Source organism: Apodemus sylvaticus, chromosome 22, assembly GCF_947179515.1.
Source record: "Apodemus sylvaticus chromosome 22, mApoSyl1.1, whole genome shotgun sequence".
NCBI lineage: Eukaryota > Metazoa > Chordata > Mammalia > Rodentia > Muridae > Apodemus > Apodemus sylvaticus.
This window is the reverse complement of record NC_067493.1, coordinates 629,007-700,421: the sequence shown is the minus strand read 5'-3', so window position 1 is coordinate 700,421 and position 71,415 is coordinate 629,007. Positions and strand designations below refer to the sequence as shown.

The 71,415-nt window shown below is 41.5% G+C and overlaps 2 protein-coding genes and 1 long non-coding RNA gene across 3 annotated transcripts in view; 2 read left to right on the top strand and 1 right to left on the bottom strand.

Moving 5' to 3' along the window:
- Positions 1-12,519: 12,519 nt before the first annotated feature.
- On the bottom strand, positions 12,520-22,869 carry LOC127673185 (anionic trypsin-2-like). The gene is made up of 2 exons (XM_052168795.1): positions 22,802-22,869; positions 12,520-13,033 (listed from the first exon to the last, which is right to left on the bottom strand). Exons 1-2 carry the CDS (start codon positions 22,867-22,869, stop codon positions 12,520-12,522), a joined length of 582 nt encoding a protein of 193 aa, XP_052024755.1.
- Positions 22,870-54,467: 31,598 nt separating this feature from the next.
- Positions 54,468-56,966, top strand: LOC127673369 (uncharacterized). The gene is made up of 3 exons (XR_007975144.1): positions 54,468-54,631; positions 55,883-55,987; positions 56,813-56,966. It is a non-coding gene; the product is annotated as an uncharacterized LOC127673369 (long non-coding RNA).
- Positions 56,967-65,836: 8,870 nt separating this feature from the next.
- The window catches only part of LOC127673358 (zinc finger protein 120-like), a 33,184-nt gene continuing 27,605 nt past the window's right edge, over positions 65,837-71,415 (top strand). Inside the window, exon 1 of the mRNA XM_052169066.1 lies at positions 65,837-66,030. Within this exon, the coding sequence (XP_052025026.1) occupies positions 66,028-66,030 (3 nt within the window). The 5' untranslated portion in view covers positions 65,837-66,027. The remainder of the gene's footprint in view (positions 66,031-71,415) is intronic.

The window sequence follows — 71,415 nt, the reverse complement described above, 5'->3', positions numbered from 1 at the left end:
ATGTATCAAAATGTAAACAAACCTAGGGGCCCATCACCAGAGGTTGAACAGATGAGACCACCTAAGTTCAGCCTTGCAGCCTTCAAAACTATTATCTACATGAACTGTTTGTATTATTATCATTATTATTGGTACATAGTGCATGTTGTAAGGGACAATGTTTTGGAACTTTTTCACCTCCTTCTAAAGTGATATAAGCCCCAGAAATCAAACTCAGGCTACATGTTTGCAGAACAAGGGCCTTGACTCACTGAGCCAACTCATCTGCTCTAGACTTCTTCTTTTTTGTTTTTAACACACTGTGGAACCTCTGATATTTTGTTGTAGCAACAGAAAGCAGAAAGACATAGAAAAACAGTACTAGTGGCAACTCAGAACAGCCCAAGTTCAGGAGGTCACTTAAGATATCTTGGGAAGAATGATAATTGGGCCACTTCCTCCACAGAGATGACAGTGAACTCCATGGATGTTGATAGAAGCTGGCTGGTAACCCCATAAATTATACCTGGCTCATCCAAACACAGCCCTGCTCCTGACCATCAAGTATACTCTGAGCTCATCTGGAAAATAGTATTTCTGTCCTTCTCAGCTCTGTAATTTTCTTTAGAAAAACTAACTTCATGAAAATAAGATAGGAGTCTTTGTAGTCTTTATTTTAGAAGCAACCAGAATAATAATAGCTGGAGCATTCAGGAACCATTCAAAGGAGTGTCTGTGAGTAGCAATTAAAGTGGCTAACTCCCTTGCCAAGGACAGCTTCTCACAGAGGAACCTCCTGGTACAATGTTGGCTATGCACTCTATGACTTCTGTAACATTTTCAAGGTGTAAAAGAACTTGAAACAGCACATGCCAAGAACTTGAAAACTGAATTTTGTCAAGTATCAATTTATGCCACATCCCACTCTCCTGGGCTTCCTTCCCCTAGAAAGAAGAGCCCCTGGGGTAGTCAGATGAGTGGTTAATGTGAGAGTAAATCACAAGCACCATAAACCAAGGCTCCTGGTGTCATCTCAGACTACTTTCTAGAGGGGTTATCTTTGCTTAGCTCCACAGACAGACAACCTTGTTCTAGTCACAAGATCCCTAAGACGTTTGGAGGAAGCTAGTATGCTCCTGAGCCCTGGAGGATATCACATATGAGCTCTAAGCACGGCTGATCTTAGCATCTCGGCTCTAATCATATGGTCCCATATTTCTCTCTGTGTGTGTCCTTCCTGTACTATCCCATTAGCTCAAGACCTCCTCTTCCTTCAATACCAAGTTCAGATTCACTGTCTCACTGAAACCTTTATTGCTACAGGCAGTAACAAGACAATCACATCTCATAAATGTGTAATAGTTCAAAGCTGCTGAATCCTAGAGTGTGGGGCTAGAAAGTCTTCAAAGCCACTACACCTTAATGTTATAGGCCAAGAAACAGAGCAAGTGTGTGAGATGCCACTGTGGTGCTTGAGCAAGAATGACGTCTGAAGTCTCAATTCTAAACGAACATCTGTGTCACCACCATTACCTGCTTCCACCCAAGGGAACATCTTAGAAGACTTTAAAACCCAGAGACTGGGAAAGATAGCTGTGATTCTGTGTCTTCCACACATGACTGCTGCCACCACGATCTCGAAGCAGCCATGGTTGTCTACACAAGACCTACACAAGACCCACCCAGTCAACATTCTAAGCTTAGAGACAAAAGGTGCTCTTGAGGCCTAACTCCCCTGAGGATCTATTGGCAGGTGATGTCTTGTTGGGAGAGGGAAAGTTATTTTTCTTTAGGGCTGTAGCTCCTTGTAAGTTGCTGGTGCTTGGGTGGATGGTCACATATCCATAGGCATACAGGCAACACTAACTAGATGCAGTGGGTTTATTTTGAAAGGATATTATACTCATCAGTTTAAACAATTAAACTCCCATTTGATTTTATTTACTTTTGCCTCACAATTTTCAATTTAAACTTACACTGTTTAATAATATCAAGTCCCAAACAAATTAACCTGTGTTAAAAAAGAAAAACATAGTTACTCACCCTGTTTGTAAAAAAATATTTAGATACTTAATTGCACCTTGAATTTACTTTTAAATATAAAAAAGAAAAAAAGACATGAAGTTAGAAAGGGGACACCATCAATGTATATATTATATATTATACACTATACACTATTCACTATTCACTATATACTATATACTACATATATGAAATTCTTAAAAAAAATAAAAATATAATACAGTAAAAATACTAAAATAAAGGCTTTTTCCCCTTAAAAAAGATTTATATTCTAGTTTGCTTTTGTTGCTGTGATAAAAACACTGACAAATTGAGCTTGGGGATTAGGGTTATTCCCTGATTTAGCAGGAACCTGGAGGCAAGAATTGGAACAGAGGCTGAGAAAGAATACTGCTCACTGTCTTTCTCCCATGGCTTGCTCAGCTTTTATTTCTATACAACCCAGGCCCACCTGCTTAGGGGTGGCAGTACCATCCAAGCTGAAGGGGCATTCTTAATCAATTAGCAATTAAGGAAATGCTGCACAGACATGCCCAAAGGGCAATCTGATCAAGGCAATTATTGAGCTGAGGTTCCCTCTTTGGGTAATTCTAGATTTATGTTCAGATGACAGCTGAAACTTGCTTTGACAATGCCCAACAGTGAGATTCCTGCCATCTGACTCTAGGCAGGATCCACTCTACATGATTGGGAGGTGAGGAATACTTCCATGGTCACATGACCTCTCTGATCTCATTAGTGGCAGACCTTCTACCCCTGGGTACAGGCTTTCAGAGAGCATTGATAGAGTCTTCATGCAAAGCAGTTTTGGGGCCAGCAGGTAAGGCCACTCCACTATCCTTGAGATGCTCAGTCCTGACCCTTTACATAGTTACATAAACCATGGTAAGCTTTATCTTACAAGCTTCTAAAGCAGTATTTCTTAATCTGTGGGACATGATCCCTTTGCGAATGAAATGACCCTTTCACAGGAGCCACATATCAGATATCAGCCACATTAGATATTTACATTATAATTCATAATAGTAGTAAAATTAGTTATTAAGTAACAACAAAATAATTTCATGTTTGGGGTCACCACAACATGAGGAACTAACTATATTAAAGGTTGCAGTATTAGGAATGTTGAGAACCAATGTTTTAAAGTGTAGGACTCACATCTTATACCCATTCTATGGTTTCATAAGAAATACAGATTGAATGTCCTCTTAAACTCATATTGATGTTTTATTACTGTAATGACAGTACTGGGAGGTAGGCCTCTGAAAGAGTGATGGTCTGTCCCTTATGTGTGGTTTGATGCTGTTATCTTCCAAGTGGGATGGATCTTGTCCTTCCTGTCCTCTTGGTCTTCTTGCTTGCTTTTGCTCTCTGTCTCTTATATATGCACTTGCCTTCTGTCATCCTGTGACACAGCACAAATGGCCTTGCCAGTTGTTGTGGCCATGGCCAAGGACTTTGTAGCTTCCATTCTCTGTGCCAAATAATCTATTCTTTATAACTCTCTCTGTGGCAGACAACAACCTATGGCAAGTAATTAGCATAGGATTTTCTATGCATTTATGCAGTAGGGAGAGGTTGTTGTGTAGCTCTTGTCTTCTGTCTTTTGGTTAGAAGAAAAAAGGAGGGGAGAGAGGGAAGTGAACGGAAGTGAAGGGAAGAGTCAGATAATGAAAGAGATAATGATTCTTCTCTGTCTGAGAGAGACAGACAAGGACATACCACATCCAGAGGAAGGGTAAAGAGACAGCAGCTTGAAGGGAAACTTACAGAGAAGAAGACTGGCTTCCTTCTATGCCAGGCTGGCAACCTTCCCATCCAAAGTCTGTCTAGCAGAAGCACCATTATTGAAGACAAGTCATCTTCACACTGGAGGTCAAATCGTCAGCTTTAAGAGCCACCTCTCCCTCCTTCTTGTCATCTGGTCTGAACAGAGACACTTGAATCCTCACACAGATGGACCCAGAGGTTCTAATCGCCTGCATCCTCCCCAGCTTTATGAGGCAGCCCAATGCCTGACCCAGCTTGAGAGTCTGTCAAGGTAGGAAGGGACTCCATGGAGACACCCCACACTTCCTTACTTTGTTCTGACAAAGGCAGCACAGCCCTTTGGCAATGATGCCCACATTTCTGCTTGGGAGCTGCTATGTCAGTTGCCGTACTAAGCCAGAATGGCACATGGTGCTGGAGACATTTCTTCTGAGACTTCATCATCTGCCAGAATTTTCGGCTGGCTCCTCACCATGGTGATTTCTCCTTTATTTGTCTCTGTTTAAAATTGAGTCATTTTTGTACCTACTTTAGGCTCTTGCTCTGTGTGGGGTAGGGTTGAACAGGTCAATAGGGAGGCTACCCTACTTGTGGGCCTTGACTCCCCAGTCCCTGCACCAGCTAGCTCCTCAAAAGCAGTAAGTTCTCTGCTGACTTTCTTGAGGGATGGATGTACGCAAGCCACCAGTTGGGCTCAGACATTTCTCTAGACGGTTCCTTATAGACGGGAGATTTAAAATCATCAACCCCCCCATTTTTTTTCACCTAGGGCCTTGCCTATGCTAGCCAAGTGTTCTATGACTGAGCCACATCCCCAACTTAAAACTCACTGCCTTTTGAAGGAATCAATAGCCAACTGAGAAGAATGGCAGCCAAGAGAAATAGCAGTCATGTTGCAGTGGGGGTGGGGGTGGGTGAGGTCAGGGAGCTGGTGTCTATGGTAGATAAAGTGATTCTCTACCGAAAACACTAGGGAGTTGTATTTATTTCTCAAGATTTTTTTTAAAAACAACAAATATGTACTTTTGCAGTCTAGAGAGGCACGTAGCTGAGAGATCTTTTTAAGCCTACTTATTTGACTTGCCCACTTTTGGATTCACCCTTGGGACAAGCAAGCAGGCTTATATATTCTTATCACCATTTGATAAGGCAGAATCCCCATGAAGGGTCCCAAGAAATTAAATTGAAGGATAACTCTTAAGAATATCCCTTGGTTTATGGGACATATGGGGAGGGGGAATCTGGGAAAGGGGAAATCATTTGGAATGTAAAGAAAGTATATAGAAAATAAAAATATTAAAATGAAAAAAAAGAATATCCCTGATTGTTAGAAAGGAATGTGAATGAGCATTTCTAGTGAGTCAAATAGTCTCAGTTACTGACCCTCACAGCTTTGAGAACGTAGGTGTTGGTCACAATTCAGCAAGCCTAGTGGTATTTCCTGCATTTGTATAATGGAGGATATTGACTTGGCCGTGACATTTCCATCTGAGGTCAGCCCAGACTACTTTGCCCCACTTTTTCTTATATCTACCCAGAATTTTAGTTAATTATTTAAATTAGGAAATGAAACTGGAGAAATGGTTCAGCCATCATACTACCCTTGCCGAGGATTCAAGTTCAGTTCCCATCACCCCGTGTGGCAGCTCAAAACTGCCGATAACTCCAACTCCAAGGAATCGAATTCCCTCTAATGAGTATGAGTATCCATACTCAGTTACACACACACACACACACATACACACACACACACACACACACACTCACACACACACATGCTTGCATAAACGTTATATAAAATAGAATGATGTCTTTAAAAACAGAAAGTATATTTGTATAGTTCAAAAACCAAACTCACAAAAGGATATTGCAGAATATGTTCTACAACCCCTATCTTGAGGCAAATAATATTTTCTATTTCAGGAATATTCTGAAAGACCAGTGAATATAGCTAAAGCTCTACACAAACTCCTTTTACCTTAGGTCTCAGAGAGAATTTTATTTTAATGCATCAAACTTCTGTCTTTTAAATTTTTACCTCTATTAATTTGCCCTGAAGCTCTGAATACTGAAGATACATTTAGCATATCAAATGATTCCCATGAAGAAGGAAGAAGAGGGCCCTAATCCTGGAAAGGCTTGATCCAGCATTGTAGGGGAGTACCAGGACAGAGAAAAGGAAGGGGGAAAGATAGGAGAATGGATGGAGAGAAGAGGACTTATGGGACATATGGGGGGGGGGACTGGGAAAGGGGAAGGCTTTTAGAATGTAAACAAAAAATATAGAAAATAAATTAAAAAATTAAAAAAAATTTTGCCTCTATCATATATAATCCATATATATATATACATATACACATATACACATATACATATATACACATATACATGTATACACATATACATATATACACATATACATGTATACACATATACATATATACACATATACATATATACATATATGAACATTTCTTTGTTTATAGTGTATTATATGGGCAGGTATGTGCGTCCCAGTGTACATGGTGATATCTTAGGACAATTCTCAGGAAGTTTTTCATGCCACCTTGTGAACACAGAGATGGAACTCAAGTTGTAAGTGCCTCCTCCCGCTGAACTGTCTCTCCAGCTCCAGCCATTTTACAGTTGCATGCTTATCCTTTATGTAGTTATATCATTAGGTGAGTCCATCCATGTGTGCAGGTAGATTCCTAGGACCCAATCACTCTGAGAGGGAGCTTGGACATACATAAGCTGAGAGCTTGAATCAATGTGACTTGTGCTTATATTTAATGTCTGCACCTCTGACTCCTCAGGGTCTTCACATCCTTAGTGTCTGAATTTCTTTTTATTTTTCCATCATCTACCAGGATGCAATGGCATCAGCATCCAAATAGGAGACAGTCTCAAAAGGGTGTCCATGGGGGCCTGAGTCCATGTCCCAGATTTGTCACAAGCATTTTTCATGTGTATTTGAAGTGCACAACACAGTCGAGCACACTGGCATATGTCTGTTATTCTAACATTTAGAAAGGCGAGGTCGGAGGGGGGTTCGGAGATGTTCTGAGGACCCATGAAATTTCATGGTTGTGCACAGTAAACACCAACATGTGATATGCCAGATGTGAAATACTGACTGGTTTCATTCTTTATCCAAACAAGTTAAAACAATGTTCATCCTTTCATCAAAGAAGGATAGTTCTTTACCTAAAGATACATTTTGTCATAAAATTACACATGGGCATACAAAATGAGACCGTACCATAAGATTTAACCTGAAAATAACTTTATTGCTTAAGCAGTGCTTTGCCATGAGAAGACGGCAGAATTGCTGACATTAACTTTGTTGTCATGTCAAATGTCATTATTATAAGACGGAAGTGAATTTAGTACACCATGAAAACTCTACCAAGAGCAAGGCAAGAGCAGTGTCAAAGACAAGGTGTGTGTTTATTGTTAATGTTAGAGACAGCTTCCATCTGCAAGTCTCATACATATTCACATGTTATCTGTATTTCCCTCCAAGACAGCTGTCAGTATCACTACGCTCCTCTTACAGACCTGGCTGTCCGAAGTCACCCTAGCTCCTGCCCCTACAGATTTTCTGCTGAGATAAATCAGGCCCCATGAAAATGCTCTTCAGCATACAGCAAGTCTTTCTCACCTGAGAATTTGTGTGGGAGGCTGACATCTTTTCCTCTCCCCTCTTTTTCCTTGTGTTTCTGACTTTGTTGCCAATAATTCAACAGCCTATCTTGCATTCCTCCTTCCTTATTGGTTATCTTTGTTACTTTTGGCTCCTATAGCAAAATACCATAGACTGGCTGACTTAAACAACAAACATAGTTCACACTTACAAAAGCCCAAACTGAAGGTCTTGACAGATGCAAGGTTTCGTGAGAGTAACTTGTTATATATTTGCATGGTAGATACCTCAGAGGCAGAATACAGTCCTGTGTCCCATAAGGTCACTAATCGTGATATAGACTCCATCCCCATGATTAAATGATCTTCCCAGTACCCCACCCTTTATGTCATAATTTGTGACAGAGTTTACAACACAAGTAAATAGTGTCTTGCATTATAGAAGCTATGAACACTAGCTGGACACTTCCCCAGCCTATTTTGTAGCTAAGCCATGGGAATTAGAGAGGAGTGGGGAGAAACAAGGAAAGAAACAAGAAAGAAAAAAAGAGAGAAAGAAAGAAAAGAAAAAATACAACAAAACCCAAGAATAACAGAAAGCAAATAAAAACACCCATCTTTATTGTTTTCTGGTGGACTACTGTGAAAATATTGCCTGGAGCAATATCTTGTTGTCTTGGGTCAGGGGAAGAAAGGGTTAAAAGGGACAAAGAAAAGGTTTATGGGTGACATAATGATTTAGAGTTTTTGTTATATGAATTGATCAGGGTCCTCATCATTTAGGACCCTGTAAATCACTAAAATTGTTACTATCTTTAATGGGTATGGTTGGGTTGCATGCATGTGTATCTGTGTACACATGCATGGCTGATGCCAATGGTGACCAGAAGAGGACAGCGGATCCTCTAGAACTGGAGCTGCAGATAGTTCGGAGTGGCCATGTAAGTGCTAGAAATTGAACATTGGTCCTCTGAAAGTGCAGCTCTTAACCATTTATCTGCCTCTTCCGTACCCAATACTCAGGAAATTTAACATGCTGCTTTATGTGGTTATGATAGAACACTATGACCAGAAACAATTTATAGAAGAAAGCATTTATTTTGGCTTATAGCTTCAATGGAAAAGTCCATAATGGGAAGGAGGTATAGTGGCCGCAACAGGAGGCTGTCTGGATCACATTGCCATGCATATCTGGGAAGCAGAGAGGGGAAGCTGGAGTGGGACCGTGCTATAAAGTCTGAATCCCACCCTCAGTGACATAGTTCCTCCAGCAAGGCTTTTCGTCCTAAAAGTTCCCTGACCTCCCCATGTAACACTACCAACTGGGAAGCACACCCTTCTTTTAATTAACACACTGTTAATGACAAAAATCACATATAATGTTAGACTTGGTGTCCAAACCTATCATGGTTTCCTCCAGTGCCTACTGATGAGACAGCTTCTGAAGAGGCTGGCTTAGCGCCCACTATCTTGGCTTCCTGTAGGGTAGGACATAGTCTCTAAATAATGGTTGGATTGCAAATAATAAGGAGTAATAATTGTTCTTATTCCATGTTGTAAAAACTGATCATTTATGTTCCTTGATCTTATGTGTTAAAGATCAAAACAACAAACAAGCAAACAAACAAAAACCCTTCAGCTTTCCCCTAAACCAAAGCATTACATAGAAATCCACTAATTGACCCACGATTTTTTTTTATCCAGTTTACTGAAAATGCCATTGATACTCTTGGCTGTGTTGCAAACATTGGGAGCAGGATGATTAAGTCAGCAATGTTGTTGCCCTCAGAGTAGAGCTAAGGTGACAGTAGAGGACATAGCTAGAAAACAGACTCTGGGGCCTGGGACACCGGCTCATTGAGTGAAGTTTGCTGCACATCATTAAGCCTTGAAAAGCCTGGCTTGGTGGAACTTACCTGTGGACCCAGTGGTGGCGGTGGACTGGGCACAGATAAGGTGATCCTTGGCAGTCACTGCACGGCTGCTCTAGGATAAGCTGCATGTTCAGAGAAAGATCCTGTAGCAAATCATAAGGTGGGAGGTGTCAGAGGGAGATTCCTGATCTAGACTACACACACACACACACACACACACTCTCTCTCTCTCTCTCTCTCTGTTAGGGTCTTGGCATAATATACATGACACACAATATTTAACTGAAGGAAGTTTCCTTAAGCAATTCCAGTGGATGTTGAATGTGCTTAATGGAAAAAAACAAGTATGGTGACTATCCGTTATTCTCTCTTGCCATCTGATTTGGATGTGGTTTCTATGTCCCCTCTGTTGGAAGTCTGGTGTGCTTTCAGATGGAATTAAGGTAGTTCCCATGAGGCTTGAATTAGTTCTCATGACTCTAGTTGTTATAATAGCATGAGCCTATCCTTGAATCGGTCTGACTCTCTGTCACCTTTGTGATATGATCCTGCCTTCTTTCATGACATCATCAGGATATGAGGCCCCGTCCCAGAGCCAGTACTGTGCTGTTTGGCCTTTAGCCTACAGAAGATGAGTTTCCTTTCTGCCTTTCCTCTTGTTCTATTTGGAAAATGACTAAAGCATCACCCTTGGGTTGTAAAGGTGTAGAGGGAAGGAACCTTGTTACTACAGCCCAGAGCAAGCTTGGGAGGAGAAAACAAAACAAACCAAAAACCCAAAAACAACAAACAAAACAACGACAGCAACAAAAGGAAAACAGAGCAAGACCAGAGAACTCAGCTACAGCTATATGCCTTCCTTCCCCCTCCAAATTTAAGCCTAGACCAGAAAGAAGTAGCCAATGAGGTTTCAAGTCCGGAGGCCCCAAGGCAGGAAAGCAGAAAATGGGGGCGTGGTTTAGGAACTGAAGGAGAAAACAGGCAGAAACAATTGACTTCTTATTGTAGCTCTTCTTCCAGTCAATACTACCTATAATAACTGTTTCAGTTTTAAACTGAGCAGTCTTTAGCGTTTTCCCTTTTTACCCAGCCTTCTTTCAAGCTTTTTTTAGACACACAGGAGCAGAAAGAGCCATCCGAATCTTCACAAATACGGAGCTGCACCTACATCAGTTCTGAGTTAATTAAAAGCACACAGCATTCCATGTGTGCAGGAAGCCCAAGGAGAAGGTGAGTGAGGCTTGAAGCGAGTCCCCCAGGCACGTGCCTGGAACTGTGCACAGCTTCTTAGTCAGGCTGGGGAAGGACAGAAAACGTGATCCAGAGCGCTTCCCAGAGCAGGAGCAGGGCGCCCTCGAAAACAGTGGGCCTCATTTAATAACCTGAGCCCAAACCAGGGGGAGAAAATAGCTCCTCTTTGAATGAACTCTCTCCCCTCATTTTTAAAATTTTTTTATTAGATATTTGCTTTATTTACTTTTCAAATGTTATCCCCTTTCCACGTTAGCCCACAGAAAACCCCCATCCCATTCCCTCTCCCCCTGCTCACCATCACCTCAATTTCCCGACTTGCATTTCCCTGTTCTGGGGAATGAAGCATTCATAGGACAAATGGCCTCTTCTCTCACTGATGTCTGAAATGGTCATCTTCTGCTACATATGTTTCTGGAGCCGTGGGTCCCTGCATGTGTACTCTTTGGTTGGTGGTTTAGCCCCGGGGAGCTCTGGAGGTACTGGTTGGTATTATTGTTCCTCCTGTGGAGCTGCAAACCTCTTCAGCTCCTTGGGTCCTCTCTCTAGCTGCTCCACTGGGGACCCTATGCTCATTCTATTGGTTGGCTGTGAGCCATGGGTGTTTTGATACAATTTCCAATAAGGATCAAAGTATCCACACTTTGGTCTTCCTTCATCTTGACCTTCAAGTGGTCTGTGAACTTTTGGGCTAATATCCACTTATCAGTGATTGCAAACCATGTTCTTTTGTGATTGGATTACCTCACTCAGGATGATAGTTTTTAGCTCCATCCATTTGCCTAAGAATTTCATGAATTCATTGTTTTTACTAGCTGAGTAGTACTCCATTGTGTAAATGTACCACATTTTCTGTATCCATTTCTCTATTGAGGGACATCTGGGTTCTTTCCAGCTTCTGGATATTATAAATAAGGCTGCTATGAACATCGTACAGCATGTGTCCTTATTACATTTTGGAGCATCTTCTGGGTATATGGCCAGGAAAGGTATAGCTGGGTCCTCAGGTAGTGCTATGTCCAGTTTTCTGAGGAACCACCAGACTGATTTTCAGAGGGGTTTTACCATCTTGTAATCCCACCAGCAATGGAGGAGTATTCCTCTTTCTCCACATCCTATCCAGCATTAGCTGTCTCCTGAGTTTTTGATCTTTGTCATTCTGACTGGTGCAAGGTGGAATCTCAGTGTTGTTTCTGCTTTGCATTTCCCTGATGACTAAGGATATTGAACATTTCTTTAGGTGTTTCTCAGCCATCTGGTATTCCTCAGTTGAGAATTCTTTGTTCAGCTCTGCACCCCATTTTTAATAGGGTTATTTGGTTCTCTAGAGTCTAACTTCTTGAGTTCTTTGTATATATTGGATATTAGCCCTCTATCAGATGTAGGATTGGTAAGGATCTCTTCCCAATCTGTTGGTTACTGTTTTGTCCTATTGACAGTGTCCTTTGCCTTACAGAAGTTTTGTAATTTTATGAGGTCCCATTTGTCAATTCTTGATCTTAGAGCCTAAGCTATTGGTGTTCTATTCAGGAAAACTTCTCCTGTGCCCATGTGCTCCAGGTTCTTCCCTAAATTTTCTTCTATTAGACTCAGTGTTTCTGGTTTTATGAGGAGATCCTTGATCCAGTTGGACTTGAGCTTTGTACAGGGAGATAAGAATGGATCAATTTGCATCCTTCTACATGATGCATTTCTTCCAGTTGACCAAGCACCATTTGTTGAAAATGCTATCTTTTTTCCACTGGATGATTTTAACTCCTTTGCCAAAGATCAAGTGACCATTGGTGTGAGGGTTCATTTCTGGGTTTTCAATTCTATTCCATTGGTTTGCCTGCGTGCCCCTGTATCAATACCATGCAGTTTTTTTTGTTTTTTGCTTTGCTTTGTTTGGTTTTTTGATAAAGACAATTTCACTTTATTGGTATAGTTACTGCAGAGGAATTGAGGATCTCTAGTTGGCAGCAATTGTGTGCTGAAACTAGTCCACATAGTTGCAGATCTTGGTGTACACACTAGTATTATCTGGCAGGGCACAACCATAGCCCCAGGAGACAATGCCCTGGAGGTCCCCATTGCAGACCACAGGGCCACCAGAATCACCCTGGCAGGAGTCCTTGCCTCCCTCTAGGAAGCCAGCACAGACCATGTTATCAGTGATCTTTCTAGGATAGGAGGCTTCACAGTCAGCCTGAGGCAGCAGTGGGTCATCCAGGAACTGGAGCAAGTCTGGGTTATTGACACCACAGCTGAGAGTGTTGCCCCAGCCAGAGATGTGACACTGTGTGCCAGCAGGTGCACAGGAGGTGGACAGAGCCACAGTGGACACTCTGACATTGAGGGTCACAAGGGAAGAGAGCTTGATCAGCATGATGTCATTGTTTAGGGTCCTCAAATTAACATTGGGGTGCCTGATGATCTTGGCAGCATTGACAAACTGCTCATAGCCCTCAACTACAATGATGTTGTGTTCTCCCAGTCTGACTTGAATGCGGCTGTTGGGAAGATGAGGAATGCCACAGTCTTTTTCTCTAAGACTCAAGACATCACAGTTTTCTCAAGCCCTCACTCTTCTTTTTTCCTTTCTCTTTTTTCATATTTTTTATTCGATATATTCTTTATTTATATTTCAAATGATTTCCCCTTTCCTGGATCCCCCTTCCCCAAAAGTCCCATAAACCCTCTTCCCTGCCCCTATTTCCCAATCTACCCCTTCCCGATTCCCCGTCCTGGTATTCCCTTACACTGCTGCACTGAGCCTTTACAGAACCAGGGGCCTCTCCTTCCTTCTACTTGGGCATCATTTGATATGTGAATTGTGTCTTGGCTATTCCAAGCTTCTAGGCTAATATCCACTTATCAGTGAGTGTATACTATGTGTGTTCTTTTGTGATTGGGTTACCTCACTCAGTATGATATTCTCCAGTTCCATCCATTTGTCTAAGAATTTCATGAATTTATTGTTTTTAATGGCTGAACAGTACTCCACTATGTATATATACCACATTTTCTGTATCCATTCCTCCACTGAGGGACTTGTGGGTTCTTTTTAGCTTCTGGCTATTTTAAATAGGGCCACTATAAACACAGTGGAGCAGGTATCCTTATTACATGGTGGGGAATCTTCTGGGTATGTGCCCAGGAGTGGTATAGCTGGGTCCTATGGTAGTATCATGCCAAGTTTTCTGAGGAACTACCAGTCTGATTTCCAGAGTGGTTGTACCAGCTTGCAAACCCACCAGCAGTGGAGGAGCGTTCCTCTTTCTCTACATCCTCGCTATCATCTGCTGTCTCCTGAGTTTTTGATCTTGGTCATTCTGACTGGTGTGAGGTGAAATCTCTGAGTTGTTTTGATTTTCATTTCCCTGATGACTAAGGATGTTGAACATTTCTTTAGGTGCTTCTCAGCCATTCGATATTCCTCAGGAGAAAATTTTTTGTTTATCTCTGTACCCCATTTTTTAATAGGGTTACTTGGCTCTCTAGAGTATACCTTCTTGAGTTCTTTATATATCTTGTATATAAGCCCTCTGTAGGATGTAGGGTTGGTAAAGATCTTTTTCCAATTTGTTGGTTGCCATTTTGTCCTTTTGACAGTGTCCTTTGCCTTGCAGGACACTTAGTAATTTTATGAGGTCCCATTTGTCAATTCTCAATCTTTGAGCATAAGCTATTGGTGTTCTCTTCAGGAAATTTTCCTCTGTGCCCATGTGCCCAAGGGTCTTCCCCAGTTTCTTTTCTATTAGTTTTAGTGTGTCTGGTTTTATGTGGATGTCCTTGATCCACTTACAGTTGAGCATAGTACAGGAGATAAGAATGGATAGATTTGCATACTTCTGTATGCTGACCTCCAGTTGAATCAGTACCATTTGTTGAAAAGACTGTCTTTTTCCCACTGGAGGGATGTAGCTCTTTTGTCAAATATCAAGTGACCATGGGTGTGAAGGTTCATTTCTGGGTCTTCAATTCTATTTCATTCATCTACTTGCCTGTCACTGTAATAACACCATACAGTTTTTAAAACTATTACTCTGTAGCTTTGCTTGAGGTTGGAGATACTGATTCTGTCAAAAGTTCTTTTACTGTTGAGGATAGTTTTAGCTATCCTGGGTTTTTTGTTATTCCAGATGAATTTGATAATTGCTCTTTCTAACTCTATGAAGAACTGAGTTGGGATTTTGGTGGGGATTGCATTGAATCTGTATATTGCTTTTGGTAAAATGGCCACTTTTACTATATTAATCCTGCCAATCCAAGAGCATGGAAAATTTTTCCATCTTCTGAGGTCTTCAATTTCTTTCTTCAAAGACTTGAAGTTCCTGTCATACAGATCTTTCACATGTTTGGTTAGAGTCACACTAAGATACTTTATATTGTTTGTGGCTATTGTCAAGGGTGTCATTTCCCTAATTTCTTTCTCAGCCTCTTTATCCTTTGAGTATAGGAAGGCTACTGATTTACTTAAGTTAATTTTATATCCAGCCACGTTGCTGAAGTTATCAGCTGTAGGAGTTCTCTGGTGGGGTTTTTGGGTCGCTTAAGTATACTATCATATCATCTGAAAATAGTGATAATTTGACTTCTTCCTTTCCAATTTGTATCCGTTTGACCTTCTTTTGTTATCTAATTGTTCTAGCTAGAACTTCAAGTACTACAAAGGAATAAATATGGAGAGAGAGGGCAGCCTTGTCTAGTCCCTAATTTAAGTGGGTTTTCTTCAAGTTTCTCTCCATTTAGTTTGATGTTGGCTATTGGTTTGCTGTATATTGCTTTTATTATGTTTAGGTATGGGTCTTGAATTCCTGTTCTTTCCAAGATCTTTAACATGAAATGATGCTGAATTTTTCAAATGCTTTTTCAACATCTAATGAAATGACCATGTGATTTTTTTTCTTTGACTTTGTTTATGTAGTGGATAGCATTGATGAATTTCCGTATATTGAACCTTCCCTGCATCCTTGGAATGAAGCCTACTTGATCATGGTGAATGATTGCTTTGATGTATTCTTGGATTCAGTTGGCAAGAATTTTTGTGACCGAGTATATGGTCAATTTTGGAGAAGGTATCATGAGGTGCTGAAAAGAAGGCATATTCTTTTGTTTTAGGATAAAAATGTTCTATAAATACCTTTTAAATCCTTTTGGGTCATAAATTTTCCTAGTTTCCCTGTTCCTCTCTTTAGTTTGTGTTTCTCTGACCTGCCCATTGATGAGAAAGGGGTGTTGAAGTCTCCCACTATTATTATGTGTGGTGCAATATGTGCTTTGAGCTTTAGTAAAGTTTCTTTTATGAATGTGGGTGCCCTTGAATTTGAAGCGTATGTTCAGAATTGTGAGTTCATCTTTGTAGATTTTTCCTTTGATGAGTATGAAGTGTCCTTCATTATCTTTTTTTATTACTTTAGGTTGAAAGTCAATTTTATTTGATATTAGAATGGCTACACCAGCTCGTTTCTTGGGATCATTTGCTTGGAAAATTGTTTTCCAGCCTTTGCTCTGAAGTAGTATCTGTCTTTGTACCTGAGGGAAGTTTCCTGTATGCAGCATGTTGGGTCCTGCTTACTTATCCAGTCTGTTAGTCTATCTCATTTTATTGGAGAGTTGAGTCCATTGATATTAAGAGATATTAGGGAGAAGTGACTGTTGCTTCCTCCTACTTTTTTTTATTAGAGATGGAGTTATGTTTGTGTGGCTCTCTTCTTTTTGGTTTGTTAAAAGATGATTAATTTCTTGCTTTTTCTAGTGTATAGTTTCCCTCCTTTTGTTGGTGGTTTCCATTCATTATCCTTTGGAGGGCTGGATTTGTGGAAAGATATTATGTAAACTTGTTTTTGTCATGGAATACCTTGGTTTCTCCATCTATGGTAATTGAGAGTTTTGCTGGATATAGCAGTCTGGGTTGGCATTTGTGTTCCCTTAGGGTCTTTATGACATCTGCCTATGATCTTAGGGCTTTCATAGTCTCTGTCAGGAAGTCTGGTGTAATTCTGATAGGTCTGCCTATGTTACTTGACCTTTTCCCCATACTGCTTTTAATGTTCTTTCCTTGTTTAGTACATTTGATGTTTTAATTATTATGTGCTCGAGGAATTTCTTTTCTGGTCTAAACTATTTAAAGTTCTGTAGGCTTCTTGTATGCTCATGGGCATCTATTTCTTTAGGTTAGGGAAGTTTTCTTCTGTAATTTTGTTGAAGACATTTACTGGCCCTTTAAGTTGGAAATCTTCACTCTCTTTTATACCTATAATCCTTAGGTTTGGTCTTCTCATTCTGTCATGGATTTCCTGAATGTTCTGTGTTAGGTGCTTTTTGCATGTTTCATTTTCTTTCTTTTTTTATTGATATATTTTTTATTTACATTTCAAATGATTTCCCCTTTTCTTTCTTTGACTCTTGTGTCAATGCTTTCTATGGTATCTTCTGCACCTGAGATTCTCTCTTCTATCTCTTGTATTCTGTTGTCGATATTTGTATCCATGACTCCTGACTTCTTTCCTAGGTTTTCTATATCCAGAGTTATTTCCCTTTGTGATTTCTTTATTCTATCTCCGTTTTTTTTAAGATCCTGGATAGTTTTGTTCAATTCCTTCACCTGTTTTGTTGTGTTTTCCTGTAGTTCTCTAAGGGCTTCTCCCTGTTTACTTGTGTTCTCCTGTATTTCTTTAAATGAGTTATTTATGTCCTTCTTGAAGCCTTCTATCAACATCGTGAGCTGTGATTTTAAATCCAAATCCTACTTTTTCAGTATGTTGGCGTATCCAGGATTTGCTGTTGTGGGAGAATTGGGTTTGGATAGTGCTATGTTGCCCTAATTTCTGTTGGTAACGTTCTGACATTTGCCTTTCACCATTTGGTTATCTCTGGTGTTAGTTGGTCCTGCTGACTCTGGCAGGTGCTTGTCCCTCCTGTGGGCCTGCAAGCCTGTCTTAGCACCTCTGGGTGATGGAATCTCCCCTGGCACAGAGTGCTGTGGTGCTGCCCGGTTCCTGGGTGCATATGAAGCTGGGACTGACTCTATCCTAGCTGTTTCTGCTGCTCCTGTTCCCTGCCTCTTGGCTGTTCCTGCCTGCTCTGTCCTCTCTCCTCTCTTTAATCAAATGTGCAATTAGTTCTCATCTATGTGAGAGAGATAAGAATGGCCTCTGGATCTCATTCATTCTAATCACGGCCCTTATTGCCTACTCTAGAAACATACTCTTAATGTGCTTCTCATTCTTAAAGCAATGCTGTACAGTATGACTGCAGAGGGTCTTCCAGAAGTGATGAAATCTGTACACCACTGGGAGGAGAGGTGTGTCTGTCTGCATGTCCTTCAGTCACTGCATGTATACCACTGTTCTCTTCTGAATATCCTTCCCCACTGTAAGTGCTCATTGCATTGTGAGTTCTGCTCCCAGAATCCATTTTCTAATTCCTTTATTCTTCCTATCAAATTATATATATGCACATATATTAAAGTCAGATTGTTCTAAGGGGCTTCTTAGAAAACACAGAAATACTTCTCTATCATTTCCCACTCCTCATAGATGACTCACAAGCCCCAAAGGCCATGGAGTATTTAATCTCTGCTCACTGCTCACAACTGCAGGCATCCTGAACTCATTGGCCTTTCTTTGGTCTTCTGTGTGTGGCACCAAGAATTGACTTCTCTTCAAGGAGAAGAAAAAGTTCTGATAGATGAATAGTACTCCATTGTGTATATATACCACATTTTTTGCATCCACTCTTCTGTTGAGGGATACCTGGGTTCTTTGCAGCATCTGGCAATTATAAATAGGGCTGCTATGAACATAGTAGAACATGTATCCTTAATTCATGAAATTCTTAGGCAAATGGATGGAGTTAGAGAATATCATACTAAGTGAGGTAACCCAGACTCAAAAGGTGAATCATTGTATGCACTCACTAATAACTGGATATTAACCTAGAAAACTGGAATACCCAAAACATAATCCACACATCAAATGAGGTACAAGAAGAAAGGAGGAGTGGCCCCTGGTTCTGGAAAGACTCAGTGAAACAGTATTCAGCAAAACCAGAACGGGGAAGTGGGAAGGGGTGGGTGGGAGGACAGGGGAAGAGAAGGGGGCTTACGGGACTTTTGGGGAGTGGGGGGGCTAGAAAAGGGGAAATCATTTGAAATGTAAATAAATTATATTGAATAAAAAAAGGAAAAAAAAAAAGAAAAAGTTCTGGTTCCATCAGCCCTGCTGGCCATGCCACCCCTACTTCATTCAGATCCATTCCCCAACATCTCATCCTCCCCAAAGCAAGATAGCTGTTATTTAATTCTGTTATTGTATACTTAGGAATACAAACACAACTCTGGTTTGTTACATGATTATGATTGTAAATGCTATTCACAGACAAATCATAAAGTCCTCTGATCACTTTTTATTTCTCACAAATACATTTCTCCTTTCTTCCTTGCAAAACATTTTGTTTTCCCAGCAATGTGTCCCTTCAAGTCCCCCTCCACCTGCCTGCTGTCTGCAGATCAGAATGTACAACTCTCAGCTCTTGTCCAATGCCTGTCTGCTGCCATCCTTCCTGCCAAGATGATAATGGTCTATCCCCTATAAAACTGAAAGCCAGGCAGGCCCAAAACAGCTTTCTTTTATCAGAGTTGCCTTGGTCATGCTGTCTGTTCACAGCAAAGGAACAGTAACTAAGTCATCCTTTCTTGATGAAAAGCTTTTAAAATCTTGCATATCCTGATATGTCTGTATTCCACTCTAGCACTTACTTGGGTTCAGAATTCTAGAGGAAAAAAATCACTTATGTCATTATCTCTGATCTCTGGTGACACACTTCTCGATGCTGATGATCCACAGTTGTGCTTATCTCTGAAGAGGTTTAGGTCATCTTTTTGTCCCAGAGTTCTAAAATTTTGAAATGATTGAAACTGCTTTCAGGGGCAGGGTGTAGAATAAACCTAGCAAATTAAGAAAACAGCATCATGGTTTCAGACAGGAACCTAGCATAACTGTCTCCTGAGAGGATTCATCTAGCAGCAGATGGAGGGAGATGCAGAGACCCACAGCCAGACATCAGGTGGAACCAGGGGAGTCTTGTGTAAGAGTGGGGGAATAGAAGTAAGTAAGTCAGAGGGGTCAAGGACACCACAAGAAAACCCACAGAGTCAACTACGCAGGAACCATGGTGGCTCACACAGTCTGGGCCACCAACCAGAGAGCATGCAGGAGCTGGACATAGACCCCCTACACATTCGTAGCAAATGTGCAGCTTGATCTTATATGAATCCCCTAACTAGTGAATCTGGGTGTGTTCCCTGTCATTGGATCTCCTTCCCCCCTAGACTGCCTGGTTTGTCCTCAGTGGGAGAAGGATGTGCTAAACCAGCTGAGACTAGATGCCTAAGTGTGTGTGGGGGGGGATCCTCTTCTCTGAGGAAAAGGGGGGAAGTGGGAGAGATATTTGTAAGGGTGGGATTGGGAAGAGAAGATGGTGTGTGTAATGGGGATGTAAAGTGAATAAGAATAAAATATTTAGGAAAAAAGAAAAGCAAGCACAAAAGAAATCAGTGTTGCTTAGTTCCAAACAACTCCTTTACTTATAAAGTGACTTCTTCCCTCTCTGTTTCCTGTCCCTAAACATCTTCATTAGTCAGCTATGTGTCACTGTCATAAAGGCCCTGGCCAGGATGCTTGTAAAGAGGTTTATTTTGGCTTTAGCTCTGCGGAGTTAAGTCTGGGATCAAGTGGCCCCATTCTTGAACCAAGAGCAGACAAACTAAACTCCCAACCCATTTTAAGGTAGTGATGTAAGTGATCTAAGCGCTTGAATACCTTTCAGGCCAACACAAACCTTACACCAACATAGCATGCATTTCCTTCTACTCACTCTACATCTTTTAAAAGTTATATTATTTTATGGGTATGGATTACTTATGTACATGTGTGTGTGTGTGTGTGTGTGTGTGTGTGTGTGTGCATCACATGCCTGCCTGTAGCTAAGGAAGCCAGATCCCTTGAAAGTAGAGTTACATTTGGTTATGAGCCATTGATTGGTTGCTGGGAATTGAACCCCGGTCCTCCGAAAGAGCAATCATTGTCTTGCCCACTAAGCTATTTATTCAGTCCTTGTCCCAGCTCTTAAAGTTCCATAGCATCTCACAACAACACCACCGAAGGGGCGGGGAATACTGCCCATTTTAAACTGAGGCTACTAGCATACCCCTTCTTACTTCCTGGATACAGGGGTTTCTCACATTTCTGAGTTACTGCTGTTCTAGTCTTCAGTGTGAGAAGCTTCTTTTTCTACAAGGTGCATTAAAACAAACAAAAACAAACAAATAAACAAAACTGATTCATTGTGTCCATCATTGTTATGAGATCCTCCCTTCTGAACATGCTCTAAATGGTCAGCACAATGGGCCCCACTCTGTACATGCAGACTGATTATAAACTCTAAAGAAATGTTCAACATCCTTAGTCATCAGGGAAATGCAAATCAAAACAACACTGAGATTCTACCTCACACCAGTCAAAATGGCCAAGAACAAAAACTCAGAAGACAGCAGGTGCTGGTGAGGATATGGAGAAAGAGGAACACTCCTCCACTGCTGGTAGTATTGCAAGCTGGTAAAGACACTTTGGAAATCAGTTTGGTGGTTCCTCAGAAAATTGGACATAGTACTACTGGAGGACCCAGCTATACCACTCCTGGGCATATACCCAGAAGATGCTCCTACATGTAATCAGGACACATGCTCCACTATGCTCACAGCTGCCTTATTTATAAAAGCCAGAAGTTGGAAAGAACCCAAATGTCCCTCAACAGAGGAATAGATACAGAAACCATGGTACATTTACACAGTGAAGTACTACTCAGCTATTAAAAACAATGATTTGTGAAATTCTTAGGCAAACAGATGGAACTAGAAAGTAGCCCGAGTGTGGTGATCCAACTATAGAAGAACATACTTGGTATGTACTCACCAATAAGTGGATATTAGCCCAGAAGCTTGGAATGTCCAAGATACAATTCACAGACCAATTGAAGATCAAGTAGAAGGAAGACCAAAGTGTGGATACTTTGCTCCTTCTTAGAAAGGGAAACAAAAGAGCTATGGGAGGAGATACATAGTGAATACAAAGTGTGGAGCAGAGACTGAAGGAAAGGCCATGCAGAGACTGCCCCACCTGGGGATCCATCCCATACACAATTACCAAACCCAGACACTATTGTGGATGCCAACAAGCACTTGCTGACAGGACCCTGATATAGCTGTTTCCTAAGAGGCCCTGCCAATGCCTGCCTGACAAATACAGAGTTGGGTGCTCCCATCCAACCAATGGACTGGACACAGGGTCCCCAATGGAGGGGACAGAGAGAGGACCCAAGGAGTCAAAGGAGCTGTCAGCCCCACAGGAGGAACAACAATATGAACCAACCAGTACCCCAGAGCTCCCAGGGACTAAACCACCAACCAAAGAGTACACATGGAGGGACCCATGGCTCCAGCTGCATATGTAGCAGAGGACGGCCTTGTTGGACATCAAAGGGAGAAGAGGCCCTTGACCCTGAAAAAGCTCGATGTCTCAGTATAGGGAAATACCAGGACAGGGAAGCAGGAGTGGATGAGTTGGTGAGCAGGGGGAAGGGAGCATGGGGTAGGATGTCTTTGGAGGGGAAAACAGAATGGAGATAACATTTGAAATGTAAATAAAGAAAATATCTAATTAAAAACTCTCTGGAGCTGGACATATGTGCTCTTCTCAAGATCCTCTGGACCAGTATCATCTTTTATTGATATTTTCTTATAAAACACTTCCCATCTCCTGCTTGGAAAGCCTGGGGCTAGTTCTCAGAGCCCTCAGCCTAAAATGAGAAGGAGACTGTCTGTATTCAGCACCATTGCATTAGTCTATTTTCAAATGCTGTAATAAAATACCTGGAAATGGGTAATTTACAAAGCACAGAGATTCACGAACAGGGCGCCAACATCTACCCACCTCTGAAGGCCACCATCCTGTGCTGTGTGTGAGTAGGAGCTCCCATGAAAAGAGGAGAGCATACAGCAGGACACAGGCCAGCGAGGGACTTGGTGGCTGGGGTAGAGTTCCAGAGCAAACCACTTTTAACGTAACTAACTGGGGAGAACTCTGATATTGTCTGATGGTCCTGGAACTGATTCCAACCCCTGAAGGCTTCATTACATGGCAGGATTTCAGCCCAGAGCCCCCCGGGGCATGCGCAAACCACATCCTCCCTCACGTTCACCAGTAACCGCCTCTTACCCTCCTGCTTCCACACCCTCCCTCAGCTGCGCTTTGTGTTGTGTCCGGCTCACTCTCTCAGAAAACATACTTGACGTCTGATGATGCCAAACCTAGCTTTTCCTCTTCTGCTTGTCTTTACCAAACACATGTCTTTACAGTTAGTAGGTTTGTTTTTTTTTTTTTAATGGAGTGGGTTTCTAGGAAGAATAGAGCTAAATGTGTTTGTCCAGTCCAGTGATAAGACGAGGCTGCCTCACTTCCTGTGGCTGCAGATATGGGAAGGACAGTAAAGATTCAGTCACCATGACAAATAATATATCATTATAGCATTTTATTAGAGGAAAACCCGGCCAAGAAATTCCATAATGAACTGAAATGTCAGCATTCTAAATAAGAACAGGATAGGAGCGAGGGCATCTTCTCCTGCCTCCTGCTCTGGATGGCTCAGTGCTAAGCTCTCCTCATCCATTATCTTCAATCAGAATTTTGGATGATCTTAGGATTTTCATGATCTCATCAGACTGTAAAAGTTAAAGAGTTCAAAACTATCTCTTCACCTGTCTGTCATGCAAATTACCTGAATACCTAAGAAGTGAGGACTCACTGTAGTCTGACCAGAGAACTGAGCATATCTTAAATGATGACTTCCCAGCATTGACAGCCATATCTATGTGTCCTGTGACTGGTATTTCTTGCCTCATGATAAGCACCTTTTTGAGAGATGAGTGCATTAAAACACACATATATATGCACTGGGTAGACAAAGGAATGCCTGCTATTGCCGATCTTAAGTTGACAGGAACATGTGCATTGTATAACAGGGATTAACCCCCATCAAAGTGTCTTCCACCCAAGATGAAAGACAATAGTAATTTGTTTCCTAATTGGATTTGTGTTAAAAATTCCTGAGTGTTTCAAACTTAGCTGTTTAGTGTAGCCCATTCGAGCCAGAACCCAGACTTTAGTATTTGTTTGAAAACTGCCATTCCAGTCCTGCCTCTCCCTCATGTAACCTCAAGCTACGTGATTGCCTATTTCTGCATGTTCTGAAGCAGGAGGCTTCAAGTGATGCCACATCTTCCAATATCATAACTGGTCAAGAAATTACCTCTGACCTACTGTTTATGGTAAATACCTTATTCCTCCTGAAAATAAGCTACATTCTAGCCATTCTTTACAGCAGCCTCATTCCAGGATATGGTTTGACTGATGGCACCCTGTACACTGTTTTGAAAGCCGATCTTCTGGGAGTCAGAGGAGAAATTTTCCCCAAAGCTTCTTGCCTCAAATTCTAACTAGGTAGGTCACATTCACTTCAGACAGGAGTGTTGTTCCCATGGGGATATGGTTAGATAAGGTTGGGTTTCCACCTGTGGTTTGAGATGGGAGAGGAGAGGCTCTCTAAAATTTCAGGGTAATATGAGGCTTCCTCAGAAACAGGTGCAGTACACTGAGTCCACAGAAAACATGTGCGAGCCTATGATTGGCCAGTCTGTGTTTTGTGAAGGAACTGGTAACCTACTTTTGCTCAGCTCTTAGAGTGAAGTGTGTGTGTGTGTGTGTGTGTGTGTGTGTGTGTGTGAGAGAGAGAGAGAGAGAGAGAGAGAGAGAGAGAGAGAGAGAGAGAGAGAGAGAGAGAGGGAAAAATTCTCACTGTGAAGGAAAGTATTACCTCACAGCTCAGAGAGAAATGAGACCACACCTGGATCCCTTTGCTGTCCTTCAGGAGCATTACAAAATGACAACTGGAAAGATGCCAGGAGACCTGAAACGTCCAGAAATGCAGAAAAGGAGAGCATGGCTGCCTTTCTTGTGTTAATTGGTGACTGTTGAGAGTGTGGAAACCTCCAGGTTCCCACGTTGCTGAGAACGCAAAGGCAAGAGAGATCCCACCCTTGGGGTGGAACTCTTTCTAGTACTCAGTGGTTGGGTAGCACACAGCTGTGCCTTGTTTCTTGTCTCTTTATTGCAGCAGCTCTAGTGAACTTTGCAGACAGTACATCTTTTACCAACTGAGGGTTTGAAGAAACCATGTAATGAGGAAACCTGGCTCCTGTCTTTGCACGTGTCACTCTGTGCCCCTGTCACAATGGCCTCTTGACCTGACGCTTCTCCACACTCAGTAGGCTGCAGGGTGATGGAAATACTACTTTTGCTTCCTGGCACTGCTAAAGCTGAATTCTGCCCCTAATCCCTTGAAAATATAACTTTTCCATACACCAGGAAACTAACAATATCCTGAGACTTTACTGCCATGTTTGTGTCTTGGTTTGCACCCAAGTTGGCACTACGTTCATGGTGGGCCTGTACAGGCAGCTTGGAAATTCCCAGCCACTGTGTGTGCTGAGATGGAGCTCAGTGTTGCTTCATCAGAAATATTGACTAATTTCCAGGGCTCCTGCTGTGTAAACATGGCACCATCAAGCTAGATAAACAGGCAGTAAGCAAGAAAGTACTCCTTCTCCTTCTATCAACAAAAACCTTTAATTGAAAAACAGAGCAAACAGGGCTAGAGATAGCTCAGCAGTTAAGAGTGCTTGCTGCTCTTGTAGATGACCTGAGCCAAGCTCCCAGCATCTACTTCAAGTGACTCACAACAACCTATGACTATAGCTCCAGGGAACTAACCCCTTCTGGTGTTTGCACACACACACACACACACACACACACACACACACACACACACACACAGAGAGAGAGAGAGAGAGAGAGAGAGAGAGAGAGAGAGAGAGAGAGAGAGAGAGAAATAGAGACACAGAGAGATAGAAACACAGAGAAAGAAAAAGACACAGGGAGACAGACAGAGAGAGTGTGAGAGAGAAATAGAAATGAACACAAAGCACACCTAATACAGTGTGGGTGTCTTGCTCAGTCACTTGGAGATAGGACAAAGACAATGAAGAGAAATTGGCCTCCTGAGTTATTTTTTCTTTTACTGAAATTCAGAAACAGTTACAAACAGAATCATGGACTCAGGGACTTAGGGCCAGCAAAGGATCCCTGTGTGAAATACACTAATCTATGTATTGAGGGAAATAAAAGGGCAATGTGTCAATGAAATGGTGTTCCCTGAACTAGACTGAGTCCTGTGGTTCTGTTAGTATTACCAGGGCTGCTGGGACAAATAACCATCAAGTAGTGATTATGGTTTCAAGGTGACAGGCTCGGGTGTTTGAATATTTGGTCACCAGCTGGTGGCACTGTTTTGGGAGGCTGTGGGGCCTTCCTATCTGTAGCCTAGCCATCAGGAGAGAGTCACTGAGGAGGAGCCTTGTGTTGATAAGATTCTAGTATTAGTGCGAGCACTCGCCTCTGTCCTGCCAGGGAGGGAACAGGTTGTACTGCAAGCCTCCGCTGTGGGGACAGACCCTGCTCTTAGCACCAGGCTCTCCCACCATTAGGGCCTGATGTCACTTGAAACCATGAGCTGGAATAACAAATCTTGCCTGCTGAAGCCACTGCTGCCTGGTATTTTGCCACAACTTTGAGAACAGTAATAGACACAGTGGCTTAAGACAACACACATGTGCCTGTGTATGGGTGGGTTAGAAGTCCCACAGAGATTTCATGGGGCTAAAGCCAAGGTGCTGGGAAAAGTGCGTCCCTTTCAGAAGAGAGAGAAGACTCTGTTGTCTGTGTTTCCTGGGGGCTGCCCATGTCCTTTAGCTTATGGCTCTTTCTCCTCTTCAAAACCAGCAGTGTTGGGTGGTATCCTGGCACTGTCTCACTCTGACCTGCTCCCAGCTTTCCTCTTCTACTTTTTTTTTTCCTCTTCTACTTTTAAGGGCCTTGTGATGGCAAGCAAGGTAATTCCTCACAATCTTCTCATTTGAAGACCTATTGATTAGCAACTATAATTGCTCTTTGTCAGGTATTATGTTGTATCTCCCTTGAAAATGAGTTGACCTTCGAACCCCCAGCACCTCAGAATGCATCCTTGTTTGGAAAGAGAATCATTTCATGGAGATCTTGTTGCTGTTTTGTTTGTTTGATTGTTTGTTTGTTTGACAAAATGAACTCATACTGTAGCAGGTGACCCCTGAATCAACCTGGCTGGTGCCATCAACACACAGCCATGGGAAGGTGCAGACACCTGGGTGAATACAATATGAAGATGGAAACAGACTGGAGCAATGCCTCTAAATGCCAGAGAACTTCTGGAACTATTAGTCATCAGATAAAGAAAGGAAGGAACCCTTACCCACTCTGACAGAAGCATGGTTCATCAACACTTTGATGTCACATATCTAGCCTCTAGAACTGCAAGGTGACAAGTTTGTTGGTTTTTTCTTTTTTTGAAGAGTCTACACGTGTGATGCCTTCTTATATCAGTACTAGGGGGTGGATAAGCCATTTGAGGTAATGGTGCCAGCTTCCAAGATGTTAATAATTTTTAAACATGTGTAACTTTGTAAGTGGGTGCCATCTTGACAGGACAGCAGAGGAATTCTTAAATACAGCTTATATGGAAAATAGCTTTCGTGTATGGAGATAATTTATCCCCTGAAATGAAAGAGGTTTTTTGTTATAATTTGAATTTTGTTGTGTTACTCTCAGTGAAATAAAAAGTTGCCTCTCAGGGCAAAGCTCAAACGATCTCACTATCATCAGAAAAGACTTCCCTGATTGTGGAACATTTCTTATAAAATGACCCACTAATGGGGTGCAGGTCAGCTAGTTCCCTTGCAATGCCCTGTGGGACTTGAAACCTTAGAAACTGAAAGTGAGGGAACACTAGTTAGTTTTCAAGCATAGTGAATCTCGAGCCCCTGACAGGTCTTGACATAGACTCTGTGTCATAGATGAATTAGGCAGGAAGTTTGCTAAGTGGAAGAGAGACTCCAGTGAGTCTCTGCCATTGAACAAGCCAGCATGGCCTCAGGAGAACTTTGGCTTGCCTGCTCTCGTCACCATGTCACCATCTGCTCACCCCCTCTACCCTCCAAGTAGAGTTCCTGAACTTCAAGCAGCAATGTCATAGAGGGGGTGAGGCCATGCCTTGGGCTTACTGAGTGGCACACTTCGGCTGAGCCCAGCATCTGTGTTTCAGTCAGCCATTGGGGAAACACTGGCCTCCCTGGCACTCCATGAACCCCTGTGGTGTCCTTGGTGAGTGGAAATGGGAGTGCTCAGGGGAACTCTTAAGCCAAGCATGAGCTATAATAGCAAGTCCTTTGCCTGTCCATCGTGACTCCTCGGACTCATTCAATGAGACATGGCAGTGTCTCTGTGCTTCCCAAGACCATCACCCTCTACCCTCCTACTCCAGCGAAGAGCAGACCTTTTGCTGAGATTACAACAGTGTTTTAGTCTGCTTGGTATTACTGAAACAGACTTCTACCAACGTAGTAATTAATAAAATAAAGCAATTACTTCTCATTGTTCAGGAAGTGGGAAGTCTGGTGTGGGGGTAGAGGGAGGCTTTATCTAAAGATAGTCTCTGTGCTTGGTCATTCCATGATGTATTATAATACTGAAGGGAGGTGAGGTGGGAGGCAGAGAGAGAAGTGAAGCAGCCAAACTCAGTTTCACTTTTTATTAATTAATATTCTACTTATTAGAATTCTACTTATTAGACCCAGAGATACTGGCATTGCCCATTCAGGAGGACAGATTTCTCATGACCCCATTCCCTCTTAGAGGCACTACCTCCTTGGTGGATCCAACTGAGCTGCAGCAATCAGCTTCAGCATTTTTGTCTGTGTGATGCTCCAATCACAAGGAGGCAGGCTTGGGCTTCCAGGCTCCACTATACCCTAGGGTAAGAAAGAGGTGGAAAAGAGGGGGAGGGAGATTTCTGGGGCTGGAGCCTGACTTTTTCCCCTAAGTAAAAATGAGCTGAGAAATCAGCAGACAGGTTTAACCCTGTCCTCACACTTGGAGGGGGCCTGCTGCTTGGCTGAGGGGAGGTCTGCTGATCTTTCTCAGGGAACTGATGCATGTATGCATGTGTGCATAGGGCATTCCAGCATGCATGTGTGTATGTGTGTGTGTGTGTGTGTGTGTGAGTGTGTGAGTGTGTGAGTGTGTGTGTGTGTGTGTGAGTGTGTGTGTGTGTGTGTGTGTGTGTGTGTGTGTGTGTGTGCAAAAGGAATGGATGTTCCTGATGGAAGAGTGCAATGTTTGATACATGTGGATAAAGTTACCACTGGTAGGAAATAAAAATGAAGCCTTCGGGAATGACTAAAAGGCTGGGAGCCAACCAAAGGAGACTGAACAGATTCGGCAATGCATGGGAAATGAGTCCCAAGTGGCTCAAGGTTTTTATTTTCCTCTTCACCTTGCTAAGATAGACATTACATTGAAAATTCTCTTTTATTCTCTGGGGTAAACTGAAGGATGAACAGTTTTGTTACTGGAAAAGGAATACAAGCTAGGAGAGGAAAACGCAAACACTGACAGAGAGCCCATGGGACTGCTCTACCAGGCTCTCTCCTCTTTCCATCTCCAGGCAAATCACAGTGTTTGAAAATACTCTAGTCACTACATAGAGAGCTTTCAAATGGATACTTAACAGAATGCCAACTGCAGTAACAGACAGAAACACTTGGATAACAAAAAAGCACATCCATATTCTTTTGTTCAGTTATAGTGGGAGGTTTTCAGGTATCCGATCCTGCCTGGCATTGGCCTGACATCTTCGGCTTTGCTCCATCTTCCAGCTAGCTCATCCTGGAAATAAAATTTGGGTTTTCTGGGGGATGTGCGTTAAACCTGATCACCTCTGAGATTCCCAGGAGTCGCCATGGGCCCCTTTATGCTGCCCATGGGGATGCTTGTGTGGAGTATTTATACATACTTTGGTAGTTTATCACCAACAGACAAAACAGCTCTCCTCAAATATGAACAAGCTTTCTCAAAGCTTAATTCTCTTGACTACATTTTAGATATTCCCCATCAACAGATAAATCTCAAAATCTGCTAAAGGAATTCCCTTTACATTATCATGGTGATTATATTTAAATCCCACCTTGTGAGAACTTGTATCTTTGGGCCCCAATGCAGTCTTCGTAGGGTACCATATGAATATGAGAATGGACTCAGGCACAGCAAAGGGGTCCCCTGAATTGCCCATACCTGATCAGAGAGGGAGATGGCCCATAGACAGTGCCGTACAGTGGGCTTCCAGAAGCATGATCCTTGAAGGAGTTGTAATCATTCAGCTCCTCCCCCACAGGAAGCAACAGGCAGTTGTGGGTCTCTGAGGGAAGAAAGCCTCCTGCCCTTATCTCTGTTTGCACTTGGGCACTGCTTAGTGTTAAACCTGGCTTCAAATGTCATTTAAAAAAGGGTAGGCCAAGGCAGGAAGAGGTCTGTTGTGATCTGTTGAGAGGAAAAGGAAGGCTTAGTCAAGGCAGAAGGAGACTTGGATAACCAGAAAGGTTTGGGGGCAGCTGGAAAGTATCCATCAGTATTGTGCTTGACTTTAATGCTCACCCTACTTACAGCATCCTTACTCCTGGTTCCAAAAACTCACCACAATTACAGCATCCTCATCCCTGTTCCCAATAATTCACCATGCTTAACAGCATCCTCACTCCTTGTTTCAACAGGGACCAGACTCTAGGTCTTACACCAGAAAATCACTCTCATCCTAGTCCAGCCTCTGAATACCCCATGACTTCCAGGAGGTCTTAGCTTTCTTACCTGAAAGAGTTTTACTTTGGACTGCCCTCAGGCTTTTCTATTCTATATTCTAGGTCCTTTTCTATTGGAATAGTTTCTTCTTTGTGGGCTCTCATCTTTGTCCCCATGGCAGAGATCTTAGTGATTAGGATGCCAACATCTCTACCAAAGAACTATTGTCCAGTAGACTAAATGCCCATAACCCTGGCCCTCACCCTCACTTGTGTGGTTTCTCTCCCTCCCTGCCCTCTGCTCCTTACATAGTCCTGACCTTAGACCTTGAGCGTGGGAGCTCTCCACTCATGACTTGTTTATGGAAATCAAGTGTGTCTGATACTTTGCCATATGTCCATCTAGAATCATCCACCATACAGTTCACCCCCTTGTCATCTTCTTACTTCAAAAGTTCAGAACAAATGCCTGCAGCCCCCTTGAGTGTCAGACTATGGCAGTAGAGTGTGGGGAGCAGAGGGGCTTTTACATACAGTGAAGAGAGTTTGGAGTCAGGGCCACTTAAGCACATAGATGTCAAAGCTGCTAAAAAATTAGAATGGAACTTGAACTCTTTGGATAGCATGTCTGTGACATCATCAGCGGATTTAAGAAGCTGATTAACGTGTTAATATGTTTTTGCAATTTATCAACACAGACACAGCCTTTGTTCCACAGAACTCCCTGTCAACAGAGGAGTCTTATTCCTAGTCTTACTGCTATGTGACCTCTAGTGGCAGAAAGGGGCTCTGCCACTGGTAAGGAAGCTTTCTTGGGGCTTCCCTGACTCTTTTAACCAGCTCTCTGCTTTCATTCCCATTGAATAGCATGTCAGCTTCTTTGTCAAAATCCCTGTACTGGCTGGATTTGTGTGCCAACTTGACACAAGCTGGAGTTATCACAGAGAAAGGAGCCTCCCTTGAGGAAATACCAGCTGTGGGGCATTTTCTTAATTAGTGATCAAGGGTGGGAGGGCCCAATGTGGGTGGTGCCATCCCTCAACTGGTAGTCTTGCATTCTATAAAAAAGCAGGCTGAGCAAGCCAAGGAAGCAAGCTAGAAAGTCACATCCCTCCATAGCCTCGGCCTCAGCTCCTGCTTCCTGACCTGCTTGAGTTCCAGTCCTCACTTGCTGTGATGAACAGCAATGTGGAAGTGTAAGCTGAACATTTGCTCCCCAACTTGCTTCTTGGTCATGATGTGTGTGCAGGAATAGAAAGCCTGACTAAGGCAAGCCGGATCACAGTTACTACTAGTCAGAGAAATAGAGCCACAGTGCACCTGGGACTCAGCTGGATGCAAACTCATCCTGACCCCTGGGATGTATCTTACCTCTTAGTTATAGGGATCCCTGCCATTGAGGCTATCTTTGAACTGTGGTCTTGCTAAGCTCTCTCTGATTGGCAATTATCTGATATAACACATGTCCTTACTACTGGGGCCAATTTGTGTATTTTCCAGTTGTGTTGTTGTTGTTGTTAGTATAAGTCTCATATATCACAACATAGAGTTGAGGATGACCTTGAGCTTTTGAATCTCTGGCTTTCACTGTCATGTGGTAGGATGAGTCCTGGTACTACAGATAGGCATCGCCATCCTTGGTTTATGCAATTCTTGAACCCAGAGTTTTGGGAATACTTGGCGAGCACTCTACCACTGAGTTACATCCCCACCCCTTACTGCTTGCATTTTTTTATTTTCTATATTCTTTATTTACATTCCGAATGCTTTACTGCTTGCATTTTTAAGTACAGGTGGTCTTGCAGTTCCATGCTGAGTCTGCTCCAAGACCTAAGCTGCAGAACCACTCTCCTTCCTTCAAGGAATTGTGGACGGTTCTGTAGCAATGCAGCCTAAGACACAGGGCTCCCTGTAGATAGCTCTGATGAACCATGTCTACAGACATGTAGCCAAAGGAGCTAGCACCATGCCTCTCAATATAACAGTAACAATTCAGTGCTAGGTAAGGCCACAGACCTAGCTTTGTGAAGCATGGTCTAGGTGAGATCTTAAAAGATGTGAAAACTAGTCTGAATAGAAAGTTCACATACATAATTTCCAGCCACTGCCCGAAATCAACCTCCTCTCTAGAAAATCCACTCTGTCTCAGCTGTTCCTCCAGCACTGTCATCTGCTTCCTCCTCCTTCATCAAATCTCTGATGTAGCTCCCTATCTCCATTAGTGAACCTTCCCTAAGCATCTTCTGGTCACACCTGCAAGTGCCATCTTGCCTATTGCTACCCAGGAAATACCAACTACAACCAGTCCTTGCTTTGCTTCTTGGGGCCTCAATTTTAGAATAAAATAGAATAAAACTTGTTTGTTCTTCCAAGCTTGGATTTGATGAAACAAGGAGCTTTGAAGAGAAGTGGAGAGGAGAGGAGAGAGCCCCTGCTTGGGAGGGAGAAGAGAAGACAGCCGAGTCCAGGATAGTTTTTCAGCACCACTATGGATGCTTAGCCCCAAACCAAAGCACAGGAGCAAATGTTTCCCTTCCTTTTGAGACAGCTCTTTCCGGCAGTAGCTAGGGAAAGCTAATAGTTAACACTGTCCATGCAAGACCACCTCCAGGCTGCCCAATTCTGCTTTAAGGCTCTACTCAGGACTTCAGGGAGTAGCCTGCTATGCTGGCCACTTAGATAACCAGAGCTATCAACCACACAGGATCCAACGGCAGACATTCTTTCTCCTTATCTCACAGTTTTGCAAGCTTTCCTGATAACAAAATTCTCTCACAAGATTGGATGAACACAACAATCCCAGAGTCCATGGATGGATACGTGAAAGAACCAAATGTGACATGGACCAATATTCAACCTTGAAAGAGGAGGAAGGTGGTACCTGTTACACAGATGGACCTGGAAAGTGATATGTTAAGTGAAATAAGCCAGGTGTACAGAGAGAAATACTTTATGTTCTAGTTAGAGGGGCTTGATTGAGATACATTTCCAGAAATGAGAATCATGGTTACCAGGGGCTGGGGCGGGGGGGGGATGGAATGAGTCAGGTACTGGCATTTAATAGGACAGAGTTAGGGTTCCCAATAATGAAAAGTTCCTGGGGCAAATAATGTAAATGCACTTGACATCACTGAACTGTATGCCTGGAAAGGTATGAAATTGTAAACTACATGTCCTGTGTAATTTACCATTGTAGAAACATTGTAGAATCAGCAGGCACACAGTTGTGTTAAAGCAGATGCTGATAATAGAGACTCACTCATCCAACAAATACCCAGAATACCTATGGTGCTGTGGGGCAGGCTAGTCCTGCTCCAGGAACTACAGCATAGCTAGATGATAGTCTTATTCAGTCTTATTCCTGTATCCACTGGTATTCCACATATCCACATTTATTCTAGTGGAGAACATGGGAGGTGAACAGAAAGAATCAATAATTTGAGATATCGCAGTGCCATATAGAGAACAAAAGTAGGTAAGGCATGGCAGAAGGATGCTGGTAGGAGAAATATCAGTTACTATACCAAAACTAGGAAACCAGAAAGGACAACACATTCTGCTTTCAGGAAACAAGGTTTGAAGAGACCACGGTGAGTTCCATGGTGGAAGGAAGTGAGATCTGGAACTAAAACTGTAGGGAAATCAGGGAATGCCTAAGCCTAGTTAGGTCCTGATGAACAGGGCGAAAGAAGAAGGGAGTCTGGGGAAGGGCCTCAGGGTGTGATTAGGTGTTCTTCTGTGGTGACAAGAATCTTGAGAAGGATTCAGGCACAAAGCCATTGGATCAGAGCTTGGCAACAGCTAATTTCTCCCTGGTGTTCCTTGGAACTTCCATTGTAAGGAAGGAGAAAGAGCTGGGGAGCAGTCCAGTGTGGTGTTCAGAAAGAATGAAGGAACACAGGCAACATGGAAAAATGAGGTAGAGAAGGAATAGACCACCATGGTGCATTTCATAAATGTAGAGACAACAGGACACAAGGGTGAGAGAGAGATTTGGTGTAGGAGACTGAACAGCATAAAGACCAGAGTGTGTTTAGACAACATGGAACTGATGTAGATGTCTGGTCTGCAGCAGCTAAAACATGGCTGACACTGAACACCCAAGGGTCTATGATTTACCTCCAAATGTCCCAAATTGGATGCCTACAGATCCCCCCAAAGTGAATAATTACATAATCTGCTCTGTAACTATTTCTGGTAGAATAACATTTTGTGACTCTGTCTTAATATGGCCTTGAGGTAAGGGTCCTGGGCCCTTTCCTTCATCAGTTTGCCTATGTGTGCATGTCTGTATGTATTTGTGGTCTATAGCCTGTGTGCTTGTGTACATGTGTATCTATACCTCTGTGTGCTAGCATATCCCTGCTGGCATATGACTGCTTAGTAGCCTGTGTGCTGATGAATAAAGTACCCCTTACAGCTCCTCAAAAATGTCTTCAACCTCCAAATCTCTAATGACTTTCCTCTTTACCTGACATCATGTATAAATATCACAGGAGAGAAAGTAGCCTGACAGAACGAGCTCCTGGGTACCTCAGTGGGTGGGGGAATGGTGGTGCTGGGCCAGCTGATCTAGAGACACAGGAATGGGCATATTAAAATTAGGATGTCACGCAGACATTTGGAAGACAGTGTGGCAGAAGCGTTCCAGTCACTGAGAGAGAAAGCATTATTAATTCAAAACCATGAAGGGTATGGTTTTCCTGAGAAATCAGGGGAAGGCAGATGAGGAGTCAGTTGTTTGGATGCTCTATTCTTCTCTATGTGATGCCAAACCAGCAGCTCGTCCAAATTCTCTTCACACAACTACTGAAGGGCCAATGGATCTTCCTTAACCAACTTGAGATGCCCTGTTGCTGCAGATACCTGGGCTGTTTGCTTGAAGCTCAGATCCTTTGAGCCCTGGTACATAACAACTCCACAGAGGCAGCCATAACACCACCAGGCCCATTTGAAGCCAACTGTTGTGGTTTCCAGAATTAAAATACTTATATGAGGTTGTGGAGATGGATAGGGGTGGAGAGCAGCCTTTGCCACACTGCCTGATGCCTCCAAATGCAGGCATGCTTTTTGATGTGTTCCTCAACTGTCCCAAAGGAGCTCTGGGCCCTTTGGAAAAAGCATCTCACAGTGTGTCTGCCTCTTCTCAGAACACTAGGATCAAGTAGTCTTACCCCAATAATTAAACCAGAAGAAAAAAATGACTCCAGATGATTTAGCTAAGAAAACGTTTAATTTTGCTTCTTTTTATTGCAGTGCATTATGCAAATGATACAAGTATACAGCTCCATTGAAAAATTCAAAGAAAGCCAATAAAGCAAAAAGGCCTCCCTAGAGATGTTTCCTTCCCTTCTCTTCCACAGAAGTAATTACTCTATTGGTCTACTGGGTCTAATCTCAGCCCATTTTTGATGCATGCAAAAGCATTTATACCCACACTTGAAAATGTACTGTTTTTCTTTGGGTGTGTTTTTAGAAAGATTACATTAAATACCTACACAGCAATTTTTCCTTTCCTTTTCTCTTTAATGGTGTGAGTTGAAACATATTCATATGTATCTGGAGCCACTAGCCACATACGATGAGTCTGAATTAATTGTAATTTAATATTCAAAATTCAGCTCCCCAGTCAGGTTAAGAAATGTGCTTCAAATATTCAGTTGCACACTTACACTCAAGGCTATCAACTGACAAGAGATACAGAGCGCTTCATCATTCCTGAACATTCTGTGTCATGATGCTGGGAGAGATCTTTCTGTTGCAGCAGCTATGTCCTCTCCCACAGTAGAGCTGTTCAAGAGTTAGGAATAACTTGTCTTCAAGCCTCTAGTGACGGGAGACCCCTCAGTGAAACCTTTCATGTTAGAAAGTAGGTCACTCACAGCTAACAGTTTCTCCAAGGGACAGAAATTAATTCTGTGAGTGTCGGAGGTGACAGGAAGACATTTAGGGCTCACAGATCTCTGCAAATCACTATTTTGCCTTAACTTTTAACTTTGAAGCTTCTCTTACCACCGCTGTGAAAAACTGAACAGGCCCTGGCATTGTCCCCAGCTCTTCTGCTTTGCTCCAGCCCCACCCTGTCCTCCTTGGAATGGAGGTGCTTTCATGTTCGTGCGTATCTGCCGCTGAGCATTTTGGGTACATATTCCACAGGGGTGTGCCATTTATTCTCAGGTTGGTGAACGGATGTTGGTGGAAGCACCTCATCAGAGTGCAGAGGCAAGTGGGCAGCATCAGCCCAGTTCAGTGTAGAATTCCCTGAGGAGCAACAGTGTTTCCAAATATTTCCCTCATGCCCTCGAGGACTGCTTGAGTCTCAGAACTGACAGGAGCTTGTCTCCAGACATAGTCTCCTCAGACTCACAGTCTCACTATGAGCAAAAGACATGAGGGGCCAGAGGAAAGAAAGGTAAAATGAAGCTAGATTAATTGCATATTTGAATACTTACACTATGGCAGCTCATATCTATATTATGAGCATCAGAAGACAAGAGAACACAGTCGTAAAGTCAGGGCTCACCTGAACTAGAGAGCAGGATGCTATCTCAGTCTATGAATGATCAATCAATACTCCCAATAGAAATTCAAAGTTTTGAATGAATGTTATATTGAAATCTTTAAATAAATGAATAATGCTTTTTGTTCATTCTTAAAGATATTTACTTACCACAGACATCGATTGTCTAACTTATGTCAGATGCTGGTGACATGATACTGAACACAGCATGTGTCCCTGACTCTCAGGGGTTTTCATAATATTAAAGACAGTGCAATACTCCCACAGAAAATTATTATTGTGGTAGGGAAGCTCAGGCCTCAGTCAAACTGTGACAACCTCTTAACCAAAGTTGGGCTCCTTCCAGTGTTCTTCTTATATGGCTAATTTATGGTGAGCAAGATAAATAAAACTGGACTGGAATATACTAGAGGCTCTCCGAAAGACTAGTGATGTTCATAGGTTCCTGCTACCAACCTGTATTGGTGTCAGAGGAAGTCTCACTCTCTACACACACATTTCTTTTGATAAGCACTGAGGCTCCTCACATGTTCTGCCCCACGCAATCCTCATGACAAATCTGAGGTCCATGTTACGGTCATACTTTTATGGATGCGGTGTCAACTTTTCAGCCAACCTATGCAGATCTTGTCTGCTGGACCTGAGATCTGAGGACCTGAATGCATAGGGTGAACTTTAGTCTGATGCTGTAGACAATCTTACTTCAGTTTTAGGGTACTTTTATACACAACTGTAACAAAGAAAGCAATAATTCAAGGAATGTTGTTTGAGTTCAGAAAAACACAATCAGCAAAACATGTAGATAAATGCCACTAATCACATACTAAATAGTAACAGAGCAGGTAGTAACAGAGACAGTAACAGAGACAGTAACAGAGATAGTAGAACTATCTCAGGACAGACCAGTTTTAACCCAATTGCCTGGCATGTGGTATAGATTATATATATTGAGAAAGCATGAATGCAAGGCAGAAGATCATATCGAGACCCAGGTAAACTGACCAGATTGGGTTCTATAGCTATGGTCTGACATCTAACAGTAATAAACATGACTTAATAATTGAATGTAGATTTTTAACACAGGAGGCATGAAATCATGTCTAAGAACAACCCAGGGGACTGTGCACCTGAGGTCAAAGGCCCTCTGCCTTCTTTCCTGGAGCCTCTCTGACAGCTCCCAAAGTCCTTGCTCACCTCGGGCCATTCTTTTAGCTGTGTTAAAGCACAGTTAAAACAACTGTGACAACGGGGAATCTGGGGGTTTAGAGAAGTCCAGTGACTTTACCAAGATTCTATGCCATTTCATGGCAGCTCTGCCTGAAGCACCAGGCCCCGTTCAGCCTTTGCATCAGAAACCATTGGAGTGCAGAGACCCTGGTCCTGATGCAGATCTCAGAGGAGTCAAATCAGCATCTCTAGGGTGGAGTCCATGCAATAAGGGATTGTACTGTGCAGTCCTTCTGAAAATTCCTTTTTTTTCTGACAGAAATTTAAATATGCCTGTAGGTTCCTTTGAAGTGCAGACATGCTATTATGCCTGAGTCGGGAAAGACCTTACTGGCTCCCGATGGCACAATTTTTCGAGGCTATGGAACTTTCAAAAGGTGAGCCGAGCTACAGTAAATAGTGTTAGGGGGCAGGAGTTGGGGTTTAAAGCTTCCCTGACTCCAGACAGATAATTCTTTGTCTGTCTGTCTGTCTGTCTGTCTGTCTGTCTGTCATCCTCTGCCTCTGTGTGTATGTGTGTGTCTTCCACTCTCTCACTTTCTCTCTCTCACTTTCTCTCTCTCACTTTCTCTCTCTCTCTCTCTCTCTCTCTCTCTCTCTGTCTGTCTCTCTCTCTCCCTCTTCTTTCTCTTTCTTCTCCTTCTTCTTCTCCTTTTCCTTTGTTCTAGGCTGCTGAAATAAAAAGACCTGTGGCCACACATTTCTGTCACCTTGGTCTTCACCATGACTTCCCTCTATCAATGATAAGTTTAATGTAACCCATCATTATGGTTTGAACCCTAGGCGTGTCTGGATTCGGGTTGCGAGGCACTTGCTTCCCCCAACAAGGCCTCACCAAATACTACTTATTGGCACTCAATAACACCCTACATCAGGATTCTGTTAAGGGATTGCTGAATTGATTACAGCAACTACAGGGGAATAGCTAGAGTAGCTCAAGTCTGTCGTGCTCCACACATCTGGTAAACAGGAGTACAATAGTGCTGATAACCTGGCAGGATGTGAGAACTGCTGGTGGTAGCTTAGAGAGAGAAGAGAGCTGGCAGGTCACCAACCTTCTAAAAATCAGCTTACAGGCCTTGAAGGAGCTGTCAATAGATTGCCTTCAGGGAGGCCAATGAAGGCAGATATAGTTGCTATGGATGTGAAGGGCAGGCCCCTCTGAGGATTCCTAAGACCTTCCTGAGCCTGTGAGACATGTTGTGAGGAAATACATCAAAGAAAAGCAAACATCTAACTCTACCAAAATGACAAAAGGACCCCAGAAAAAGAAAGCATTCTTTTACTGGCACTCTGGGATACTGACCTGGCTCATCTGGAAGTCAAAAGTCGTGCTTTGTAATGAGAGTTCCTTTTCTATTTCTGTGGTGGGAAACCACTGTTCAGTTATTTTGGACCCACAAAATTAAATCTTCTCCTACAAACTTTCTCAGTCTGGTTGCTAAAAGGTCCTCAAGCCTATTCCACTCCTAGTTTTGTGATCATAGTGTTTCCAGATTTAGAGACTCATTGCTCAGTTCCAGTCTGCCTGAGCAAGTCCAGAGGAAGTGCTTCAATTAGCAGGCACCAAAGTCAGCCCCCAAGGGCATGGCTGTACACTACACCTACAAGCCAAGCTGGAGAGGGGGCTAGCGATAGATGAATAGGTGAACAACCTGTAATGTGTGTGTGTGTGTGTGTGTGTGTGTGTGTGTGTGTGTGTGTGTGTGTGTGTGTGTAAAATAGAATTTTATGTGGTAAAGACTGGAGAATGGAAGAGATTGTAATCCCAGGGAAGGAAGGAGAAGATACTAGAAATCTACAGGGATAGTTACCAGACCTGAGGAAAGGATCAAAGAGATACCTTCTAGCTCAACTGGACACAAAGTCATTTGGATTCCAGGTTGCAGAAAAGTTAAATTGAAAGATCTGCTCTACCAGCCAGAGTGTTTAGGAGGGAAGATGTGGCTGTGTGGTGATATGAGTGAGAATGATGCCCATAGACTCGTTCATTTGAATATTTCTTCCTCATTTGGAAGAACTATTTGGGAATGATAGGAAGTGTGGACTTATAGGTGTGTCACTAGAGGTGAGCGTTGAAGTTTCAAAGTGTCTCTTTTTGCTTCCTACTTTTAGATCAAGATGTAAGCTCTTAGCTGTTCCTTTGCTTTGCTATCATAAACTCTAACTTTCTGAAACTGTAAGCCACAGATTAAAGGCTTTCTTTTATAAGTTGTGTTTTATCACAGCAATAGAAAATCATCTGAGACAGTGTGCAAGAGGGTCCAGTTCAAAAGCCGATTCTGTAAGAGGTGAAGTCCTTTCCCAGTTGACCTTCAGCTGACATCAGACTACTGGCAATGAAAAGATGTGCAGGTCCCCGGAGAGCAATGCAATCTCTACCTTGATCTCCCTGCTGTATATTTGAAATAGCCCTCTGAGGCATGTCTCAACAACTTCACCCCTAATGTATAGCTTTATTGAGAAGTAGTGGAAACTTGGGGATGTGGGGCTTAGTGACAGGTTTCAGGTCAGGTCACTGGAGGTCCCATCCCAGAGGAATTTAGGCCCCTTCCACCCCTGCCCTCTTTGATTCCTAACAACTATGAGGTGAGCAGCTTTCTTTAATAAGCATTTGTACTGCAGTATGTTGCATGGACACAAGGCATGGTCTGAGACCTTCTAAAGAATGAGCCAACTAACTCTTTTTTCTGTATAAGATGATTATCTTGGGTATATGTCAAACAATAAAAAATAGGATAACATACTCCTCTCATAAGTCCTTTGTAAGGACTAAATGTCCCTGCCTGATGGGTAGAGAAGCAAGAGAAATCCAACTCTAATTTAAAATAACTCACAGAATGTTGAGGATTGGAGCAGGTGAGTTATAGAGAGGCAGACCAAGAGAAAAAAATTGTTTTACTTAAGACAGGATCTCTCTATGTAGTAATTCTGGCTGTCTTGAACTTCACTATGTATACTAGATTTGTCTCCAAACCAGAGAGATCCTCTTGCCTCTGCCCCCTGAGTTCTGAGATTAAATGTCTATGCTATATGCCCCACCTCCAAGTGAACATGTGAAGAGGAGAAAGAAAATGGTAGAAAATTTCCAGAGGAGAAAAGCAGGTGACTCTGTGGTCTTTCTAAGAAACTTGAGAGGAGGCTCACAATAGTTGAAAATATGGCAGACTCCTCATTCTCAGAGGAAGGAAGAGTGAGAACATTTTTCTATAGTTCTATGCCCAAGCACAACCACACCCTTGGTCCCTGAGTATGATTAAAGCCAGGCTTATGAAGGTTGATGACAATGGGTGGTGGGAGAAGACAGAGCTGTCAAGACCTGAAGAAAGTCAGAGCTCTGGTAAAATTAGAACACATTATTCATAAACTCAGAGCAAGGCAGGGCTGGGTGTTAATGGTCATCCCATTGACTGATCAACAGAGTGAACTCAGGGTTCTACTTTCTTGGTGGTCTAAAAGGTCACATGGATATGGACTTCAGAACTGGGAATAAATTGATATGGCCTCTCTTGACAAAGGAGACATAGCAGAAAATGGACCATTGTTTCTGTAAACATAAGTTTTACATGCTAGATGTAATTTTTGTCTCGGAGGATTACTACCTCTTTCTACTAACCTAGACCTAATCCTGCGAGATTGTAGCCTCTTTTCAATCTTATCTAGGCCCAGAATGTTTTCAGCCTCTGAGACTTACTGCTGAATAAGTTCACCCTTTCTAACTCTGTCTGAATTCTGCCTGGCTAGTTCAGCTCAGCTGTTCTGACTCAAACTCCTCTCCTAGCTGACTAATTAAGCTGGCTCTTCTCAGCTTCTGACTGAATTTTTCTGCTTGATCTCAAACCAATTCTAGCAATCTGATAAAATCTTCTGGCTCCTTCCTATTCTCTGGCTATTCCTGTCTTTTCCTGTCTTTACAAGGCTTGTTCTTTCTACAACCTGTCTTTGTAAAACATTCCTGGCAAAACTGCCTCTGAGTTCCATGAGCTTAACTGCCATAAACTCAACACCACTGCATTGATTCTCAACTTATGGACTCAACAGAACTTTCTAAGAATTGACTAGAATTCAGAGATCTCGCCTCTGTCTTCAGAGTACTGGGATTAAAGACATACCACCATGCCTGGATCTAAGCTCTACTGCTGCAGTGGCCCCAGTGAAATCTGTAAAACAAAATTTTATAGACTGAGGTGAGAAATGTCTCCTGGGGCTCTCCAGAACACCCTACTCAGAAGCCGAAAATCTCACTTGGCAATTTACTTTACTTCTAAACTCTCCTCCTTCTGAGTAGCTGGGACTAAGAAAAACCAAGCAAATTAAGATGTAAAAGAATCTATCTCATAGTAAGTCACTAGCCAGAAAATCTGCAATGCTTTGCTCCAGTCATTTACACAATTACATTTACCTCCAAACAGGGTATAAATGAATTATGGCTACAACACTATGGTATAAAAAGAATTAATAGCAGGCTGTAGAATTTTCCAGGAACCCTAAAATTACAGGTTCCTTTTGTTTTTTAGTCATCCTTGCAGGAGAGGTGGATTTGAAACAAAAGGCCCAGACTAGAAGATATTTACATCTGAAGAACCGTATGCAATGCCCTTGCCGAACAGGTGGGTGTTGGGCAAACTAGAAAGACTTTACATTTGAGTTGGTGCAGAGCTCAGAGCTGCCTCAATGGCAGCTTGGGAGGAACTGCTTTTGTTTTGCAGACCCCACCTAGGGAGTCTTTGACCAAAATAGCATTCTTAGCTTATCCAGGTGTGAATCAGGATGCAGTTCATACTTAATACTCATGAAGACTCATTTAGACTCAGGGAGTTGAGAAAATGTCCTTTAAAATATCTTTAAAAGTTTATATTAAGAAATTGTTGTTGTCTGTGTTCGAGCTTCTAAATTTGTTACATGGGTAAACATTTTACCTGGTTGATTTTATACTTCCATGTGTCTAATGGTTATGCTAATTGTTCCTTGGGCCTGCTTTACTGGATACATCTTTTGATATGCAAATGTCAACCCCTCATGCTTAAAGGCTCATGCCATAAAATGAAAAATACACTCAGATCCAAAAACCACCTCGGTGTCTGTGTGTCATTTTCGCCGAACCCGTGACTTCCTGGACCAAAAGAATCCTGCTTATCCCAAGGCTGAGTTTGGACTGTAGCACTCTACTTTACCTGAAACTTGCTCTATACCAGGCTGGCCTTGAACTCCAAGTTCTGCTTGCATCTGTCCCCTGGGACTAAAGGCACGTCTGTATTCCAGCTGGATCACACAGACCTAGAAGGTCTTTGGATGTGCTCTCTTGCCAGACCAGCCATGCTCTGAATTAAAATTCCTCGACATGCTTCTCCACATTAAATATAGATAGCAAAGTTTTCTGCACTCTGTGATGGTCAAGATGCTCTTCTGCAGCACAGAGGGTAGAACACCAGAACCTTCTTGATGCTCTGATTCTTCTGTTACCTCAGGCGCATCTTGATTGGGTGTTTTTTCACTTTCTTTGTCCCAACTCACTCTTCCTTCTTGCCCCCCCCCAGATCTGTTCACAACCCTCTCCTTGCCTCCCTAATCTCAAGGGTTCTCAAGCACCCTGATGTCTAGAAATACAGACTGTAGGATAGTAAGGATGCAGTGCCTCCCTCCCCACCTGCAGATGGCAGACCCTCTACTCCATAGCTCTCTCTCCCAGGCTGTACTTTCTACTAACCTAGCTATGTCACCACCATCAGGCTAGTGCCATGTTCCTGCACGACTTTGTCTATAGTCACTGCAACAGTCACCTGATTTGAATGGTCCTAGTGATCTTTGCTTTTAGATTTCAGATACAGATTGCCACACTGTGTCCAAACAAATACCATTCTGTAGACAAAACTTATTAATACATGTTTTGTTGCTGTTCTGCTGCTATGAGGAGACACCGTGACCAGGTAACTCTTATAAAAGAAAGCATTACAGTTTCAGAGGTTTAGTCCATTATCATCATGTTAACAAACATTGCACTGTAGCAATAGCTGAGAGCTGTGTCCTGATCCATAAGTGAGAGGGGAGTAGGGAAGGACAGAAGACAGAAGGGAGGAAGGAAAAAAGGAGGGAGGGAGAGAGAAATGGAGGGATGGAGAGACAGAGACAGAGAGAGACAGAGACAGAGAGAAATAGAGAGGTCTAACATGGGTTTTTTGAAACCTCAAAGTCTACCCCCAGTAACCCACATCTTCTAAGACCACACCTACTCCAACAAGGCCACAGCCCCTAATCCTTCTCAAGTAGTGCTACTTCTGGTGACTAATGCATTCAGATATATAAACCTATGGGAGCCACTCTTATTCAAACCACAACACACTATCCACACAGCATATATCCTTGGGTAAGTTCCATTGTCCCTCTGAGTCTCAGTTTCCCCAGACAGGGGTTGCATTCAATGAAGGGTTCAGTCAATGACGCTAAATGTATTGACTGTGAGTTTTGTAAGCTATACACATGGCTTGAGAAGGGATTCTGAAACTGCCTAGTGTGCTGACCTTAACACCAGGTGCCCTCTCTCAACAGCCCTGCTGAGAGTTATTCCTCTCAGCAATTCTTCCCACTTCCTGGATCTTTCATTCTTTGGAAAGCTTAGGTCCAGACTCTTGAAAAGACATTCCTTTATCTCACCACTTCAGCCCTCCCATGGGGCTTCAGCTTTGGTAGGCAGCTACTTTGATGCTAGACTTGTCAAGAGAAACTGGAGAGTAGCCTTGATTCATCATTTTTATCCACGGGATAAAAGGGCCACTTTCTGCCTTTAGAGACTCACAGTGCTGCAGCCAGACTATTCATTTGAGGCCCAAGTCTGCCTGAAATGGCTGGCTTTCCACTGTGTGCAATTACTGTGGCCTGCAAACAAATTGTGAATGTCTCATTATTTCTCATTGGAAGCACAGAGGGCAGGGTGGTGGTTATGGCCTATTCAAACACCCTGCACTGAGGAAATGCTGCACTCCATGTCTGTGTTTGCTTTGCATGCAGAGAGTGATGAATGGATATCTGAGGTATCACAAGTACGAGATAGAGAGGGCCCACAAGGACAGACATAGAACTGGTACAAAGGGTGTTTTGTGATGGCCCCTTAGACCTGGAGTTAGAAGGTCTGGTCCTAGGTTTGTAAATCCAGATTCCAGTGTATCTCTTGGGTCATCCTGCCACAGAGCTCCTAGGCCTCTGTGAGTTGTAAGTAGATACTTTTTAAGGACACCAGAGTATAATGCACAAAAGTGAGTTTAGATTAATGAGGTTTGTGGATAACAACATCTACTGTTCCTTCTTAGAGACTTATAATACCCTGCATGTGTTAAAGGCACTGAGACATCCTGCAGCAAGGTGATGGGCAGACTAAATTCTGCCTTGAATGTATTCTACTCAGAAAGCTTTCAGCCCATCTTTATAACACATACTGGAAAGCAGCAATATTAAGCCAGTCTTAGAAGCTTAGACTTAATGAAGAGGCTAGGCTAAGTCTCCATTGACATCCCACCCACTGGAAGATTCCACAAAGAATCCTATAAAGTAGACATCTGTAGACTTTGAGAAAGTTTTGATCTGAAGAACTTCCCTCTTCTTCTATGTCTAAGTACGAGGTCATGTAGGCCACAGCATTCCCCGAGAAGGGAGGGGCCTGCATATTCCCTTTGTCTTCCGAGTCCCCAGTTCAATAAACAGATGATGTCAACTGCCTTGCCTAAAGCTTATGAAGATACAAAACTAAAGCAACAGCTGTCAATTTCTGCAGTGTCACACAGATAGAAAAGAAAGTAGAGGACATTTATCACTGAACTGTCTAGACTACCCACTTTCCAAATAATGACAGAGAGAGACTTACATTTATTTTTGAATGCTTGGCCCTTACAACTTAAGCTTGTTCCCAACTACCTCATTTAACTCAATAACCCATTTACATTAATCTATCTTTGCCATGTGGCCTGTAAGCTTTAATTCCATCACCATATGCCCAACCTCCTCTGTGCCTTGCTGTTGAATCCCACCAAACTGAGTCATTCCCAGAGTTCCTATCTCTGCCTGGATGTCCTGCCTTTCTCTCCTGCCCTGATCAAGGCTGCCACCTCTTTATTAAAGCCAATCAGAGAATGCCTTAGCCAGGTGAGGAAGGACAGAGACCCACTTTCACACAGTATATAATATTACCCCAACTGAAGTTAGAAGAAGAGTGCCCAGAGGGGACACTCCCTGCAGAAAGCTGCTTCCTCACATATGTGACCCTGTGTCATCTGGACTTGTGTCTCACCTGCCCTGGCAAGAGGGTGTGAAGCCCATGGCATTAGACCCAATGCAGCTGCCTAGCAGAGCTCTGCAGGCTCAGACTCTGATTATTCTGCTCCATTCTGATCACCATTTTTCTCTTTCACAGCATGTCTGGTCTCACCTACATACGTCCACAAATGCCCAAGTTGTCTCTCATTCTCCCTCTTCTCTCTGCCTAGCTCACATTTCTCTAAGAGCAGTCTCCACTGCTCTGAGCATCCAAAAAGCTATCTGCTCCCAGAGTGCCCCTGAGGTCCTCATCCTTGCTGACCTGCATAAGTTGTCTCCTTATTCATGCTATAAGATCATAGCATAGGACTATCCTTGCCTAGCATATTTTCCATAGCTCCATATCTATCAGAAAAACTCAAGTGTAAATAAAGACCAGTTCATAAAAATGTTTTTGTTAATATCCTTCTAAAATCTGTGTGTTTGTCCTATGAACAACATGCTAGTCATCTCTGAAAAAAAATCCTCAATGCCCAAGAAAATAAAGTTTAATTCTACAGAACAAAGGTATGCTCTTTTTTTTCCTGAAGATGTTCACGTAGAGAGAAGCCAAATCAGATTCCTTCCCTCTGTCTCCTAGCCTATGATGGAAAAGGGCTTTTCTAATGCTATAGGAAGACTGCAGTGCCAGCATCAGCTACAGCTACATTCGCTTTAAGTCATGTAGACTGGGGCATATATAAGTGCCTTCCCTGATCCTAGTTGGCCGTATCATTTCTCTGAGGATGAAAATACCTTACTTATCTTTGTTAGATCTGGGTCCTTGGTAAAACTTCTTTGGATATACACCTTTAAATTCATCTTTCTGGTACATAGACTCATAAAGATGCCCCTTAAAAAAATAAAATCTAAGCCTGACACAGAGGGGAAATTAAGGGTATAGGATTGTAAGTATGCTACATTGCCCTTGCCTTACAAAGATACAATTTAGTGAGAAACTAAAAAAGACATGTGTGTAATAATCATGTCAAAACTTTAACTCATTGTAATAAAAGGGGGTAGTGCCTCTGGACTAAATATCTCATCCTAGCATGAAAGAAGAAGCTCTCACTTTACCTAGGTACGAAGAGGGAGTTCAATATGTCAGTAAGTAAGTAAGGCTGGCTTCACTCTGGAAGATCCTTTCCTCTCTTATAGAAGCTGTTTGTGTAGCTGACTGGAGGGACTGTCATATGACAGAGGCTCTCATCTCTTCTTCACCTGTGAGCTTTGGTTCATGTTCTAGAACTCGGCAAGGAGAAGTCTAAGTTTCCCCTTTGCCACTGGCTGATGTTTTAGCAAAAGCTGCTTTTTTTCCTTTTCTCTTTTTTTAATGAAAAATATATTTTCATACAATATATTATAATTACAGTTTCCCTTTCTCTTCTTCCTCCTCCTCCCCTTTCTCCTTTCCCTCCTTCTCCTCACAGTTCCTCTTTATATCCACTCCCAACCAGCTCCACATTCTTTCTGTCATTAGAAAACAAACAGGCACTTAAGAAATTTTATAAAAAAAAATTTGATAAAAAAAAAATACAATAAGATAAGGCAAAAGCAAATAGGAATAGGACAAAGTCACTTACAGGGACCCAAAGAAAAAGTACAAGAACCACATATGACTTAGAGACGCATATGTTCACACAGGAATCCCACAAAAATGCAAAACCAGAAATATAACAATATATTATATATATTATTATATAATTATTATATTATTTAGCATAATATAGTAATATTTATGCAAAGTACTTGTAAGGTTAAAAAACAAAACAAAACAAAAACCAAACACTAATAAACAAACAAAAACATGCCCTGGCTTAATGGTATGAGACAAAGGACCTCCAAAGGTGCTCTTTGGTTCCCTTTGTGTTGGCGGTCTCGTGCTAAGCATGCAGCCTGCTCTGGAGAGTGGTTTGTTTTTCCAGGAGGACTCCCTTGGAGAAAGCAAATTCTTCACTTGCCAGTGGCTATCAATTGGAACTTGCTTCTTGGTTAGGGATGGATAGTTCAATTCCCAGCAGCCACATGGAAGTTCACCACTAACTTGAGCTCCTGGGGATTTGATGCCCTCTTCTAGCCTTTGAGGGCACTGCATGCAGGCGGTGCACATATCTAACAGGCAGGCAGAAAGCAAGACTCAAAGCAGGAACAATTATGTCTACAACCAAGCCAGGGTCATACAGCCCTGGAAGCTACACTGTGCTTTGCTGAGAAGACAGGAACACTGTAACATGACAGGCAACCTCTTGCCTCTAAGCACCTTTCTTCCTTTTGTTGCTTTGCTGCCTTACCCCTACCCAGCTGAAAAAAAAAATGATAGGAAACAACTTCAAGTTTTACCTTCCCATCTCCCTAATTCACCAGTGAGAGTCTGTAGAGTGGCTATATCACATTGAGCGAAATAGAAAAAGTTGAATCAAGTTTGTGCAGCAGTTCTGCTGTTTTCATTAGAAGGAAGATACATGTGCATGTGTGAGCCCTGAGATACAAATTATGCAAGTCAAAAACACATTTGCTCTGAAAGCTAACATCTCACAACATAAACATAAACAGAACAGTGCATGCTAAGAATGTAAAATTCTCATCTTCTTTTGCTTAGAATGGCACTACATGGCAAAGATTAGCATGGCAAGCTGAGGTTGAGTCAACTGGAGGAAGATTCTGTATGCCTTTGGTGGTACTTTTCCCGACTTTTTGAATGCAGATTTCTCATCATCATTTGGCAGCAGGTCTCTCATGACAGCAGACTACTGTGAATACTCAGCACTCTGAGTGCTTGCGATGGGTAGTTGTCACTGAAGATGGTATCTTCCTGAGACCTAATTCAGGAACCCAGGTGGTTCCTGAAGACATGAGTCACAGGACAGAGGAGCTGTCATTCTTATGAATTTAATATATAATCGATGAAATTAATAACCAGAGGCTCTGCTGGAGTGAGACCTGGCCCAGAGGCTCTGGTGTTCCTCTGGAGAACAGGATGACTTCTAACTTAGTGCCTACCACACAGGGAGTACTTAATATCTGTTCACAATTATTTTCATAGGTTAATCACCTAGCAAAGCATTCACAAATGCACTCCTTTCAAAGACATTCTCTTATTTATATGGTATAATATAAATTTATTTTATTTAAAATTTATTTATTTATTTACATGACCTTGAGGCTATGTTGAATCCCATTCCTACTTAAAATTTTGTCCAGTAATTTTATGCTTTAATTAGTGGATCTTGCCTGCAACAGTATTTATTTAGGGTATACTAAAGGTGACTTTGAATTCCCTCAATTCTGAAAGTATTATCTGTAACTGTTCTGTAAAAAAAAAAAAAAAAAAAAAAAAAAAAAAAAAACCCAAAAACCAAAACAAAACAAAACAAAAAAACCCAACTGTCCCTCTAGTGCCTGCCTCCCTCCCTCCTTCCTTCCATGTGTAAATGTTTTGTTTGCATGTGTGTGTATCTTGTTCATGAACTTCCTGCAGAGAACAGAAGGGGACCTTGGATTATAAGCGATTGTTTGCTGTCTTGTGGGATGCTAAGAACTAATTCCAGATCTGATTCTCTGGGAGAGCAGCCAGTCCTCTTAAGTGCTGAGCCTTCATTCCAGCCCAGCTTCGGTTCTGAGATAGACTTTCGGGGATTTGGGGCCAAAGGGTCAGGATCAGCTATTAGACTCTGCTTCCCCAGCACTGAGATTACAAAATCCAACCATTTCTGACTTTTTATCGGGGTACTAGAGATGCAGCAATCACTTTACCAACTGACATACCCCCCTGTCCCTTTCCACATTTTCTTTAGAAGGTTTAATGCTTTTTGCATTATATCACAAATTGTGATTTTTAATCGAATAATGCCCGAGGTGTTTGCTAAGGTTCTCTTTTATCTAAACCATGGGTCACTGACTTACCTATCTTACCAACTGATCTCTCACATCCGTGAACTAGTTGGATCCTCTACTATTGTTCTTCCCTTAGCAATATTTACAATATGCAGATAGATACAAATACACTTGTTGATTTTGATTTAAGTTTGGATTAATATAACTAAGTGGAACTGTTATTTTTGACATTGATTCTTTCATCCCACACCTGGAATATTGATAAGCTTTAAGGGAAAACAGGGCTTGAGACATGGGATTGGCTATCCTTCCACCAGGGACAGAGCAGAGTCAAGGATGTTAAAGCTTTCGTCTGCCGAGGTAAAGTGAAGCCTGATCTTGTGACGTCTTGTGGGGACTAGGGTAAGGGAGAGTGTTCATGCCTCAGGGAAGAGGGCAGAAGTCAGCGGACAGCACCTAGGCATTTGAAAGCCTTGAGGAGAGTTCTAGATAAGGTGTCTGTAAAATGGACCTGGCCATTGTGCAGTATGATGGTGGTCACATTTCCTGCCTGTAAGCTTTCTCTCCTTGGGGCTTTGCTATTTGGAAGGGCCCATTCCTCATGATTGTGGGGTGTGTGTGTGTGTGTGTGTGTGTGTGTGTGTGTGAGAGAGAGAGAGAGAGAGAGAGAGAGAGAGAGAGAGAGAGAGAGAGAGAGCACTTTTTGGTCCTACGTTTCATTTGTTATCTTTACATATATATTTTTTGTTTTTGTGTTAGAGGCAGGGGAGGCCATGTCCGTGAGCCAAGCAGTTTGGTTTCTGGTGAGATCTCACTTCCTTTTATTTCTTAGGGTGCTGTTATAAACATTTTTTAAATTTCAGGTTTCAATTGTCTGTTATTAGTGTATAGGCATATAATCAGCATGCATATAATGGCATTATATATTGAAAATATACTCATTTAGTTCTTCTTATAGGAATTCTTCTTGATAAGTTAGAATTTTCTAAGTAAATGATCACATCATATCCAAATAGAGATTCTTTCACCATTTTCTTTTAATTTAGATATTGATTTTTTCTGTACTTATGGCATTGGCTAAGATTTCCTATCCAGTGCTGCAGAGGAATACTGAGAAAAGATACCTGTGTGATTCTTAATTTCAGGAGTAAGGCCCATGGGTTTCTTACCATTAAGTGTGGTAACAGGATCGTTTTTGTAGACTTTACTAAGTTAAGAATGTTTTTATGTTGCCAGTGTCAGTCATGAATATATGAAATCAGTTTTATTATTGGCTTATACTAATAACAACTGGAAAGGAGATATTTTAAATGTATTTCTTTAAAGATTTATCTATTTATTATATGTAAGTACACTATAGCTGTCTTCGACACACTAGAAGAGGGCATCAGATCTTGTTACGGATGGTTGTGAGCCAATATGTGGTTGCTGGGATTTGAACTCAGGACCTTTGGAAGAGCAGTCTGTACTCTTAACCACTGAGCCATCTTTCCAACCCTATTTTAAATGTATTAATAATACCTTTTTAAGTTAGTGTTCTATTGCTATGAAAAGACAGCATCACCATAGCATCTTTTTTTATTGGATATATTCTTTGTTTACATTTCAAATATTATCCCCTTTCCCAGTTTCCCCCCTTCCTGGAAATCCCCATCCCATTTTCCCTCCCCCTGCTTCTATGAGGATGTTCTTCCACCCACTCCACTCACACCTCCCTGCCCTCAATTCCCCTACACTGAGGCATTTATCAAGCCTTCATAGGACCAAGGACCTCTCCTCCCATTGATGCCTGACAAGGCAATCCTCTGCTCCATATGCAGCTGGAGCCATGTATACTCTCTGATGGTTTAGTCCCTGGGAGCTCTGGGGTAGGGGTAGGGCAGTTGGTTGATATTGTTCTTCTTCCTATGGGGTTGCAAAACCCTTCAGCTCCTTTAGTCCTTTCTCTAGCTCCTCCATTGGGATCCCTGTGATCAGTACAATGGTTGGCTGCAAACATCTCCCTTTGTATTTGTAAGGCTCTGGCAGGGCCTCTCAGGAGACAACCATATCAGGCTCCTTTCTGCAAGCATTTCTTGGCATCCACAAGAGTGTCAGGGTTTGGTGACTGTATATGGGATGAATCCCCAGATGGGACAGTTTCTGGATGACCTTTCCTTCAGGCTCCTCTCTATACTTTATGTACATATTTTCTCCTCTGAGTATGTTGTTCCCCTTCTCAGAAGAACCGAAGCACTCATACATTGTCTTCATTCTTCTTGAGCTTCATGTAGTCTGTGAATTGTATCTTGGGTATTTTGAGCTTTTGGGCTAATATCCATTTATCAGTGAGTGCATATTGTATGTGATCTTTTGTGATTGGATTACCTCTCTCAGGATGATAGTTTCTAGTTCAATCCATTTGCCTAAGAATTTCAAGAATTCATCATTTTAAATAGCTGAATAGTACTCCATTGTGTACATATTCTACATTTCCCCATATTGCCCATATCCGCCAACATGTACCCAGGATTCTACTCTGCCCTCTTCTGGAAAACAATATAGAATATCCTAGTGGCTGGGCCGCTCTTTAGTCCCTACCAATCCTGTTAAGGTCCACACCCCACCACTAATGAAGCTCCACCCACAAGGAAATTCCCCTGAATTGATTAGTGATCACTTCTTACTCCAGATTTGAATCCTGACTCTGCCCCTGAAATACAATTGCACAGGTAGTAGAGAGGAACAATTTTAATTCTTTACACTTTACATCAGAATCCAATGACTCTACATAGATTTAAGTAAAAATTCCTTCACATATCAATTGAACTGTCAGAAGGACAAAATAAAGAGACTCCAAAGCTCCTGGGCAGGTGGGGCACAGTCCCAGCTGAGAAGTTCTCAGAGGCAGCATGAGTCTCTTGCTCAGTTTTGCTCTGTATCCTCCCAGTGAATATATTGAAGGATTCTAGGTGTATGTTCTGTACAATGCTTGGGTGTCTTTCCTTTCCAGGTTCCTCTCTCAGTAAGGCTCTGTTTTAGTCGTTTCTGGGAGCCCCATTCGCTCCAGAATTCATCTGGAACAAGCATGTCTCCACCACTGTTGGAACTGTCATCTTCTGCCTGGTTCAGAGCCCATTGAACCTTCTCCTGGAAGTGGCTCCTACTTCTCGAGGACCCCAAAGTCTCTCTGAACTCTCAGCCATTGGCTCCTCTCCATGTGGCTCTCTACCGCATTTCTGTCCCCTCTCTTCTCCAAATGCAGCTTCATCCAGCAGTGTGGCTATGCTTGGGTTCACAGTCCCACAGCACCATGACTGCTGGCAGGAAGGATGACTCAGGGCCTCAAAATTAACCATTTTCCAGGCCCATGTCTGTTCTTGGGTCATGTCTGGAGGCATGTCAGTCTCTGGGCGGTCCTTCCTTCTACGTGCATCTTCTAAGTGTGATGCAACCAAAGCCATGGCTTCTGTTTCCTGAACAAATATCATAGTTTAGCATGTGATGTTTTCACATTATACTATAATCTGAGAGACGTGGAAAATATTTTATATATTTATTCAAGGAATAAGAGAGGGGGAGTGGCAAGCAGTCCCTTTTATAGTGTGCCAGACCTACCTGACTGCTGCCAGGTAACACTGGGGAGGGGCATAGCTGGCTGTTGACAGGTAACTGTGGGGTGGAGCTTAGACAGAATCCTAACAAGGGGGAGGTGCCTCGGGGTGTGGCTGTAAGGGATGGCCTTGGTTATCTTAACTGGTATGGGAAGACCCACCCACTGTGGGCGGCACCATTCCCTGGCTAGGAGAACCATGAGCTGGAATAAACCTGTTCTCCTGATAGAGTGTTTGAGCAAAGCAACAGCAGTGATTAAGATACTTGTGAATTGACCTTTATCCATTCAAGGCCACTATGAGAGGTAATGTTGTAGTTTTTTAAAGAAATTATTTTTTATTAGATATTTTCTTTATTTACATTTCAAATGTTGTCCCCTTTCCTCGTTTCCCCTCTGAAAACCCTCTATGCCATTCTCCCTCCCCATGCTCACTAACCCACCCACTCCTGCTTCCCTGGCATGGTATTCCCTTACCCTGGGACAATGAGCCTTCCCTTCATGGGTCCAAGGGCCTCTCCTCTCATGGATGACCAACCAGGCCATCCTCTGCTACCCATGTGGCTGGAACCATGGTTCCTTGCACGTGCACTATGGGCCCTCATTGGCAGAAATTCTACCTCTTATCAGCAGGGAAGAAGCTATAAAAGACTGATCAAAAATCCCTTCAGCATCTGAGGAAGACATCAGGACCATGCTGGTAAGGAACAGGAACTTACAGCAGAAAAATAAGGATGTGGAAACTAAGGTGTCAGAACTAACAAATGAAAGAATCCAGTGAGCAGAAAAGGAACAGAAATTCCTCCTAATCTGAGGTAAATATAACTAACAGGAAACAAGAACATCTCATGATACATAAATATGGAGGGATCTGGGTGACATGGAAATAACCTATAAGAGGCCACAACACATGTGGCATGGGCATTTGGAGTATCTTTTGTTCTTCCTATTTTATTTCCACATGAATATCTTTTTTCTTCCTTGACAAACTGTTTCCATTGTTTTCATTATCCACGTTTTCCTGTCCTAATTGATTGCAGAACACAAAGTCCTATAAATTCAGCAGGTACCCTGCAATCTCAGCTATGCATCTATAAGAACATGGTATCTATTATTCTGACTGGTTCTGTTGCAGTAGTGGTATAAAATTAGAACTAGATAGGACACTGTTCTAATCTTAAACATTACAAAAGGAGACCTGAAAGATTCCAAATGCTTCCAGTGGTTCAACTCCAGTCTCAAACAGATCTAAGAATATTTATAGAAATTAACACTTTATCCAGACCAATTGCTTTCTGGTTGGTTTTAAGGTCTGATGCCCCAGTATGAAATGCAGGCTCACTATTGTAATTCTGACCAAGAACCCATGATTGCAGAGGTTCCAGGTCCCAGTAGTGAATCTACTACTAATATTCTACTAAATCAGAATAGTAGTAAATAGCGCTCTAAATTCATATCTATATCTAAACATTAGAGCAGCTCCCAGTAGTCATTGGAGATGTTTCTTTGTATAGCGGATCGTGGTCAACACAGAAACTCAGCTAAAAGTCCAGAGAGTAAGTGTTAGAGGAGTACTTAGCCCAAAAAGGATATCTTATATCACTTCTACTGCCCAATGTAAAGAAGCTTCCTAGAAGAGATGGCAGAAAGATTGGAATAGCAGGGAGGTCCAGGAGGACCAGAGAGAAACTTCTTCTTCTGTATAAATTGAATTGCAACATTCCTGAATCTCAGCAGGATTGAATCTCTGTGGCTGTCTGCACACGACTTTCAAGAGAATAAACCAGTGAACACTCAACCCCTGAAGAGTTATTGACAGTTGTTCAGAGATTTTTTTGGGTCTAACCATTTTTTTTTTTTATAGCATAGTCTTTCAGGTCTCTTTTTGTAGAATCGTATCATTTGCAAATAAAAACAAGTTATTTATATCCCTTTTATTATTTCTATTGTTTAATTGCTGTGTCTAGAATTTCATGCATTATGTTGAACATGACTGTTGGAATTTAAAAATAAACAAATAAATGTACACACTGTCTTGTTCCTGATTTTTTTGTTTTATTTTTCAGACAGTCTTTCTATTATGTCACTCTGACTGTTCTGGAACTCACTACATGGACAAGACTGGCCTTGAACTCAGAGAGATCCACCTGTTCTACTTCCCAAATATTGGGGTTAGTCCTGATTTCAAAAGAAATATGTTATATTTTCCTTATTCAGTATAGTGTTGCCTGCAGACCTGTCATGCACAGACTTTACTATGTTGAGGTTTGTTCCTTCTCTTTCTAGTTTATTCAGTGTTTGACTCATGAAAGGATGGTCATTTTCAAATGCCTTTATGCATCTATTGAAACAATGTTGATTTTTTTTTTTTTTGGTTCTTGATTCTGTTTATATGCATTTTCACATTTATCGTTTTTTTTACTCTTTGCACTATCTTTGCATTCTTAGAATAAATACAATTTTACCAGGACATAAATAATGACTCTTAATTTCAGTGTTACCTATTGTAATATCCCTCTTTCATCTCTAATTCCATTAACTTGGGTTTCTTTCTCTCTCTTCATAACTAATTTAGTTAAGAGCTTCTCATTTATCTCTTAAAAACAACTGTATTCAACAATTCTTCATATTATTCTTTTAGTTCACAATTTTACTCTGATTTTTATTCTTTCTTTTTCTAAGTATAGAATAGAATTTTTTAGGACATGATGGGGGGAGTCAAGAGTGTAGTAGAAGCAGAAAAAGGGAGAGAGAATATAGAAGTAGAGGAGTAGAGGCTGGCCATGAGCATGTGGGAAGGGGATGGGAAGGGGGAAGAGGAGCAGAGAGAGAGCAAGAGAGCAAGAGAGGGGCGAGATAGCATTTATTCTTTCTTAAGTAATTTTGTGATTTTTGTGTTTGACTTGTTCTTGATCATTATGTTATTTAGTTAAGACCTCTTTAAATTTTCCACTTACTTCTTTTTATTCACAGTTATTTATTTATTTTTACAACAGGGTCTCTCTACATAGCTCTGGCTGGTCTGAAATTTGCTAATAGTTAACCTGGCCTCAATCTCACAGAAATCTGACTGCCTCTGCCTTTGACACTGAACTTCTGGGATTAAAGTTATCCACCCTCACAGATTGTGAACGTTCTCTGATTTTTTGAATGCTGGTACAGTTTATATTTATTAAGACTTAATTTGTAGTTGAAAAGATGTGCTATTTAAAAGGATGTCCCAAAGGTTGTGAAGAAAAAAAACATATTCTGCAACTTTTGGATAAAATTTTCTGCAGTAATCTATTAAATTAATTTGACCATATTATCAAGATTTTTTGTTGGTTTTCTAGTCTGGATTGTCAATCAGGCAATGAGTGTGGGGTTCTAAAGTCACCCACTGCTACTGTATTTGCTCCTGTCCATCCCATTGTGTCCAGTGGTGTAGTGTTGCTGTTTTTTATGAAATGAGGTATAAATACACTTGGTAAATATGTTTATAATTATTATATGCCCTTGACTAACTTTTCCCTTTATTAATATGTACTTAGTAATTTCTTTATCCAACCTAATTTGAGCTTGGAGTTAGTTTTGCGATTCAAAGCTCTTACGATATAAACTTCCATTTTTTTCTTTCAGTTTGTGAATGTCATTGCCAATGTGGTGAATTACTTGGAAATTGCTCACAGTTGGATCTTAGTTTTTAATCTCATTAGATGGTACTCATTAGATAAGATCATTCAGATTTAGTATTATTATTGGAAAGTGTGTGCTTGTTTCTTCTTTATCTTAGAAATTTTCTAGTTTATATTACTGAATAATATTTGTTGGTTTCCTAATTCCATATATTCTTCTATTGACATGCATTTGGTCCTGAGTTCACAGGCTTATGTATCTTTCTGTTCTGTGTACAACATTCCTTTAAATGTCTAGCAATTCTGGATTAGAGGTTACAGATTCCTTTACTTTATACCTATCACAAATGTCTTCATTTGTTCCTTAATTTTAAAGCTAACTTTTCTGGACAAGCTATATTAGTTGGCAGTTAGTTTAAGGTCTTGCAATACTTTGGTTCATGCTCTCCCAGCCTTTGGGTTTTCTGATGAGAGGTTTGCTATTATGCCTTTGTGAGTTACTTGGCTCCTCTCTTTCAGCTTTCTGTATACTTTGTTATTTTGTTTGACATTTTAAACATAACATAGAATGTCTATTTGGGGTTCTAGATTCCTCTTGTACTTGGATGTTCATTTCTTTCTTATTATTTAAAACCTTTTCTTATAAAAGTCATTGAAATTTGAAATCAGTTTTAAATCCCTTTACAGTCTGTTTATTGGTTCTCCATTTTGCACTGGAAATTTATAGGTTTGGTCTTATGGCTCAGAATGCTTAAATGTGGTTAGGTATGCCAGTGCTACACCCTCTTTTCCTACCCACATATAATAATCTTGTCTTCAAACCACTGATATTCCTTCATCTACCTGGTCAATTATATAAGTGATGGTTTAATATTAGTGGTTCTCATCCTGTGGGCCATGACTCCTTTGTGATAAAGCAATCATTTCACAGGAGTCACATTTCAGATATCCAACATACTACATTCTAGTTTATAACAATGGCAAACTTAGAGTTATGAAGTAACAACAAAAATAATTATAAGACTGGGGGTTGCTACAACATGAGTAACTGTATTAAAGGATCACAGCATTAGCAAAGTTGAGAATCACTGGATATTTTTATTTGGTTTATTGAGCTTTTATTTTTGTACATTTTTTTCTACTTCTTTCATCTGTTCGAATCCTCTTGCAGGTCTCTGATCAGATTTTAAAAGTGCCCTTTGTAGTAATATTAAATATCCCAGCCTGGGGTTTCTAACCCTTCTGCGGTTATTGAGTTCCAGGAAGAAAGACACACACCCACACACACACACACACACACACACACTCACAAACACACACACAGCCTTTATATATATATTTTTAATGTGCCTTAGGGAGCACAATATCAGGGCAACTGCATACTCTTCATGCTTTTAGAATTTACCTTCCTAATCATAACCCAAGCTATTACTATGTTTCATCTGGGCTGCTCTTAGCTCCACATGGCCATGTTTTTTATGGCTCAGCTAATGCATGGTGGCTCTCTTTTCTCCTCCCCTTATATTCCATGGTGTCTTTTTCCTGCCTCTTCTCTCCTCCTGGTGCTCTCTCTCCATCTCCATCTCCTTATCCCAGACTGTCAGGCACTTTATCCACCAATGAGAATTAGCTTGGAGGCAGGATCCCAGGGGCTATGTGTAGATGTCTTAGAGGCCTGCACTTAGCATTACAATAGACAGTAACAGACAAAAACTCAACACTTAATTTTTCCCCTCTGGGACATTAAGCAGTTCAGTGTCTTTGAATTAGTCACTGAATGGGTATAAACTTGGGGAGGAATCCTGTGGCCCTGCTTTTGCCATTTCTTTTGTTGCTATGTCAGAATTTGCATTTATGTTCCATGAATATCTAGTTTCCCAAGTGGATCTTCTTTGTGAGTCAATTTCCCTTGAGGGCTCAACACACACTACTAATTAGGAGAAAAGGAATGCTGTAACAGCACCACTGGTATTGTGGGGTATCCACTTGATAAGTCATAGGTTTAAGTTAATAGAAAATCTTTATTAACCAGCTAGAGACTACACAGGGTGTTCAGGATCCCTGTGTAGCCCTGAGAATTTCTTGAGGTGAGCTTTCAAACACAAAATTCATGTTCTGGGTTGACAAAACAGTTCTGCAAAAATCAGAAACTCCAAGAATCCAACAGCAAAGTTAGTTTAAAGTCTATCCCAGACCTATAGACTTTGCTAAATTAAGTCTTCATTTTTGTTTTGGCAGGTGGTACTCTCTAGGTGCAGAGTTTTCAGGCCTGAATGTTTCTTCAATCATGAAGTCAGTTGTGCTAAGGTCTGGGTGCCTACTAAGGTCTGGGGACTTGTATACTACCAAAATACATGAGACATAGGCATATAATAAAAACAACTACAATACCACCAATAACCAGAGTAAAGTGGCAAAATTGTAGAATTAAGTATGAACTTAAAAATTTACAAAGCTACAATGAAAAAATTAAATGAGAGGGCAGTTGGGGCTGGAGAAATAATTCCACAGTTAAGACCATGTACTGCACTTGTGGAGGATCTGAGTTTGGTTCATCCAGCATCCACATGCATGTTCACAACCACCATCAATTGCAGTTCCAGGGGATCTGAGTCTTCTTCTGGCATCTACAGGCTACTGCTACATGTAGATATGTGATCTCCCACAAGCACACATATGTCACATGAAAATGAGGGTTGGAGTAGCAGTGAGAGTAAAAAAAAAAGTAAGATTCAATAACGAAAATGGAGAAGAGAACCCAGAAAGAGTTAGTGTTCAGTTATAAGGAGAGGAAGAGGATTAAAAAGAAAAACAAGATTTTTGAAAGTAACACTTTAAAGTACAGTAATTATATATATTAAAAAATACTAAAACATTCTTGGGGGAAAAAACAAAGAATTAGAGAGAAGTTTGTTTATGAAGTATCTAATATTGCACTCTACCATGTTGGTGGTGTGTGAAAGGGCCAGTGGATCATAAGTAGAATCAATTGTAGCTTTTATCAGTTCCCACCATGCAGGATAGTGCTATATTTCGGCTGAAAGACAGATGAAAGTGTACGCTATTAGGCTCTGGCCATATTGATGTTAGAAGTACCCCTTCTTTGTATACTAGTGTAAGGGTTCAAAAATTACTGAAGGAAGACCCCAGACTCAGATACTATACAAAGACAAAGAACATTGATTCTGAAGACACAACCAGCATGTGGGGGTCAAGCATTCTCCAAAATGGTGATGCCAGACAAAGGCACACTAGTCTTTTGCTAGGAAACTGGGGGAATTCTTGATGGTTTGGAAATCTAAAATTTCATTGGTGGGTTCTGGGGAGTGGGTCACAGGTGGTCAGAGTTCTGCATTCCTATGTCATGAACATTTAATCATAGGATGAGATAATGCTGCCCAACACAAAAGTCCCATCCTGAAACAAGATATTTCCCCATTTTTGTGATTATCCCTAGACTGTTCTTTGGGAAGGGGTTTTATGAACTTGTTTCTGGGTTTTATGGTCTATTCCTGGAGCTGATGCATAAGGCCTAGTTGTTAGCATTCCTCCTAGGCTCTACCTAGCATTTACCTGGCAATAGCTAGGTAGGACTGGCTTAGTATAAAAGGGGCTGTTTGCCTCCTCATTGCTCTCTTATTCTCTCTGACTCTTTTCTGTCCCTGACCCTTCTTTCTCTCCCCATTTCCCTCCTTCCTCTCACGCCATTTGTTCCTGGTCAGCTTCTCCTCTTGTCTTGTCTGTCTGTCTGCCTGTCTGCCTGTCTCTTTTTCTCTGTCTTTACTCCCTTCTCATCTTCTTTCCTGTGTCCTAAATAAACTCTATTCTAATCTATCTACACTATACCCATCACATGGCTGGTACCTCCAGGGGAAGGTGTTGTGTTTAATAAAAAGATAAGGAAGAAATAATATGTTTGGAGAAGGTACAGTATGATATGGGGTGGGGCGTGCCTCTGCAGGTCCATGCTGAGTGGGGCACCCCTTTCCTCATGAGGTACCAGCCACACTGATAGTATAGTTTGGAATAGAATTTATTTGGGGCACAGAGTAGGGAGTTGAGAGAAAGGGAGAGGAGAAGAAAGAAGAAGGAGGAGGAGGAGGAGGAAGAAGAAGGAAGAAGGAGAAGTAGAAGGAGAAGAAGAAGGAGGAGAAGGAGAAGGAGAGGAGGAGGAAGAAGAAGAGGAAAGAGAAGAGGAAGGAGGAGGACAAGACAGCCATGAGCACATGGAGAGAGAGTGGGAAGGAGACTGGGGAGAAAGGGGAAAGACTGTAAGGGAGTAGAAGCAAGAGGAGAAGAAACTGGAGCAAGAGAGAGAAGGAGACAAACATCCCCTTGTATAGTAAGTCAGGCATACCTGGATGTTGCCAGGTAACTGCAGGGCAGAGTCTAGATAAAATGCCAACAATTTCCCATTTTGCCGTTAATTAAAAAATAAAAATTAGAAAGAGGTGACGGTGAAGCAGTAATAGGATCATTTAGATCTTTAGCTATTTCCTACTGACTTTGGCATGATATGTCTTTCGCAAACCTAAGAAAATGTGTATGGGAATGTTGGTCCAGCTTTAGCAGAGTTGGCTGTTGTCTTGTTGTCCAAGGTCTGTAGAACCATTTGTGAATAGATAGAAGGGAGCATGTCCAGTAGTAGAAGTGTCTGTGAAAGGAGATTGGAGCTTCTTTGGAGCTGTTCTGGCTATAGTAAATGCCTGCACATGACAGGTTGCTGAAACACAAACACACACAAACACACACACACACACACACACACACAGACACACACACACAGACACAAACACGTACGTAGAGGATGAAGTTAGGGAAGTTTGGGAGGAAAACTATTTCTTAGGTGAAGCATTAAAACCTTTAGGCCTTAGTGGTTATGGTGAGGGGAGTCCTACTCTCAAGGCACAGGAAAGGAATCCCACCCTCTGGTATAAGTAGCAAGTGAGAACTTAGGGTATTGATTGGCAAGTATACTCATCTGCATGGAGTCTATTTGGTTCATGAGAGGTTAGGTCTAAGTGGGCTTCCTGTAGTTTATAAGTTTACAAAAGAAATAAATTTGTTAACATGTACAGTCTTTAAGATGAGCTTAGAGAAGACAAAAACATTTTGTGGAGCAGAAGGAGCAAGAAGGGCTCTTTCCTTCTGTCTTGGAGACTAAATATATTACATTTAGCAAAATGGGAAAAAGCCTTAAGTCCATAGTTGTAGTGGGAAATAATAAAAAATGGCATCATCTCACATTATACCCAGATACCCTCAGGCCCCAGTGACCCACGGCCTCCATGGCCAGCTATATGCATCATGTTTCTCTTGCTCAGATTCTGCTTACATTCCCAGCCCTCCACCCCTGTGGTCAGCAGTCCAAATCCCAGTAACCCGGTAAGATCTCTAGAGTAACCCGGTAAAAACTCTAAAGGCATGTAATTTATAAGTCAGATTTATGTCTGTAAATTCTCACCCCACAAAATGCCCATACAATTTACTCAGAGCCAATTGATATTGCTATAAATTGCCAAACTAGATAAGACAAATTTCCCTGTAATTATCTGTCCCTTAATCCATAGCTACCTGTGGCTATTTAAAGCCATGCGGAATCTGGATTGTCTTTCTCTTCCTCCATCTTCCTTCTTTCCTCTCCTCCTCTCTTCCTGTCCCTGTCTCTGAAACCATTAGCTCCACCTCCCTTTTCCCTGTCCAGTCACAGGCTTCTTGTATGAATATTTAAGTTAATCTGGGGAAAATTCTGCAGCACACAGTTAAAAGACTACCAAAGGAAACTTATATTTGAGCATGGTAGCTTATAGTGTAGATTCCACACAAGAAACACTTTTAGTTTATCTTAAGGGCAATCAAAGGAAACCTATATTTGAACTTGTGATTAGTTGGATTGTATAGTGGAATATTTCATTAGAGTGATGCTAATTTATAAGAACTATACTGATTAATGTTAGGAGAATGGCATAGCAAGAAGAAGAAATTTAGTCACTGGAAACAGTTTAGCTAAGGAAGTAGCAGAAGGTTACATCTGTGAAAGCTTACATCTGAACTTGTGTATTCTTTATCTTGAAGCCTGTAGTAAATCTGGCAGTCTTAGCTAGGTAACAAACTTATTAATGAACAAATATAGTGGTGGATTACCTTAGTGTATGAATCTAGGTCTGTTTTCTAGCTATCAAGTTCCAGTTACCTCAGCTGTCAATGTAGTTAGAAATCTGGGAAGAATAAATGGTAATTTAGGAATCAAGTATGAATACAGATGACAGAGGTTGGTTTCTAGGCCACTTCGGTATCCATCACAACTTGGGTGGAGTCAGTTTGGCTGTCAGACCCAGAAGATGAAAGCTTTGCCTTTTTTTCTTGTGGAGTAGATCTCTCTGATATGAGAAATGATGCACCTTGACTTGGCAATGAGACATTTGACTCTCAGGGTGTCTTGTTTGTCCACTGTACAGCTCTGGCAGTGGCCAAGGCAATGGAGTGGCATTTCTCAGTGGTTATCATACCACAATCCAGGAAGTCTTGTCACTGTGTCCATTATCTTCTTGGAGACCTTGACAGATAACTGTTAGGCTTTGGGAAACTCTGTCTTTCATAAGCGTAAACATTTTGCAGATTTCTGGCAAGATTGAGAGCAGTATCTACTGAGCATATCTGAGTTAAACAGCCTGTGTTTGTTTGTTTGTTTGAATTGTTTGAGAATGTATCTAGCAAATAGATAGCACAGTATAAGTTAATGACAGTAGTAAACACAAGTCTAAACCTGCTTAAGGCAGTGATCTTTAACCTTTATACTGTTTAGAAATCTGGCCTTGTGGCTATGTATCAGCAGAGAAAAACACATGAAGAGACAAACACAAAGAGATAAAGGGCTGAGTTTTGTCTAGAGTACACTTAGCTTAGAGTTGATGTGGACCAGGATGTTAACATATCAGGGCTGACAGTGGTGGCTGCAGCTGTGAAGCCCCTTAGCTAAACTGAGTACTGGCCATGGACAGAGTGTGCCCAGGTTGGTTTAGGCTTGTGCCATGGGCTGAGTGGGCAGGTGTGCATGCACGCCCAATTCCCAGGGAGCTGACAGTGGCCTGCAGACCTGGCACTGGGTGGCAGCTCAGGTAGAACCAGTGCAAGCGAACAGGGTGGGGTGAGAGCTGGTGTCACAGGAATGTTCTCCTAGACTCCTAGCAACTCTGCTCAGGCAGTGTGAGAGAATTTCTGACCAGGCTGCTGGCAGCTGTGGCTGGTGACTGCTGGAAGGCAGACAGAGCAGGAGGGGGTGGGGCAGATGGTTAAGGGAAAGCAGCAACTCAGGAGAACAGGGGCCCAGGCAGAACCCTGAAGCACAGCAGTGGAGTGGGGGTAATATCTGCTTGTCTTTGTGGAAGAATCAAGGGGCAGGGTGGCGCCAGGCTCACAGGGTCAAGCTTCCTCCTCCCCATCAGAACATAGAAGCACAGGGAATGGGGGCAGGGTGATGGCTGCTTTTCCTGTGGGAGTGGCAGAGCCAAAGGGGCTTCAAACTAGGAGCAGAACAAGAGCACAGCAGGTGTTAAGAGAATGGGAGGGAGGAGGAAAAAGCCTATGGATCACCAGTGAGAGAGTTGTTTTTAAAGTTTCAGTTAAGTGGCCATGTAGAGACACTGCTTGCTGGGTACTGTGCTTTAGACCTGGAGACATCCCAGTAAGTAGGGACAAGGTGGTGAAGACCAACTCTTTGGGTGAGAACAGAGTTATTAAAATGTTCCTACTGGGGTCCCGAGGACAAAATTAATAACAACCATGCCATACCAGGTCATCGCAGCCCTATTTATAATTGCCAGATGCTGGAAAGAACCCAGGTATCCCTCAACAGAAGAGTGGATGCAAAAAATGTGGTATATCTACACAATGGAGTACTATTCAGCCATAAGAAACAATGAATTCATGAAATTCTTAGGCAAATGAATGGAGCTAGAGAACATCATACTAAGTGAGGTAACCCAGACTCAAAAGGTGAATCATGGTATGCACTCACTAATAAGTGGTTATTAACCTAGAAAACTGGAATACCCAAAAAATAATCCACACATCAAATAAGATACAAGAAGAAAGGAGGAGTGGTCCCTGGTTCTGGAAAGACTCAGTGAAACAGTATTCGGCAAAACCAGAACGGGGAACTGGGGTGAAAGGGAGGACAGGGGAAGAGAAGGGGGCTTACGGGACTTTCAGGGAGGGGGGGGGGCTAGAAAAGGGGAAAACATTTGAAATGTAAATAAATTATATCGAATAAAAAAAATTAAAAAAAAAAAAAGAAGTTTAGCGTTTGATTAGTGTGCAGCAAAGGGACTTTTCCCCAATCTGTTTGGTATTTTTGATGCTTATTTTACACTAACAGGCACCTTATTTAGTTTAGCAAAGTTTTCATTTATGATTTTATTGGAAATGTTTTCTGGACATTTATGCTGATTGATCTTCTTCATGCTAATCCTCACCCTTTTATTCTCCTTCTGAGGTGTTCCCTGTGGCTGTGCAGCTTGAATGGTTCTCTGTGACCTGCTCTGAGCTCTGCTGTTGTGTGCTGTGAGAGGACTTCAGGGAAGCTCTGAAATCCACACATGGTGAGCACAGGATCACTGCCCACAATGGGGAGGAACATGAGGACGAGAAGTGGAAGCTGGAGTGGTCGGTCCACTATAGGGTTGGATCAGAACCATCAGCCAGATCTGACTTCCTGTGAGGTTTCTACGGGTGCTACTTACTTCATAGTTCTTACTTCATTATCTCTGAATAATTTTAGTATCATGGCTGATTGTAATTTTGTCCAAAACATCTGGACCAGTTGCTTTTTTGTAGCAGCATGAGTGGTTTCTGTGAATATGCAACACCTGTGTCCAGACCTTTTTGTCTTTTATAATATACATTAAGAAGGCAGGAATAGGCCTGGAGAGATGGCTCAGAGGTTAACAGCTCTGGCTGTTCCAACACAGGTCAGGAGTTCAATTCTTAGCAACAACATGGTGGCTCATAACCATAGGAAATGGAATCTTTTGCACTCTTCTGCTCTGCAGGAATACATGCAGAGAGAATATTGTATAAGTAATGAATTAATTCCTTAAAAATAAGACAATAGGTATGAATCTAATAATTCTGATATGTTTAGTGTTTTGATTATTAGGTGGCCAAGGGGCTTTTTCTCACTCTGTTTGGTATTGTTGATGCTTCTTGTACCTTACCAGGCACCTTCTTTAGTTTAAGAAAATTTTCATTTATGATTTTATTGGAAATGTTTTCCAGACCTTTATCATCATCAACTTCTTCTTCTTCTTCTTCTTCTTCTTCTTCTTCTTCTTCTTCTTCTTCTTCTTCTTCTTCTTCTTCTTCTTCTTCTTCTTCTTCTTCTTCTTCTTCTTCTTCTTCTTCTGCTTCTGCTTCTGCTTCTGCTTCTGCTTCTGCTTCTTCTGTTTCTTCTGCTTCTTCTTCTCCTCCATCTCCTCCTTTTCCTTCTCCTCCTCTTACTCCTTCTTCTCCTTCTCCTCCTCTTTTTCCTCCTCCTTCTTCCTTTTTCCAATCGTTTGTGTTTTTGCCTTCTCATAAGTGGCAGAACTCTTTGTGGGTTAGTACCAGGAAAATTTATAATACAGATTTTTGTCCACCGTATCTATTTTTTTTCTTTTTTAATTAGATATATTTGTTATTTACATTTCAAATTTTGTCTGCTGTCCTTGATTCCCCCTCTCCTGAAAATCTATTAAGCCATTTCCCTTCCCCAATCAACCATCCCCCGCTCCTCTGTCCTGGTAATCCTCTACACTGTGGCATCAAGTCTTTCCAGGGCCAAGGGCCTCTCCTCCTTTTGGTGTCTCTAACAAGACTGTCCTCTGCTACCGATGTGTTTGGAGACATGAGTAATTCCATGTGTACTCTTTGGTTGATGATTTTGTCCCTGGGAGCTCTGGGAGTACTGGGTAAATCATTGCTGTTCCTTTTGTGGCACTGCAAACCCCTTCAGCTCCTTGGATCCTTTCTCTAACTCCCCATTGCAGACAAGTGATAGCTCACAGTTATTAACAGGAGCTATACAAAATAGTCTGTCCGACTCTAGTGCTTTAAATCTTATTATGAATACCAAGTCTTTTGTGTCTTTTACTTGGTACGTTTATAATTCAAGTATGGTAAAAAATAAATAAATAATATTTACCAAAATAAGGTGGCTTTAATTATTGTTTATTCCCAATGATTGAAATGGAATGTAAAATAAGATGGCTGATGATACTCAGTAGTCCTGGCCCTTCTCCTTTCTAGAAAATGTGCTTTCAGACAGCTTTTTAAGATGATAAAAGGGGGACCTTGAACTCCAATTATGTAGGGTCAGAGTAGAAGACATAGTAGCATATATATATATATATATTTACATATATATATATGTAAATCCTTCTTCATTAAGACCGTTAAATGTTAACACCAAATGATACAATAGGTTTAATAAATATATCCACATTGTATTGTCAGAACATTAATTCAGCAGTGGGGAATAAACAATTTTTATTCCCTCTTTCTAAGTTTCAATGACACCACATTTTAAAAATATCATATTTTATCAAAGGATAATGGTCAAATTATTGTTTATTTATTTATTTCATGTATGTAGGCATAATATCCCTGTCTTCAGACACAGAAGAAGAGGGCAGAGGATCCCATGACAGATCGTAGTGATCCACCTTGTGGTTGCTGGGAATTGAACTCAGAACCTCTTGAAGAGCAGCCAGCGCTCTTAAATGCTGAGCCTTCTCTCCAGCCCTGAAGTATATTCTAGACATCAAAAACAATTTACTCAGGAAATCTTTAGACAAATTCACATGACCTAACTAGTTATTCCCCCTACAAATTATAGAAATACTGGCCACCCATGTCCTCTCATTTCATAGAGTTTTAATAACATTTAAAAAGGCCTTCTGTGATTATATTAAATCAAGGGCATTGAAGATATGAAAATGGTTGTTGTTCAATTTAGACAATAAGTCAGAAGCCCTATGCTGATCTTTCTATCTTAGTATATTTATTGGTTTTTAGTGAGGCCTTTTGGGAAATAAATATTGTTTAAATTATTAAAGTGTTTTTGTCTATATAAATATTTACACATGCATATTTCATTTTCAAAGCACACATATAACTTTCTTACATTGAGTGAAGACAATGTCGAATATGAATAGCAAACTCAGGTCTAGGAAAACAAAAAACTTTAAAATTAATTTAGAACCCTAAAGGATAGTGACCTTGTTTTATACTAGCATTGGAACAGGGTTCATAGAGATATCACTGTGACCAGATCTGTATGTTTACAAACATCAGGTACGTAAAAGTAGACATTACAATTTACATACATATATCATCAAGTTACCCATTACAAATAAAGATTCAGAGACATAATATCATTTTATTTTTATTTTGCCTGTGGGGATTTATTGATTAAATATAGTTTGGTCAATACATATTCATTTTTAATTTTATTTATTATGAATAAAATTAACTTAGTCAAAGTTAACCAGTTTACTTTACTTGTAATCTATTTGGTATTAAGGAAAAGATATGAAGAATAAATCATGATTCCATGTGAATATTCTATACAAAAGTAACAAAAGACAAATTTCATTAAGCCATGAATTTATATTTATTTGCTTGCCTAAGATTCTTTTTCCATAATTTTGATTGATTTTCTTGTGAAAACTTCACATAAAGATCTTTAGTAAACATAGTTTTAGTTTGTACAGAAAGTAAACCATACATATCTGCAGCAGAAGAGTACTGAAGGCCATTTTATCTCAGAAGAAAATTAGCTACATGACAGTGAGACCCAGCATAGGGTAGCACAATTATTCTTTGCTGGCAGCAGTCTGTCTATCCTTGGCAACTTATCCCTTGTTTATCTGTTTGAATTTGTGAATATCAAAGTCATCACTTCCTTTGTTAGAATGCTAGTTTGGAAGTGGTATAGATAAACTTTTAGGTTCTTTAGAGAAACCATTGAATAAATAAGGTAGAAGCTATCAGAATAAGAACAGAACAAACCACTAAGATATAAAATGAATAACTTATAGGTCTGATATTTTGTACAATAGGGATCCTATTGACTCAGTGAGACCACCAAGAATAATGATGGAGACCATTTTGTGTTGTACCATTTGGTTATATTTACTAAATCTATGGTGAAGACACCTGGCCCATGCAATATTTATGATATTATTACCAAAGATGGGCACCAAGTCCCATGATTTTGTCCATCTTATGAAATTGAGAACAACAAAAACTGTATTGTTTTCTGTTGTATGTAAACTGGGTCCCATAATAATGTAAAGATATTTCCTTTCTGGGAATTCTAGGTTCCTGGATAACTCATTTTCCACCCTCATTGGGGCAGGAAAGATTTTGATATTATGAAAAAGAGGACTAGGAAGGCAGATGAGCAAAAAGATAGGAGCTGAGTTCACACAGCACAACCAACAAATCCTCTGACCTGATCCTGAGACTTACCCTAACCCTGACATTTGTTCTTTTTGTAATAGGGATTCTATTTATTCAGTGAAACCATCAAGAATAATGATGGCCACATTAACCCTAAACCTGAGCCTAATCCTGGGACTTATCCTAAATCTCTAATCCTATATTAACTCCTTAATTTCCTAAGCATCGCAACTCTGACAACCCTTGTCCTGATTCTAGCCATAATAGTCTAATCCTCTAACCCTAACTCTAACACTGTTTATTCTGGGGAATATTTCTTAATTATACCTTTGGGAGTAAAAGCCCTTTCTTAATCTTGATCTTTTGAGATGTTGAGATCCACCTTTGATCTAGGCTGTAGATGCTTTTTGCAACCTACAAGTGGAAAGGTCATTTTTGTTTTTTCTATTTGTACTACTTTATTTTACAAAACAAAGGTGATTTGTTTTATTATTTTATTTTAAAACTCACATTGGAAGTACTTATTTCTTAAGTATTCTGGTATATAAGGAAGATCAGCTGTAATATCCTGCAACATGAAATAAAAAAGATCTGATATTTCTAGCTTTCCTTTGCTGACAGACTTTATTGGGACATTCTATTAACTACCCTTTCTATATACATAGAAAGACTCACTTTCTCTACGATTTGATATAGGCTTATCTCAAAAATCTGTTCTAATCCAACTGTGTTCTTTCTTTCCTTTGCCATGGATGAAATGTGCTGACTATTAATAGTACTCAACAGTGATCCCCTTATGTTTCTGGCTTTTCTCCTGTGGTATTTGGCTATCTATCATCTGTTGAAGGAAGCTTCAGTTTTCCTGATATCAGCATTTAGCCATAAACAAAACTCTTCAGTTGTTTTTTGTTTGTTTCTTTGTTATTTCTTGCTATTTTAAGAGACAGGTTTTCTCTGTATGGCCCTGGCTTTCCTAGAAGTCACTCTGTATACCAGGCTGGATAGGAACTCAGAAATTCACCTGCCTCTGCTTATCAAGAGCTTGGATTACAGGCATGTACCACCACTGCCTGGGTAAAACTCTTGTCATTACAACTCCATCTTTAATGTTAATACCCTGGGTCAAGCATTGGGTCATCCATTACTTGGTCAGAGAGATACCCCCAATGCATATTGAGTAATAGTCATTGCCAGCTATTCTTCTTGCATATGGGAAGAAGACAACTGCTTTGAAAAAAGCTCAGGCAATGTTAGAAGTCAGGTCCTGGTAACATCTTGGTTCACAGAGGGAAAGAACAGGCAGCTAACTGGCCAGAGCTGGAATGGTGTGTCCTACAACAGGACTGGGTAGGGTAAGATTTGTCTTGGAATCTTCTTTCAATTGCTAATGGAGTGCAATCCACTCCTGAAATCTGGAAAAGGGCAGGCCTAGACCAGAAGCACACTTTAACCTAAGGAGTGGTAAGACTCCCTGGCCAATCAAGGCTGCTGGTAGAGTCAGACAAAGAGGTGAGATCTTCCGGGAGGCTTTCTGTGTCTTCACT

What these genes read in the sequence shown, in the direction of transcription:
- LOC127673185 (XM_052168795.1), bottom strand. Translation starts at nt 22,869, where the DNA reads ATGTTTTCTGAGAGAGTGAGCCGGACACAACACAAAGCGCAGCTGAGG. An exon ending in GAGGGTGTGGAAGCAGGAGG is followed by an intron (nt 13,034 to 22,801) that starts GTAAGAGGCGGT and finishes TCTTCCCAACAG; the next exon opens with CCGCATTCAAGTCAGACTGG.